Raw genomic sequence first — 72,089 nt, 5'->3', positions numbered from 1 at the left:
GAATTTTTGTGCTTACTTGAAGAACGAAGACGGAGATCGAGAGTTCGGACACGGCATCGCATCGACGGATTTGTTTCTTATCTTTTATTTTAATTCTGAATTTATGTTTGGATTTCTGAACATGTTTTGTTTTATTCAGAATTTTATTATGAACTAAATTTTTAGAGTCTAGAGGTCGGATGGAACCTGGTGTAGACACTTTCATGAATTTTTGATTTTATTGAATTGAGTTTCTTCTAAATTAATTGTTTTTTTTCTAGAATTGATTGTCTTTTCAATTATCTGATCAATAATTGATTTGTTATATTTATTTGAAATCTGGCACTCGGGAGAGGAGATTTTGAATATGACCATTAGAAAATACACTATTATTTATTTATATAGCTCGGGAGAGTGTATAATTTTAACAGAGCTTTTAAAAGAGAACATTGTTTTGTGATAGATCACTGCGATAAATTCTTAATAGGGATATTGAAATTTAATTGTAGTTGATAAAAATTATTTGTTGCTCGGGAGAGGGAAATAATAAACTTAAGTGTTCTTGACTATTAATTCTTTGAAATTCATGAAGATTAATTAATTAGGATTGATTGTTGTTAAAACCAGGTGAAATCTAAACCTCTAGACCACTTTTCTCTGATTGATATTTATCTTAAAGTTGTGTGCGTGCTTTTAAAACTCATTGATTATTTTATTTTATTCTGCGAAACTCTGAGTTATTGATTTTTTAAATAAAGTTTAGACTATTTTAATTACAAAAACTGAATATTTTCAATTTACTCCCTGTGGGATCGATATTTGATTTTATCACTATATTAAAACTTGACACTCGTACGCTTGCGAGGAATTTTCACAACAAGTTTTTGGCGCCGTTGCCGGGGAGTAAATTTTTGATTTTGTTTAGTCTTGTTACCAATTAGTCTAGATTTTAATTTAGAGTTTTTTTATTTTATTTTAATTTACTAATTGATTTCTTCTTAATTTTTAATTGCAGTCTATGCGACGATCTCAAAGTGCGAATTCTTTACTGTTTGATCCGGAGATCGAACGAACTGCACGTGCTTTAAGAAGAGCTAGAAGAGAAGAAATTGAGAGAATGGCTGAACAAGAAGCACAAAAAGCTCCCTTGATGCCAATTAGAGATCACTTCAGGCCGACGATCCATGCTCACTATTCTGGAATAGCTTGTGGAACTATCAATACAAATAATTTTGAGCTAAAGCCTGCATTGATCAACATGGTTCAACAGAACCAATTTAATGGGAGCGCCACTGCTGATCCTCACCTACACATACGGACTTTCTTGGAGATAACCGTTACGGTAAAAATTAATGGTGTGTCTGAGGATATTATTCATTTACGCTTGTTTCCTTTTTCTCTCAGGGATCAAGCAAGGAGTTGGTTGCAGTCACTGCCGTTTGGAAGCATCACTACTTGGGAGGGAATGGCAGAAAAATTTCTTACAAAATATTTTCCAACTGCCAAATTCACCCAACTGAAGATCGAGATCAATACTTTCAGGCAGATGGACACTGAACAGCTATACGAGGCGTGGGAAAGGTACAAAGAATTACTTAGACGTTGTCCTAACCACAATTTTTCAGATTGGGAACAAATCGAGTAGTTTTACAACAGATTGAATGCGCCTACAAGGATGAATGTAGATTCTGCGGCTGGAGGCACTATATTTGCTAAGGACCATGTACATGCCTACGATATGCTGGAACAGATGACGGTTAATAGTTTTCAATGGCCATCTGAGCGAATGGGAGTCAAGAAGCCAGCTGGAGTGTATGCAGTGGATCCTCTCACATCCATCACTGCTCAATTATCTGCGCTGACTACACAGGTAGCTGCATTGAATAAAGTGAGTGTTACAGAACCAACAGGTGTTCCGGGTGCAGTGGATGAATCTCACTATCATGAACAAGCCCAGTACATAAATCAAAGAGGTTATGGAGGCTATCGAGGTAACCCTGTCCCAAATACTTATCATCCTAGCTTGCGTAATCATGAAAATTTTTTGTATGCTAACAATAGAAATGTGTTGAATCCTCCGAGGTTCAATGGAAACAAGAATGAGGGTAAGCAGTCTTTGGAGGATGTTGTTAGTACCTTTGTGCAGGAATCAGGTAAGAGGATGACGAGAACTGAGTCTCGCCTTGACAGCTTGGAGATGCACATGGCCAACATGGGTGCTGTACTTCAATCCATGGAAACTAGCATAGGGCAGTTGGCGAACACAATGAGGGATAATAACAGAGGCCAGTTTCCGAGCAACACTGAGGTAAATCCCAAGGAGCAGTGCAATGCCATAGAGTTGAGGAGTGAGAAGCAAGTGGATAGAGAAGAAATTCAGCCAACTGAAGGGACTGAAAAAGCTGTAGTTGGAGAGAAGGAAATCGATGAGAAAGAGAAGTAGCTTGAACCTAACTCAAAATCGATGTACAAGCCTCCACTCCCCTACCCACAAAGGTTCAAGAAGAAGGCGTTGGATGAGCAGTTTTTCAAGTTCTTGGAGATTTTCAAGAAAATTCATGTAACGTCCCGTTATTATTTTAAATGAGTTTATTTGAGTTAATCAGAGATTTCAGAGTTCAAGAGCCGACTTGATTTTGATCAGGGTCCTTTTTGCAAAATTTGGATTTTTAGGGACTAAAACGCAAATATTGAGTTTTATATATTATCTACACTTAGAATTAAGTTGAGAAGTCTCCCCCATCTTCTCCAAGCACGCCTCCTCCATTGAAGCCGATTCATTGAGCCTCCAAGCTTTCTGAATTCAGTCCGAGCTCGATCCGCCCGTTGGAATTTATTTCTGAAGGCAGATTAGTGATCACTGCAACGAGAGCTCCATTTTATCGTAAGTATTTCTACAATCGGATTCATTCTAGTTTTTGGATGTTGTTAGAATCGCTTGAGATTCGAGTATGTTGTTCTTGGCGGAGTTCTGATCGTTTATTTTCTGTCGATTTTGAATTAGAGCGATGTTCGGATTTGTTATAATTTTTGGAAGCCACTTTCGAAAATGTGGTTTTTGAGATTTGTTGGATTTTCATTGTTATGGTAGTATTAGCATTGATACGAGTTGTTATCGTTATTGAAATGCTGTCTACGTTTCCGGTTTGTTTAGTTATAGCCGTTATGCCATCGGTTTGAGTTTTTGGAATCTCGAACCGTTTCGGGTTGTTGAACTTTGGTTGGTGAGTTTGATCGTTTTTGTTGATCATCTTTTGTCTCCGTACAGATTCGTTTGGAGTTGTGAAGCCAGTGTTAACAGCAATTGATCGTCAAGAGTTTGGACGAGTAACGGTAAAGAGATTTACCTTGAACTGTAGTTGTTGTTTAGATTGTATAGTTTTTGATACAATCTTTTGTTGTAGATTATCCAGAGTTGGAACTACTGCATTGAAAGGTAAAAGCAGTCATCGTTAGCGGGATAGCATACTCGGGACAATTGGTTCTCGAGTTTTTCTTTCAAATCACATATTGCATCAATACTTGTTTTAACATGTTGAACTCGTATTTTGTTGATTAGTTGAGTTTTGTTATGAGGCTTATGTCATGTTTTTGGTTATGTATTCATCTTGAGCCAACTTTGATTTCAGCGGGCAGAACCGCCCTTTTTGTTTAGACATTTGGGAACTATGATTGAGTGGCCTAAGTCGTAGTCGTTTTGCCTGGTGCTAGCATACTCATTATAGTTGCTAAAAGTCTAGGGGAGTGGGATACGTGGCACCACCTCGATTGGGAGATTCGATGAGTCGTTACGTGATCTCATCCTCGGGATCCCATAAGCACAGCTGCAATCCCTCGTTTATCAGTTTTGATATCCCGATTTAAAGACATGCATTTCATTACGTTGATATTGATTACGTTTTGTCTGAAAAGCATGTTTACTGATTTCATTACTTGTTATGTTGCTTTTACTGGGAGTATCTTTATCACTGGTTTATCTGGCTGTTGCTTTATTTTGTATGTGTACTTGGCAATAGGTGGGGCAGGATCAAGTCAGCGAAGACCTGCTTAGCAACAAGAGGGAGAGCTAGTAGTGGGACTCGGTCTAGGAGTCATGTCAGCATGTCTACCTAGTTTATGTTAAAACATGTTTAGATCTCGAACTTTGTTGTTATGTTGTATTTATTATGCGAGCTTTTGTTTAAAGGTTGTCATTGCATATTCTATACTTTTGAGCGGTTGAACAACCCTAGAACTTTATGTATTAATTGGAGAAAGTTTGATTGCAATGCATGGTTATGAATTGAATGTTTAGGGTTGAGTTTCAGCTAGAATTCTGCTGTTTTTCTACTCTGTTCTGTCACCGCTCGATCGGCAAGATGTTACCGATCGAGCGATGGCAATTTTTTCCTTTCTCTGTTTTTGCATTTTGTTGGATGCTCGATCGGTAAGATCTTACCGATCGAGCGGAGCTGGTTTTACCCGGACAGAATGTGAGAAATTTTTGGCTCGCTCGATCGGTAAGATCTTACCGATCGAGCGGAGCACTATTCATTTCAAAATTTTTTTATTTGCTTTTAATCTTGGATCTTGAATGCCTTATTGTTATTTAATCCCGAGATTAGTTGTTTAGAACCGAGGTCTCAAAATTCACATCAACATCCCCTTTGCTGAAGCTTTGGAGCAAATGCCGAATTATATGAAGTTCATCAAGGAGGTGATGTCCAAGAAGAGGAGGCTGCTAGAGAACGAGGTGGTGAATTTAACGGAAGAGTGTAGTGCAGTGCTACAAAAAAAGATGCCACAGAAACTTAAGGATTCAGGGAGTTTTACTATTCCTTGCACTATTGGTTCATCTTATTTTAATAATGCACTTTGCGATTTAGGAGCTAGCATTAATTTAATGCCTTTGTCTGTTTTCAGGAGCTTAGGACTTGGTGAGGTGAAGCCCACAATGATCGCTTTGCAGTTGGCTGATAGATCGATTACATATCCGCTTGGAATTATTGAAGATGTTCTGGTAAAAATAGATAAATTTATTTTTCCTGCGGATTTTGTTGTGCTAGATATGGTGGAGGATACAAATATGTCACTGATATTGGGGAGACCATTCCTGGCCACTGCGGATACCAAGATCGAAGTCAAAAACGGTGAATTATCGATGGGTGTGGAAGGCGAGAGAGTGATTTTCAACTTATTCATGAAGACATCTAATCCACCCATCGAAAACTTATGCTTAAGTGAACCGGTTGTGAAGTTGGAGAGCTGTCCAAGAGATGATTTTGAGGTTGAATCAAAGAGTAAAGAGCCAAATTTATCGACGAAGAAAACCACGAAGAACAAGAAAGCAAAATTTAAAATGTGGTTCGTGGAATTTATTTGGCGCGTGAAAGAGAAAGGGAAGATTTAACATCGGTGAAAGTCGGGCTGACGACTCTAAACCAAGCGCTTTTTGGGAGGCAACCCAAAATTTTTGTTTTATTTTTTATTTTTATTTTATTTATTTTATGCTTTTATTTTTATTTTTGTTCTTCAGTTAATTTTATGTTTTTTTTAAAAAAAATTATTATTGGGAATTTTTGGAGGCCTAATTTTATAAATGTATTGAATTTTTTTTTAGGATTTTAAAAGTCTGGGCAGAACTTTATGCGCGCTCGCTCGTCAACTCTCGCGCGTCCGCGCACACTCTACGCACTGAAGCTACATGAACTGCGCTATACCTTGCGCTATCGCGCAATCCAAGGGCGCAGACTTAAGCGCTATCGCACATCACTTCCAAGCGCCAACAAGGCTCCCCAAGTGCGCAAGACAAAGTGCAATCGCGCTTACCATCAGCGCACCATCTTGAGCCAACGACCATCATCTGCGCAGCTTCCCCTAGCGCGATAGCGCCTACTCCATGTGCTAACCATTTCCTAATATGCGCTCACCTTAGCGCAATCGCGCCTCCCCTCCCACAATCAGCGCCTCACCATTGCGCGATCGCGCCTCCCCATTGCTCATCTGCGCTTCACCATGCCAAAAGATCCTACCAGCTGCTGCACATCTTATGCAAACCATTTCCTATCTGCTACTCCTTCATGCGCTAACAAATTTCTCATCAGCGCTCACTTCAAAGCACTCGCGCAGTCATCCAGATTCTCTTCTGTACAGCTACTTTGTGCAAACGAGCAATTCCCACCTGATCATCATCATGCACCAACACGCCCCATGCGCTATGTGTTCCCAGCAGCATGCTAACAGCTTATCCAAGGGTTTTCTTTCATGAACCATCAACCTTCATGGCTACTATGCCTCGCATTTGTTCCTTTTCCCTTAACCATTACGAGTTTGCTATTGTCTTTATTGATTTGGTTTTATTTTTGTTTCTTCACCGTGTGCATGTCTCATTTTCATGTTCACTTGGATGTGCATGTTGTGCGTCTTCAATTCCCTGCGATGATCGGTTTCTGATGGTGTTCTACATGCTGGATATTAGTTTTTATGACCATTATGGTTACGCCGAGTCCTGATGCTCGATGTCAAATGTATGTGTCCCTTGTTCTTTTTCTTGTTTTTTAATCATTAGGGACAATGATTATAATATTTTTGGGGGAAGTCAATGATTTAGTTGTTTGTTTTAGTTATGAGATTGTGTTTATGTTGAGTGGATTAGTTTGAGTTGAATTATGTGTGCTTCATATATAAAATTTTTGTTTGAGTTGAGTTTAAATGAAGTCTCGAAATAATTGGATGCATGGCCAATGATGAAAAAAAATTTGTGCTATAACTGAAATCCATTATTGTTCACCTATCTGACAAATATTTTTTTGAAAAAATGGAACCAATTGAATGAACAAATTTCCTATATACTCTGTGATTAATACTTGAATCTGATTTTTGAAACATACAGACATAGAGATGATTGAGACATTGTTTGAATTTTTGGGCCTAATTTTCATTGAATTAATTTATTCTTAGTTGTATGATTTAATTGTGGATTAAGACTTGTCTAGAACTAGTTCAAACACTCTTCGAGGCAAAATAAGGGCAAAACTGTGATGATGAATGATTTAGGCAATTTTTCTGAATTCGTTTGAGCCTTTCAAGCTACCTAATTATATATTTTATCCCTAGTACCTTGTTTGAGCTTTATTGAAAATTGAATGGCATGCGTGTAAACGTGTGATTAAACCCCCATTCGTCATTATTTCAAAGTTCTACATTGACAACCTGAATAGCCTAAACACTAATTCCTACCTTTAAGGGAGTAATTTGAATGTTGAAATGTTATATGCTCCTAGTTTTATTTGTGAAAAATGGAATGATGTGGTGAATGAATTGAAAAGAAAAAGGTAGTAGAGAAAAAGAGTTGAAAAAATTTGTGGTTGAAAAAGTTGTGAAAAAATTTGTTGGTATAAAAAGAGAAAAAATGAAAAAAATTGAAAAATCAATGAAGTGAAGAAATAAGTGTGAGATTGTGAATGAAAATGAGTTGAAATTAAAATTAAGCATAAGTATCATTTACTCCTTATTTTGAATTCTTATCCTTTATTTGTAGCCATGAGCCAGACCTTACATTATAAGCTGATTAAGTCCTATTGACCGATTCTCAGTTGCCCAATATACTAGTGGAGAAGAGTTGCGAGAATTTAGTCTATGGACTGTTGATTGATGTTTTTAATGATTATGAATTTTGATCGAAACACGTACACACTATTATTCTTTGCATTTACCTGATTGTGAGTGTTTTCGATTAATATCCTTAATTTTGATCCTATGCTACCTTGAAAAGTCCTCATGATTTATGAATGTGTGAATTGAACTTGGATAAGGGTGTTTTGAAACGTGAGTTGCGGAGATTATGAGTTTGTGAGGTTATTTTGGTTATGATTACAACTTTCAAGTGTTAGTAGGTTGGATATGATTGGATTTGATTTTTTTTGAAATCATTGCTCAGGCTATTGCTCCATAATATTCCTTGACTATCATTGTTGACTAGTCTTGTTGGTTTTGTTGATATGAAGTTTTTAGAATTTATTGTTTTGAATAGTTTTGCTCGAGACTAGAAAAAGTCTAAGTTTGGGGGTATTTGATAAGTGTATTTTATACGCTTAATTAATTATGATTTTAATTGTTATTGTTGGTTTCGAGCAGATTATGTGTGAGTTTTGTTATTTTTGTGTTTGTAGGAGATTATGGAAAATTATTTGGAAAAAAGAAGAAAATGAGAATTTGTGGAAAAGAAGAATTAAAACAGGAGAAAAGAAAATAAAATAAAAAGGAAAAAAGAAAAGAAGAACAGGAGAAGAAAGAAACGGGTAAAGCAATTGGGCTTTCTTACTGGGCCTTAATGTTGTTAGCGCTTGATGAAGCGCTAAAGAAGAGGAGAGGAAGAGCTATCGCGCATCTTTCCGGAAGATTTGAAGACTGAAGGCAAAAAGTCATACGCGCCCGCCTGGATACGTGAAGCGCCCGCCCCGTCGCTGTATCTGTTGTTTTAATTATTTTGGAAAATTATTCTATTGGGCTTTTGAATGGGATTTTTCATGTGATATAAAAGGAATTCTTTTCAAAAAAAGGGAGAGAGCCGACACACACATAACACACGCATATCAGAGAAATATTTGAGAAGTGATCGTGAAGAATTTCTGTGCTTATTTGAAGAACGAAGACGGAGATCGAGAGTCCGGACACGGCATCGCATCGACGAATTTGTTTCTTATCTTTTATTTTAATTCTGAATTTATGTTTGGATTTTTAAACATGTTTTGTTTTATTCAGAATTTTATTATGAACTAAATTTTTAGAGTCTAGAGGTCGGATGGAACCCGGTGTAGACACTTTCATGAATTTTTGATTTTATTAAATTGAGTTTCTTCTAGATTAATTGTTTTTTCTAGAATTGATTGTATTTTCAATTATCTGATCAATAATTGATTTGTTATATTTATTTGAAATCTGGCACTCGGGAGAGTGTATAATTTTAACAGAGCTTTTAAAAGAGAACATTGTTTTGTGATAGATCACTGCGATAAATTCTTAATAGGGATATTGAAATTTAATTGTAGTTGATAAAAATTATTTGTTGCTCGGGAGAGGGAAATAATAAACTTAAGTGTTCTTGACTATTAATTCTTTGAAATCCATGAAGATTAATTAATTAGGATTGATTGTTGTTAAAACCAGGTGAAATCTAAACCTCTAGACCACTTTTCTCTGATTGATATTTATCTTAAAGTTGTGTGCGTGCTTTTAAAACTCATTGATTATTTTATTTTATTCTGCGAAACTCTGAGTTATTGATTTTCTAAATAAAGTTTAGACTATTTTAATTACAAGAACTGAATATTTTCAATTTACTTCCTGTGGGATCGATATCTGATTTTATCACTATATTAAAATTTGACACTCGTACGCTTGCGAGAAATTTTCACAACAATCTGATAGACTTGATGTGTGTGCTGGTGTTCTTCGGCTTCTGTATATGATCTTCAATGTAAGCGTTAACTCGTCATATGAATGCATGCATACAACTGAAAGTGTTCAGTTGTACTTGATGCACTGTAAGTGTTTGTGAGTTTGTAAGCCAGACGATTTCTTATGCTGGCTGTGGTATGTATTTATAGGTGCAAGGTAACGGTCATCTTAGATTCAAATACGTCTGTTGGATTGCAGCCGTTTTTTTTGTCTTTTATTTCACTGTAAGAAGGTACACTGTGGCTGCGTATATCAGTGTACTAGAAACCATTAGTCCAGTGGTTAATATCTTTGACTGGTTACTGGAGAGCGCTTTTCTTTATTCTGCTTCTGCTGACTATGTCAGCTACTCCTTCTACTGAGTTGCTCTGCTGATCTGTTCCAAATATTTGTTCCTGTTAGTCGATCGGCTACTGCTTCTCCAAGGTCTGCTACTGGTTTTGTCAAACACCAAAACCTAGATATTTGATATCCGAACAATATTACTCAATAATTTTACATTTTTGGCATATATATATATACATATACATATATATGTATATGTATATATGTATCCAGCCTATTAATTATAATATTCACGAATCATTTTTGGGAAATAAATTATGTTTACATAGTTTGTTAATTATAATAATCTGACATATTAATGATGAAAAACACAACGTACGGTTAATTTACACCATAATCCATTTTATTCTTCTCTCTATAATCATATTAATTACACTAGGAGATGGATGCTCTACACGTACTTAATATTAATTCATGTTATTCACAGTCAAATTATCCAGCACCAAATGTCCAATAACAATGAAATATTTTTAGCAACAGTAATAAACCATTAAATATAACAAACATAAAAGGGACCCGAACGTTACGTTTTTATCCTCACATGTGGCGTCCATAAATTTTCTGGGGCCGCGATGGAATCAAGGAGTAATATCTGAAGTTAGAGCATCAGTAAAAGGACCAAATGGCTTTGAGAGCGTAACAAATTTCTTGAACAAAAGGGGTTGATAGAGAGGGGGATTGGATTTGTTGAGCAGGATTTGAGCTGGCTGGATTATGGAATTGGGACAAGGATTAATGAAAGTGGCAATGCTTGTCCTAGCTTTGTATGGATTTGTCACCACTCTATGTTCTGCACTTCGTAGCTTCCCGTTACTGATAATCTGCAAAGATAATTATATATTGACAAAAGAGAAAAATATATATTGAAAACCTCAAATTTTCTAAATAACATATCAACTGTCTGGATATTTGATTTTTGTTACGTTATAGTACAGTACTAGCTAGTTAGAATTTTTTTTTAAATGATTGGCTATTTATTTCCCGCAAAAATAAATGAAGTTCTTTACTAGAAAAAAGAATTATTGTTTTGGATTTTTTTTTAAAAAAAATAGGATTTTGGTCAGGTAAGTTTATATTTTTTCGGTTTTAGTTTTTTAACTTTTCATATTTTGGTTTTCATATCCAGTTATTTATATACTTTTTTGGGTAATTAGTTGGTCCTTTTTTTTATTCCTGAAATCATTAATAAATCTAACAACTATTAGTTATTTGACACTGATATTCTTTTACGTGACTTATGTGGTGGAAATAAAACTCATGTTACACACATCAAAATTCAGCAAAGATAAAATAAATCAAAGCGACACCCGATATTTCAACAAGAGAAGAAATTTTAAAAATCTTTTCATTTTGTTTAATTAGATTTTAATATATGTTTTATTATCGTCACATGAGCCACGTAGATAAATATCCATACCAAATAATGAATATTTGTCCGATTTAGTAATTTCGGGAGATAAAAGAACAAAACACAAATCATAGTTAATGGATTAAAAACGTACATAACTTATAACTAAATTAATCCAAAACGCGAAAATTTACAAGACCCATTTTACGTTAAAAAAAAATTTTACTTCAGTTTTAATGAGTATTTAATGTATCAAATCTACAAAAATTCATTTTCAAAAAAAGAAAAAATCTACAATAATTCCCCAGATAAAAAGTTTTAGATTATTTTAAACATGCAGCTAGCTAGCTAGCTACCAGGTACTTGAAAAACTAAATTTAGTACCTTTAATTAATTAAGTATATATACAAAATTATGCATCTGCTTCTTTAAATATATATAAAAAAAATAAGAAAAACATACAAATATTAAAACTCATTCAATTAATCTGAATAAATCTGATTAACATATTCCTAATGAATCCTTTCTAACTACAACATGAATTACCTCAAATTTGTGTAAATTTTCTTCGGGAAAAATGGTCGAAATGATTTTTTAAGTTGAGTACTTACTTTAGATTTGATAATCTAAGTAGAAGAAATAAGGTATTGATCATGTAATTAAGCTGGTTAATTTTTCCATTTTTGGTTCAATTTTATATAAAAATTCACATGTGTCGTTTAACACGTCCACATTTTTTGATATCATGACATCAGTAATTCGAGACAATATCAGTATCTTTGAAATAGACTAAAAGCTTAAATAACCTAGATATATAGAGTTACATGAGCATGACCCAATATTAACTACTTGAAGGATTTTGGTGAAATTCGAGCTATTTTTCATTTTTTTAAAAAATATATATATATATATATATATTCGTTTTGTGACGCGTGTATTCTAATAATGGCTATTAATCGCACAAGATATATATCGAAAAGTCTCCTATAGTATATAATGTGAAGACTTAAAAATAAATAGACCTCAAAACATGGCTTAAATATTAATGTGCGGTACCTCTAATTGTGTGCCGATGTTGACCACAAATGCATGAGGCACAGTCTCAATTCCAATCCACTTCCCATCTTTCATCACTTGAAGACCCTCAACGTCTCCCTGGAACAGGATGGTTATGAGACTGTGATCGAAATGCTTCAGCAATCCTAGCGTCAAGCTCGGGTTCGGACAAGGCGGGTAATTGCTTGCTGTCAAGAACTGCACTTGGCTCATCCCTTCCAGGTACCCTTCCTCCAACCCCAACCCTTCCGATATCAGCCCCAGAATTTTCAGGCTCAATTTCTTTATCTCCGCTATGTATGCTGAGATTACATCCCTGAAGTACGTACTATCTTGTTTTAATATGTATTTATTTAACGGAATGTTTGTGGCTTTTTCTCTTATTTAATTGTGAAAACTTGTGTTAGAAGGACCATATAGCTACCGGTTAATCTATACTACAGTGAGGTAGTATTTGCAACCTCTAAAAATAAATGATTATGGAGATTTTCTTCACAAATTTGTGTGAAATTTGTGAAGAAAATCTCCATAATCACTTATTTTTAGAGGTTGCAAACTACTTGAGTACTTCCAATGAATATTTCTAAAAAAGTAGAAAGTACTTCTCCTGGTGTAGCATAGACTCATCGTACGTACCTATAGCGTGCGGGCTTCCGGGGCCAGTATTGCAGGCATTCCTCCAAAGGGTGGCATGGATGCTTGATGTTTTCCCTCCAAAGATGAGCGTCTTTTGTGGCGTAGTTGGTGCTGCAGCTACCCATGTAAACCCAACCGGTGGCGTCGGAATCCGCCGAGATCTCGTCCACGCCCATGCTGAACAACTCCTTCGTCACCTCTTCTGCTTCAAACACCGCCTCTTCCGGCACCCCGTGATTGACCACTTGGAAGAAGCCGAATTCTTGGCCGGCTCTTATGATTGCTTGAATCGTGTTTGCTCTTTTCGACGGCCGGTAGTTTCTTTCTCCGGTGTTGATATCGACCACCGGAATCGTTTTGCATAGAGGGATGGGTTCCTTTCCGGGCCTATCGTTTCTGGAAAATATATGGCTATGTGGAACCAACTGGACATTAAACCATTTTGAAGAATCATTCTTCGTGTCCATAATGATAATCTTGAGTAACAGAAATGGGGAGAGTTTCCGTATGCATGTACGTATATATTTATATATATATATATAGATGTTGAATAGATAGGGCGTGGGACTAATTAATATTTATGTATAGAGTTTCCCCTACCTAGCATTTGTAGCCCAGCGCCTATATATGATTGGCAAACTCATCCATCAAAACTTAATCAACAATTCAATTTTTATTCTTAGCTTGCAAATTATATGTTATCATTTTGTTAATTAATTTTTTTTGTGACAAGTCTTCGAAACTTTAAATTAATTATTACCATATATATTTTTAAAATCTAGATTGATACAAAAACGAATTACTGCCGATTTTCGGGAAAAGTTTGACACCGTGATATTTATATGAAGATGCAAATGGTAAGCTTGACACCGATGTTACGTTGACATTATTTTTAATTTTAGGATAAAATCTCTATCACTAAACGTTGACAATGAAGTTGGGTAGCGGAACCCATATATATAACAGGGCACGATCGTGAAAATGATGCAAAAATTTAAATTTTGTACATTTAAAATATTTAAAAAAAATTTATATTTTGAACCATATTAAATTATCGTTTTTTCTTGGTCCCAACCCCAAAATCTTAATATTTTATTTAATTATATTATATATTATATATAGAGTAATAAAATTAATATAAAGACATATTTTAATAAAAAAATATAATCTTTAATTAATTATATCACTCCTAATAATTTTTTTAAAAAAAAATTATTAATTTAATAGTAACAAAAGTCATGTTAAGATAATTATTTAAACTGTATGAGCACAGGTTTGGTGATTAATTTAAATTGTAATTATATTATCAACATATAAATTTATTGATGAAACTCCTTTTATTTTCCTAAAATAATTTATTTTTAAACCTTGCCATATCACTTTATCTATATTTTTAAATTGTATAAGCACGGATCGCGTGAGGAACATTATATTATTTAAAATAGAGCATACACCATGGACTTGGATACATTGTAACGACGGAATTGTTAGCATAATTTCAGGGGAAGTTTTGATGTCAGATTCGTGTAAAATGAATAACGGCAGAAGGGGGAAAACAAGAAAAGCTGCTGTTTGGTGATTTTGTTACCAAAAATAGAAGGTGGGTTCTGGATAACTTCGAGAAGTTCGGCTCACTTCCAAAATAAAAACAATTCAATTTCGTAAGCATGTTGGTATTACTCCCTCAATTGAATCTGGTCCATTGGATGAACATAAAGTTTCACATATTTTTTTTAAAATTTAATTTCATGAGAGTTCGTGGTCTTGAGTGCTTATAATTAATACGTGTAAAAAAAATATGTAACAGATGAGTCAATATGTTATACATATATTCAGAAGGTTCATGGTCCATTGAATATCAATATATAAAGTTTGGGACGAGAACTCATTTTAAAAACCAAATTTAACATACATTAATTCTTCCTCAACTCGACATATATTAGTTCACACGCGCATATGCACCATCAACACTGGTCATCAAGACGTACAAAGAAAATTAATTTTGAGGAAAAAATTAGTATTTTACTCTATCATCCAAAAAAGTGGATCGATTAATTCAAATAGGGAGAGATAATAGTCTAACTATTCAACAAAATGTATCAACATAAATAAAATTGACTTATCCAAATAAATAAACTTAAAAATTACCAAATTTTCAACAATAAACTTGGTCATTAAGAAAATATTTAAATTTGACTATTATAGCTATTAATCGATTTTGAGGTGAGGGAGAAATAGAGAAATTGATTTAACATGAATGCTATTTTTAATGGGATAATTAAATTTAATGGGATAAAAAAATTCAATGTGCTAATTAAATTTAATGGGATACATAAATTCAATGGGCTAAAGACAAAAAAAATAATAATAAATTTAACTAGGGCTGAAACCCAATAACAAAAAAAAAAAAACACATCAAACCCAATAAAAAATTAAAAAAAAACATTTTCTCAAAACTAAAAAAAAAATTTGACCAAGGCTGAAGCCCACCCCATCCCTTGGGGTGGCTCCGTCCCTGGCGAGAACAACGTGGCCGCTCAAAGGGATTTAAAAATAAATAAATAAATTTTAAAAACAACAAAAAATTCCTTTTCATAACATATGCTCACGGTAATTGGTGCGCATTTAAGAATATCATATGAACAATAAAATTTCTGCCAGATCAAGCTGAGATGGTTCTGATACCTCTATTAGAATTTATTATCCAAAAGCAATAAATTGTGTGTATCTTTTCAGTGAAAAATAAGAAACACGATTATTGGATCTCTGACTCGATCTACAAGCAAGTTCCACAAACAGTAATTTGTTTCTTTTGCGGTCGTCGAAATATTACTATAATATTTCCAGTATTCTAAAAAGCGCGAAAAAGCGCCGCTTAAGCGCGAAAAAGCGTGAAGCGTGAGCAAAAAGCTTCGCTTTGGACAAAAGCGTGAAAAAAACGGTCAACCCCTTAGTTGACCAAATTAAGCGCAAAAAAGCGTGAAAAGCTCGAAAAAAATGTGAAAAAATATAATTTTTTAAAAATAATATTCAATTAAAATTTTAATTTTTATTTAATATTTTTAACTTTTGAATTTTATTTTAAATGATAAATATTTAATAATATATTTTTAAAAAAAAAACATTTAAATACATCAAAATTAAATTTGTTTCGTACACTTCATTTCTTTGCGACTAAGAGATGAAATCTGGTCTAACGCAAACATTTTACTCTAGATAATTTTTTATTTTGAGACTTACGTTTTTTATAACTTGAAAATTTATGTATTTATTATTAAAATCTTTAAGTTTATATGTTATTTATTCTATAAATCAATTTAATATAAATAAAATTATAAAAAAAATAAAAATAAACGTTTTTTCACGCTTAAACTTGTTCTAAACTCGCTTAAGCTTGTAAAGCTTGAAGCTTGACCGTGACGCTTCGTCACGCTTCATGCTTTTTAGAACCTTGACTATACCATTAAAAACCAATCACTCCATATTTCTCTATTGGAATTTTACTCTGGGTAATGCTACATGTACACTGAGTGTTACACGTTGGGTTACACATTGTACTTGAAATTACATGCACGTTTATCCCTGCAAAGATAAATAATCATGTGCAAGCGAAATGGGGCCATTAACCCCTTTTTAGTTTGCTTTTTTTTTTTGGTTTTAAAATTTCAGTACTGCGGATTATGATTGACCTGGTGTACTAATATATATAATACATAGGACACACCTTACGGTCAAAACAAACAGACAAGTGGGGACGGGACGGTCGCCCAGCAGGGTATGAGATGGATATAGATCTTCTGTTGTGCTCCATCCACAGTGCTGTGGGAGTTATTTATGGACTTTTTTTTAATTATAGACATTAGGAAATTAATTATGTTAACATAAGTAATTTTAAATTCTTGTTAAATTCAAATTTTAAATAATAGTTAGATATATTCTTCTTCGAAACTTATGTAATTAAGTAACTAATGGGTAAAATTTTTAAATAATATTATATATATCAAATTCTTTTTAAATTTTTGTAATATGAAAAATAATATATAAGAAATTATATTAACTTAAATTAATGATTTTACAATTAATATGATTATATTAAATTTTTACCTGTTAAAAAAATTACTCTGTACATATCATTGTTTTTCGAATTTGATGAGTATTGTTATTTTTTTTCACCAATGATCAATAAGTTTCTTAACAATAAAGTTTATTAATATGTTAACACTTACATTTAAATTTAGTACAATTCCATCATGCAATATCATAAATTAAATTCAGTATCATATTTCCATCAAAAATAAATAATTCATGTGTCTTGAGATTTTATTTCAATTAACATTGTTAATCTGTTATTCCTCCAAAAAGAAATACAACTACTCAAGAATATGTATTGGATAAATCTTAATTAAAATTCACGACTTCAATAGAATATTTGACGATGATCAATTATATTGTGTCTACATTAAAAAAAAAATAAAAGTTTATAACATAAAAAATTCGGTGAATTTGAATTGGCTTCCGGTTGTTTGAACACATTCATGAGGTATCGGAGGTTCTGAACAAGATACAAATAGTTCATCGTGTGTTCCAATCAGTATTCTAAAAAGCGCGAAAAAGCGCCGCTTAAGCGCAAAAAAGCGTGAAGAGTGAGCAAAAAGCTTCGCTTTGGACAAAAGCGTGAAAAAAGCGGTCAACCCTTTGGTTGACCATATTAAGCGCAAAAAAGCTTGAAAAAGCTCGAAAAAAGCGTGAAAAAATATAATTTTTTAAAAATAATATTTAATTAAAATGTTAATTTTTATTTAATATTTTTAACTTTTGAATTTTATTTTAAATGATAAATATTTTATAATATATTTTTTTAAAAAAAACATTTAAATACATCAAAATTAAATTTGTTTCGTACACTTCCTTTCTTTGCGACTAAGAGATGAAATCTGTTCTAACGCAAATATTTTACTCTAGATAATTTGTTATTTTGAGACTTACGTTTTTTATAACTTGAAAATTTATGTATTTATTTTTAAAATCTTTAAGTTTATATGTTATTTATTCTATAAATCAATTTAATATAATTAAATTATAAAAAAAATAAAAAACGCTTTTTCACGCTTAAGCTTGTTCTAAACTCGCTTAAGCTTGTAAAACTTGAAACTTGACCGTGACGCTTCGTCACGCTTCACGCTTTTTAGAACCTTGAATATTTCGATCACGTGCACACCTTAAACCTTAAACCTTTCAAAATTTTGGCGATACTCCAAGATACTCCAAGAATTACCACAGAGAGAATATTTGGTTATGTGTATTATTCATGTATCTGCCAACTAGGGACTACCTATATTTATAGGACACTTAGTATGGTCTAACTTGAATTCTAGTCCACTTTAAACTTTGGATGCACTTTGATATATCAAATATTCTATATCATAATATAGTGTGAGATAATATTATTGATATATCTAATATTTTAATTTTGGTGTATGTTAAGAAATGATATTTGGACCTAACTCACCTCAAAAGCTAGCTCAAGAGAGGAGGTTTGCCCTTATCTATATAAAGGGCTTCCAGAATTATATTAAGTTATCACCAAACTAACATAACCTTTTAACTCAAGAACTCGCTGTGTACCCCAAGTTACGTAGTCACACCTAATCAAGCACCTCTTATCCCTCAATATTAGAGCATGATTGACACTCTCGAGATTATTTATATCAATGTGCTCATGACTATATCTGTACTGACCCTACCCGGATCCACTACCTAATCAGAGTTAAGAGCATAATTAAACATGCATTAAATAAATCACTACGGAAGACTTAAATAAAAACAGACCGGCAGAATACAACCGGTTAAACCAATTCGATTTATACAACCAAATCGAATAAATAACCTAAAGGCAAAACCTACAACTGATCCTGCTGTCTTCACTGGTCACTGGCTACTCCAAGCTCCTGGTGCTCAATCCTGCACCTACACCTGCCCCGTCTATGGGGTGTCCAGATACACAGAAAATACTGGACGTGAGCTCTAATCTCAATACGAAAGCACTAGGTAAAACATACAAATATGATGCATGCAAATGATAGGGTATCCATATCTGGGATAACTGTATACAACTGCTCAGTAATGGCGCCTAGGACATGAGTGGTACAACCCGGGGAGCAAACCCTGTGTACACTGCTCATTCCTATAGGACGTGGACTGTGTCCCCAGATGCTAACTACCCATGACCCGTCAGTCACTGGGCACTAGACATCACCCGTCCAGACAGGGCTGAGCGGCCCTACATGGCTCATCTCACAAGATGGACAGGCACAATATGATATGCACATGCTGCATAATAATATGACACACAAATGCAACATATAAGCATGCAAAACCCGCTGGCCATCTCAATTTGCACTTACGTACCTTACTACAGGCAGTTCCTAGCAGTCCCACTCTAGGTTCCAAGCCTATATCAGCTCTACAATGCAAATACCCATGCATCAATATTTAAGGTCTAAAAGCCTTAATTAAGCTATTGCATACTCTTAAATAATTTAAGGAGACCATAGCTATACCTACGTCCGTCGTCAGCCCGCTGATGACAATTGCCTAAAAACTTAGGCACATCTTCGTCTCGACGTCGGGATCGCTATGCCACTTCCGGATTCCCAATAGGATGCCTAGATCTCCCTAGATCTGAGTTAGAAGGCTAAGGAATCAGAGAGAAAAGTGGGAAAGGTACGAGTTGAAAATGAAATCTCGGCCCCCTATTTATAGACGGAGTTCGGAGCCTCCGAACCCGGTTTGGATCGTCCGAACACAATCGGAACCTCCGATCCCATCTTCGGAGCGTCCGATCGCCCAATATTACGTCAGCCATGACGTCACCTTGCTGACGTAAGCAATGACGTGTGCCCTGGTCCCGATCGGAACGTCCGATCTCACCGACGGAGCTTTCGATCCACTTCGGAGCCTCCGATCCTGAGTTCGGATCCTCCGATCCAGTTCGGAGTCTCCTGACTTGGTTCGGAGCTTCCGAACCCTCCGGATCCTCGGGACCTTTCCGGCTATTTTTTAGTGTCCTGAATCCATTTCTGGACTCCGTTAACCCATTTGGAATTTCCTTAATCATGTTTTACTTAATCTAAACATGATTACACGATTAATATACTCATTAATCGTCAATTCTGGATATGGGTTACTACATTCTCCCCCCCTTAAAAGATTTCATCCTCGAAATCTAGGGTAAAACCTAGAGAACGTACAAGAAACCCTTGCTCGAGTGTCTGGTCGAAATATCCTCCGACACGCTCAGACTCCCGTCGAATTCTCTGCAAGATTCATTAATGCTGAATCTCATTAACATTTCCCCAACTGAAAATTTCTGCGCTACTGGTCGACAATCAAACTTCCTTAGCGCTAGCGTATCGTAACTCTGATACATCTTTCACTCGGACCACGATCTTCCTGACCACAAAGGATACAATACCCGCTTGATCAATCTCATCGTCCCAAAGTAATTTTAGACTAACAAAGACCAAGTCATAACTTGACTGGCTTACGACAATCGTCGAATCACAAATCAAAACTAACCATCTAATGGTTCTAAAAGTTCTCGGTGCTCATCACCTCTAGTTAGGAAAACACTAATCCCCAACATTGTGCTCACACATTCTAACATGAATCTCGCTTTAAGATAATCCAGTTGACTCAAGTCTATACTTCAACGTAACAGCTCACAATGTTCCCTAGATTGGTTACCCTCCCCACTCTCCTTGAAGCATAACCGGCTTCCCAAGGAATACTGGGAACTTAAACCATCATGTCTAGTACATTCTGCTGTCCACATTTCTTAGTATAACCTCAACACTGTGCCCTGATGATAACTATCATCACTTGCAATTCATGACGCTACATCATCTCCTAGCCATTGGCCTGCAAAATCACGCATACATTGTAATAGAAGTCATCACGCCTCTGATGATCTACACCATCTCGATCATAGGTTATTCACCCATGAATCCCAATCGTTGGACATCCTCCTGATAGTCATACATACTCGCAACCACTGTACACACATCAAGACTAAAGCAAGCTTCCACCAAGATGCTCGACTGGGACTTTCCACAGTGCACAGACATATGGAAACGCTTCCTATTCCATCTCGAAACTCGACAGTCATTGCACCTGGTATAACTCAACTCAGAGTCTCTGATAATACCATCAGCTCATACCAACCTCCCAAGGTCGAATATACTGATCCTGGAACTAAATCCCAATGGATTCTCAATAGTCAAATCGCTCCCTTGCCGAATGCATCAGTATCAGCACTGAACGATCTAACTCGTCGATTCCCTAGTCAATCCTGGGAAATACTTGTGCTCGAAGTAACTTGCCACACAATGCGTCTCTGATTGTCTTTTATTGCTACAACGCAATATCTTTGACAAATAGTCTGCATAGATGTGACTAACTAACTCGAAAGAACAATTTCGATCCGTCACAATCTTGCGAAATCTTCGATTCCCACAACAATCTTGTTGGCTACTAAGTTGAAATTCTACTATCTCTGTCATTTCAGAGACATCGTTCATCACACGCTAGAAGGCTAGTGACACATCCTGCTAGATCTCGAGGATCAGATCCTAGCTAATGTCACACAAATCAGACAACTGATGTTTCCTTGCCAACGTCAATTAGCATTTCTAACTACTCGTCGGATCCAACCACAACGGTACACATAGATGCCCTTACATAACCGAAATGTCCGGTCAACAATCTTCACTATTGTTGTCCAATGGAAAACTCTCACATGAAACAACAACATGATCCTTTCCTGACCTATTGCTATCACTAAGCAATTGATTGGATCAATATCAGCTTCCTTCTTAACAAGAATGCATTATACTGGAAACTACCAACTCCGTTGCTTGTCTCCACTGTCAAGTTAGCACCTAACTTGATCATACAAGTCCACTTGCAATCTTTCGATAGATTCGTCTCTAGAAAACCTAGAGATTCTAAATCATCCAAATTGTCGAATGCTCTGAGACCGTACCAAGTACTCATCTCCTAAGCACTAAGCGACAAAATACTATCCCAAGTATTCCTTAATTGCTACATCCCGATCAACCCTGATTGGCTCAACCAATCGAATTCGTCGATCTACTTAAGCTCGCACTTATCAGATCAAACCACCACTGATCATCCAACCTACATGGCTCGGTCAATAACCATGACTCAGCTGCCACAAGGAACCATTTCCAAACGGTGTCAGATCACAGTACATAAGTAGTTTACTTGGCACAAGTCCTGCGCCTTTTCAGCATTACTAATCGCTGCTTCGCATTATGAACTTAATCATCCTAATTCTGACAGAGTTACCCAATAACCACTAGTAGTCACTAGCACAGATCCTGTGCCACCTTAGTACTACTAATCGTTGTCTTGTTCACCCAAGATAAACATAAACTAAGCCCATTCCATCCCATGGAAAATCCTACGCTCAATCTCTGAAAATATCAGGCAGTACTTAGCGCAACCACTGGACTCACTATCCATGCCTCGTTCATCCAGGATGAATATCACGATTCGTCAAGTCCAAGAAGAATAACTAAAGAATCTCCAAGATTCTTACAATCTTCGAACACTCTCCTGATTATATCCCTTGCTAAGACTGTACAACAATTTAAGATTAAGGTAGCTTACCACGATAACCCACCTGGAAAATCACCAAGGTTTCACGGTCATAGGCCACCCTTCCCTCACATCTCAAATAGTCCTGCACAATAATCAACATATGATATAATCCAATACTGATGAAGCCAATTATCAAGGAGTAGTCCTCGTATTCGAGTCTAAGTCTTGAATCAGTATCCCATCCAAGTTCTTGGATAATTCCTATCACAAGAAAATTCTAACCACAACTCTGATGACAACCCATAGCCATCGCTGGTAGAATCCATCCACCTACTAGATCCATACATCTAGCAGTAACCCAAAGGCTAAACCTATCTGTTCAGAGTATACACTTGTCAAGAAAATCCCTCCAAGACTGGTTCCCACAGCAGAACATAATCAATATCTCTGGCACACCAGACGATATCGAACCATCGATGTCAAACCTGATATCTAATCCAAGGTCATACCTCGTCGTGACTGTCACCAAATCCCTAGACTGAGTAGCCTTCCCACCGCCATCTTCTGAAGCACGAAGGCTCCCAGATAACCTCTGAAGTACAAGGACTCCAGAGTAACACTGGCATAGGGTCACGCCCCATCACGTCTAGTCCTGGTCATAGTCCACAACTCTCGGCATATACTGGACCTGGTATCCCGATGAAAACCCATCATCACAAGTCTCAACCTAACGAAGGTTAGACAGCCTACTGTTCCAAGAAACAACCTAGAACAAAGTCCCAATGTTCTAAACCGAACAATACCCTTAATACCTCTAGATGAGTCCACCCATCGCTGGCACTAACATATTCCACTAACTAACTAGGTCAATCCTAGGAAAACGCCTAGACTAACCGCAAGTCACACTGTCACAATCGGCTCACTCAAATCCCATGAGTTACCACAGTTGAACACTAATCAACTAAAACAATGCCAATCCTAGCAAAATCACTTGTAATCATTCACAAATTGTTGGATAAATAAAAAATGTATCATTGTTTCCATTTATGTACAATTTCTCAATTACAATCCCATGTAATACATACAGTATTCAAAATACAGTGAAATGTACAATCGAACTTGAAATGATACAACCAAAATGATGATTCATTACAACTGAAATACTGTTTACAACTATATCATTAAAGTATTTAAATCATCGTACTAGTCTTTATTTCTTGAGTATGAAGCTTCTAATCGACACACGCATCGATACAAGCATACTCCCGACCAAGACTCTCTACATGTCCTCCTACGAAGAACTCTAGAGAAATGGCTCGTGATAGCTAACCAGCTATGCTCTGCGTCAGTGCATGTCAGTCGACCCCTTCTGCTCACGATCTACCATCAGTGTTCTTCTTGTAACTAAATCATGCTTTTGAACATGACATTTCCCGTGTGCCTACCGAAAGCATCGATACAAGCATACCGGCAAAACCATGTTCTGCATGAGGTTAAAGACCTCACGCTCGAAACCTGTCATGCTTTAGGCACTCGAGGCATTCTCTGGTGAAGGTCTATCTGAAAATCTCTCCATCTACGACTGGAGAATCTTCAGAGTAGTGTTATCATGGTATGGACGATACAGATGCAAGCATCAAGTGCGTCCCATCCAATGCTCTGCCACTGCCTCTGGCATCCAGTACTCGATCCAAAGCTAGGTTCCACATGAGTAGAAATCTTGAAAACTCAGACACGATCCATCACTTCTGTCCGCACTTGCTGGAATCTCATAAGCCAAATCTTTAGAAATCCTGCCGATGATGATAGTCTCTGGGCAAACTAATCGCCGCATCATCACCTCTTCCAAGGTCTCATCCATCCTATAAGGATAACCCAAATTCTCAGTACTATATCCCAAGTCTCTTGCATGCATATGCTCTGATACCAATAAATGTAGTGACCCTACCCGGATCCACTACCTAATCAGAGTTAAGAGCATAATTAAACATGCATTAAATAAATCGCTGCGGAAGACTTAAATAAAAACAGACCGGCAGAATACAACCGGTTAAACCAATTTGATTTATACAACCAAATCGAATAAATAGCCTAAAGACAAAACCTACAACTGATCCTGCTGTCTTCACTGGTCCAAGCTCCTGGTGCTCAATCCTGCACCTACACCTGCCCCATCGATGGGGTGTCCAGATACACAAAAAATACTGGATGTGAGCTCTAAGTTCAATACGAAAGCACTGGGTAAAACATACAAATATGATGCATGCAAATGATAGGGTATCCATATCTGGGATAACTGTATACAACTTCTCAGTAATGGCGCCTAGGACATGAGTGGTACAACCCGGGGAGCAAACCCTATGTACACTGCTCATTCCTATAGGACGTGGACTGTGTCCCCAGATGCTAACTACCCATGACCCGCCAGTCACTGGGCACTAAACATCACCCGTCCAGACAGGGCTGAGCGGCCCTACATGGCTCATCTCACAAGATGGACAGGAACAATATGATATGCACATGCTGCATAATAATATGACACACAAATGCAACATATAAGCATGCAAAACCCGCTGGCTATCTCAGTCTGTACTTACGTACCTTACTACAGGCAGTTCCTAGCAGTCCCACTCTAGGTTCCAAGCCTATATCAGCTCTACAATGCAAATACCCATGCATCAATATTTAAGCTCTAAAAGCCTTAATTAAGCTATTGCATACTCCTAAATAATTTAAGGAGACCATAGCTATACCTGCGTCCGTCGTTAGCCCGCTGATGACAATTGCCTAAAAACTTAGGCACATCTTTGCCTCGACGTCGGGATCGCTATGCCACTTTCGGATTCCCAATAGGATGTCTAGATCTCCCTAGATCTGAGTTAGAAGGCTAAGGAATCAGAGAGAAAAGTGGGAAAGGTGCGAGTTGAAAATGAAATCTCGGCCCCCTATTTATAGATGGAGTTCGGAGCCTCCGAACCAGGTTCGGATCGTCAGAACACAATCGGAACCTCCGATCCCATCTTCGGAGCATCCGATCGCCCAATATTACGTCAGCCATGATGTCACCTTGATGACGTAAGCGATGATGTGTGCCCTGGTCCCGATCGGAACGTCCAATCTCACCGACGGAGCTTCCAATCCACTTCGGAGCCTCCGATCCAGTTCGGAGCCTCCTGACTTGGTTCGGAGCTTCCGAACCCTCCGAATCCACGGGACCTTTCCGGCTATTTTCGAGTGTCCTGAATCCATTTCTGAACTCCGTTAACCCATTTGGAATTTCCTTAATCATGTTTTACTTAATCTAAACATGATTACATGATTATTATACTCATTAATCGTCAATTTTGGATATGGGTTACTACAATATCAAATCTTGATTTTCGTCTTAGTCGGAATGTCTATGAGCCATATTATATCAGTGTGTTACCAACTAAACTTTTCCGCGTCCACATGCCAATCATCTTGGACTTGACCGCTTTCCTAGACATGTTCCGACAGGGCGAATCAACCATGACCATTAGATATATGCTAAAGTAGCATCATCAAGCTTACACCTCATGACATAATCCAGAGTCCCAAATGGCACAAAATAATGTAATGGCTCACACAATGACAAAGCAGAGAACCATTCGTCATTCACCATTTCTGTTTATCTCAGAAGATCACATGCAGTATGCAAACATGCTATGATGGAGCACCCACTCAATTATAAGCATGTCACGCATGAAACATCATAAGAATCTTAGTCCAGTTGCTACCAAGTGTGCCTGACCTGCGTGATGCGAGACCCACGTCTTCTAGCAGTTCGCGCGTTCGGCTACTAACATACTTATATAAAGCCTGGACATACTTCATAATCGATCATGATAGATCTCATCCTGGCCTCTTTTCCAGGGAGACTATGTTAATTACAACCTTACACGTTGTTCCTAATGTTGAGGGATCGTTTGCACCATCACGAGTGATGCACACTTGATCTCAAAGTCTCATCTCGCTCGATATTCCAGTGCTAGGGGATTGCTCGTGTGAGTGAGCCAATCAAAGTCTGGTGACATTCACATATTAACACAGTACTTATAATAATAGCTAGAATTTTTTTAACAAAAAAATCATTGATAATAATCAATAAAATGTTCATACAGGTCATAAAATCAAATTATACGAAGTTCCATACTACTAACGTTCTTAAGAAATAAATCTCTTGGCAAAGGCTTAGTGAAGGGATCAGCAACCATGTTGACTGTATAAATATGCTTTAGAACAATTTGCCCTTGTGCAACACTCTCCCTAATAAAGTGATATCTAGTATCAATGTGCTTCGTTCTATATACCATGATATTTGGGATCCTTTGTATATGCAAGAGTGGCAGTGTTATCGCAAATAATGATAAATGCATCGTCCACTTGTGCCGTCACTCAAGACTCTGAATAAATCTCCTCAACTAGATGGCTTCTTGAACTGCAGATGTACAAGCTATGTACTCGGCTTCCATAGTGAACAAAGCAATACAAGACTGCTTCTTGCTACACCAAGTGATAGCACCTCCTAGAAAAAATATATATATCCAAAAGTGGATTTGTGCTCATCTTTGTCCGTTACACTATCAGCATTGCTATATCCGACCAGTTTCAAACTACCTTCTTGGTAGCATAGCGCTAGGTCAGTTGTCCACTTCAGATATTTAAGTATTCTCTTCACAACCATCTAATTAATGACCGGGACCATGGTTACTTTGATATCTGCTCACCATTCCCACAACAAAGGATAAGTTTGGTCGACTACACATCATAAGCATACATCAGACTTCCTACCGCACTTGCATATGGTACTTTAGACATGTGTTCTTTTTTTACATCTCTCTTAGGGCATGATTCTTTGCTAAGATTGTGATTTTTCTCAATGGGAGTGTCAACAAGTTTAGCATTTTCATATACAGAAACATTCTATTACTCTCTTAATGTAAGTCTCTTGAGACATACTCAATGATCTCTTAGAACGATCCTGGCATATAACTACACCAAGTATGTACTCTGCTTCTCCCATGTCCTTCATCTCAAAGGTTGAGGACATCCAATATTTAGTGGCAATGATCATCTCCATGTCATTTCCAGTCAATAATATGTCGTCCACGTATAGTGAGAGTATTAGAAAACTCTTCTTAATTTTCTTGACGTACACGCAATGGTCCTCTTCAATCATCGTAAAGTCTATCGAAGTGATAGCTCAATGGAATCAAGTATACCATTGCCTAGACGATTGTTTTAGGCCATAAATAGAAAGCTTTAAGCGGTACACTTTGCGCTCATGTCCCTTATCCTGAAATCCTATGGGTTGATCCATATATATTTCCTCGTCTAGTTCTCCACTGAGAAATGCAGTCTTTACGTCCATATGAAATAATTCTAGATCTAGTTGGACTACTATGGCTAAAATGAGGCGAATCGAGGTAAATCTCACAACTGGTGAGAATGTCTATTCATAACCTATAACTTCCTGTTGGGTATATCCCTTCGCCACAAGTCGAACTTTGTATTTATCAATTGATCCATCAGCTCTACGTTTGACCTTGAGAACCCATTTGTTTCCAATGGTCTTACGTCCTGGTGGTAGATCAACTAGCTTCCAGACATGGTTCTTAGCCATTGAGCTAATTTCATATTTCATAGCAGTCATCCACTCTTTTGCATTCGGTGAAGTAACAACCTCTTTGTAATTGGCTGACTCATCATCATATACAGAAGCGCACATGAAAGATTCCCCTTCGATTTCAAAACATCGATGGGGTACTGGTTCTCATTTTCTCTTCTGAATATTTAGATTCTGAGAGTCCCCTTCAGTTGGAATGCTCCCACTGAATTTAGGGTCTCTAACGATTTCTCCATCAAATTCAGGGAGGGGTTCCTCATCCTCGCCAGAGATTGGGGCGCATCCTTGGGGTTTCAATGAATCCTTCTTTATTGAAGTTTAATGAATCCTTCTTTATTGAGATCTAATGTCTCTGCTGCAATTCTCATAGCTGACGTCCAATCATCTATAAGATCTTCTCTGTTTTTGAAGTCCAAAACATCAAGGTTTAACATAACCCCGTAAGGATGTATTGGATCTAAAACAGTTTTTCCGTAAGGAGTTTGATGGAGTGTGATTTTACTCCTTCTTGATCTGGTTCCTGCTGGATGTGAATTTTTTCCAACCTGGAACTCACTTTGTGGTTCTTTTGTTTTAACCACATATCTTGGAGGATTCCCTATGGGTTGTTCACCCTCAAGGGAATTCATTTTTAGATCTACTATTTTGATATTCGCAAAAAAATCCGCAAGATCTTGTAGATCCTCGAGATTTAATCTTTCTAAAGTAGTCATCAGATAGTGTTTTTCTCTGATACTGCTTTTATAAGATTAATCATCCTTTCATCATCAGTTAAAGATTTTTGAACCATTTTGGTTTTACCTTTCTGATGTAACAAAGGTTCAGTACCAAACGAGAGTGGTAACCTTCCTCCTGTATTTCCTTTTCTAGAACCAGAAGTGTGTTCTAGATTTATAATTTTATTTTGAAGATCCTTTAGAGTTCCAAGAATTTCTTCTTGTTTCTTAAGGATTTCTTCAATTTGCCGAGGTATTTCATACAGCTGATTGCTGTAATATTGTACCGTCTTTTGAATTTATCTAAGATCTCCAGAGAGTTTAGATGAATCTGGGGTAATCTCTAAAAATTTAGAGTTAGAGATCATCTTTCTTACTCCCTTCAGAATTAAGAGCATTAATCACAACCTGTTGTAAGTAATCTATTATGAGTAGATTAACTTGTTTATAGGATTTTATATGAATAAAATCCTCTTGATTCAAACCTTCGTTTGAAGTCATCTTTTGTAAAAAATCTTCTCCTCAACAAAGAAAAGTATGAATTAACGAATAATATAAAGTCTGAATAATTAACCTAAAACTCTGATACCAATTTTGCGGATGATTCAAGTACCATAATTGAACACAAAAATAGCATAAATGAAGTACATAAATGCATAAATTGGGTACAAGAATTAAACATTGGATTTGACCAAGTTTGGTGGTCCTAAGGAGTTTTAAGAAAGAATTTTTATTGTAGGGATTTATAAAAAAATTAGGTTTGAATTTAGGGATTTATTCACAATTCACTCTTTATTTAATTAAGGACATTTATTTGATTAAATTAAATAAATAGCACAATTAGTTAAATAAGTCAACGATATTTTATATGTCTCAGAGTACGATGTTCTCTTCATTTTTTATATATCTATTTTATATTATTAATAGGGAAATATGAATAAACGATGCATGGAATTGGAACGTGCAGCGCTGAAAAATGTGGTAATCATTAGGTCACCCACGCTGGTCCTATATGGGACATTTGGCCTGTACCAAATACGACATCGCATCATTTTGGTAATGACCATTTGCTCAAAGAATTATTATTAGCCTTAAAATTATATTACAAACAAGATCTATCACAAACTTCTTTTTGTAATTACTCTTTTTGATACATATAATTTTGGTGTTCGAATAAATTAAAAACCTTTAAAGTAGCTGAAAATTCAACTAAGTGATAATTGGTGATTGTTGAAGTGGCAGGATGATTTTTTTTTTTAATGACAATGTATCTCACCGTCGTTATCTTTTTGTGTACATTAGATAAACTCTCAGACTGATACAGTAGTTAGATAAACACACTATGCAAACATTATGTGATTAGCTCGTTCTGAAAAAGTGTTGGTAAAATGAATCAAATTTATGTCCACCTGTCGATCGTTTACTTAGGGCATCTCTAATGCAACACTCTATTTTGGAGTACTCTATTCTTCAAAATAGATTATTGAATTTTCAAAAATCTTTTTCAACTCATATTCTCTATTTTTTTTTGTAAAATTCTCTATTTTTTATTTTTAATTCCAAATTATTTAATGACGGTATATTTTCCTATGTTTTAATGTGATTGCATGTTTAATTCAAATTAAGTAATTCAAGTTTTGTTCGTGATAAAATATGTAATGTATTTTTTTTGTCACGATCTTATTAATTATTATTTTAATTTTTTGTCTTCAATATAATTTAATTACAATAAATAAATAAATAAGAATAAAACATTAAATACATTTAAAAAAACTACCAAATGAAAATTAAAATTAAATAAAAGGATTGAAATGAACAAATATATATATGATTGAACCAAAAAATACAAAAGGGTTAAACTGCAATTTTGGAGAATGACATTTTCTTAATTATGTCATTCTTCAAATTAAATTCCATCTCCAAATCTACAGTGATTCTCCAAATTTGGAGATTCACTGTAGCCATCTTTATTTTGGATCTCCAAAATAGAGATGGGTTGGAGCCTCCTTGGTTCTCCATTTTGGAGATGTTCTCTAAAATGGAGAATCATTGGAGATGCTATTTACTCTACCAATTTAAACACTTTTAAAATGTGGCACAATAGTTTATTATTTGATATCATTTTTAGAATAGGTTTACTGTGAGACGAACTCTCAGGGCGATCATATTCATATGTAAGATAATAAGTAATATTTTTTCATAAATCGGATCATGAAAGATATTTTTTTTGCAAAACTAAACTGTGAGACAATCTCACAAAAATATTTGTTGTAATTTTTAAACATAAAAACTCATATGGGACTGTCTCACGAGTATTTTTGTGAGACGAATTTTTTATTTGAGTTACTCATGAAAAAGTATTACTTGTTTAATGTAAATATGGATAAGATCATGAATAGAGATCCATGATATTGTTTCACAAAAGTACTCATCTTTAAAAGCACGGAAAAACGTTAGGTATTTATTATATATATATATATAAATATATATGGAAAATACGAAAATAAAATAATAGGGATAATTGCATATACTACTCCTGTGAAATCATGAGATTGCTAAAAACCCTTCATGACTATAAATCTCTTGTGTTTTCAAATTTTGTGCACAAATACCCTAAAATTACATACAGACAAGGGATTATGTGTTCAAATTTTGAAAACACAGGGAGGTATGTGCTCAAGATTAAAAAAACACAAAGAGCTAGAAAATCATTATTTTTTTTATAGGGGGTTTTTAGATATCTCGGTATTTCACAAAGTTAATGCATTCAATTATCCTTAAAATAATATATTGTGTTAGTTAAGAGTTTCCTCTTTGGAAATTTCATTATTCGGTTTTGTGGGTATTAGTTTGGATTGAATTCTAAAATGAAAAATGCCCCTTAATAGGTTCTCCTTTGGTATTTCAAACTCTTGTATCGGTTTTGACTTCCAAATAAAACCAAACTCATTCATCAAATTTCATCATCATTCCAACTCAGAATCCCATGGAATTAGCTGCATTCACATCTCATGAATCTCTATCTCCATGTCCACCGATGTCTGCCAACAACAGTTTCCCAGTTCTTGCCATTGCAGTATTATGCATTTCAGCCGCAGTCTTTTTGCTCCTCAGCTACTATGTTTTTGTCACAAAACGCTACTTCAGATGGCAGCAAATCGACCCGTTGAGGCATTTTTTCTTCCGCCGCCCGCCACGGCCCGATGTCGTTGAAGATTCCGTGTCATTCCGCTCGCCTCCGCCGTGGCAAAGCCGAGGGCTCGATGAGCTGCTGATTCGGGAAATTCCCACCCTCAAGTATAGAGGGAGTCAATCATCAGCAGAAATCTGCAACAGATCATTTGCGAAATGTGCGGTGTGTTTGAATGATTTCCAAGAAAATGACTTGTTGAGACTTCTTCCCAGGTGTGCTCATGCCTTCCATTTAGATTGTATTGACGTGTGGCTTCAAAAGAACTCCAACTGCCCTTTGTGCAGATCGACCATTTCAGGCAAGAACAGGCATCGGATCGAGAAAATAATCGCACCTAATTCATCGCCTCAAGATTCGGAACCAAATTACCAAGCTGACTTTTTAGTGATGAGGGGAGATGGAACAGAGTTTTTATCCAGTAGACATGATCAAGAAATAAGCAGAGGTGATTTGAACAGATTCTTGGTGCAATCTTTAAGCCATTCCTCGACAAAGTTTCAGAAATCGAAACCGGGAAAGTTGGAAAAAATCTCCAGCATGGGAGACGAAGGGATTGATGTAAGACACAAAGATGATCGGTTTTCGGTTGAGCCCATCCGAAGATCCTTTTCAATGGATTCTGCTGTGGATCGCCATGTATATATATCAGTTCAAGAGATTTTAGTGCATAATAGGAATGTTAGAGAGGGTAGAAACAGTGAAGAAAGCAGCAGCAGCAGCAGAAGCCAAAGATCCATTTTTTCTTTTGGACATGGAAGCGGCAGATCAAGAAATGCTGTACTTCCTGTTGAATTATAGTCATGAATTTCGGTTTAATTTGAATTAAATAACCGAGCCAAATGTAATCGAAGTTCGGAAGGTGTAAAAGCAAGTAGAGGAGTTGTCTTTCTTGGATGACATAAATTTTAAAGTTCATTAAAATTTGAGTTCCGATCTTTAAAGTATGACGAATTTTCTATTTCTCATCTTTTGGATGGTAAAGAAGACAGAAAATTTCACAGGGGATAATTCAATTTTTTGCTTATGCTCTTTCCAATTTTCTAAAATTTTAATCTATTTACCATCATAAAAAAGGGAAAATTATATTTTTAGTCTATGTTTGGTATTTTAACAATTTAATCTTTTATGTGATCGGTTCTAAGGATGATAACGGTGCGGATTTTGCCAAATCCGGGACCCACCCTGCTAGGAAAAAATCAGACCTCGATCTGGACCCGTCCCACCTCGTCCCTATTAAAACCCGGTTTGGACCCGCCAACCCGCTTTTCTTTACCTTTAAACTTTTTTTAATTGAATTATTATTTATTATATATACATACATGCATATATATTAAATGAAATATATATAATATACGTAAGTACATATTTAATTATGTATTATGTATAAATATAAACAATATATATTTAATATAATATATTATATACGTACATAATTAATATATATATATATATGCACAAAGCATACATAGTATATATAAATATATATATATATATTATGGGGAGTGTTATTCTCACTCCAAAAATTATTTCTTACACTTCACTTTTATTATTTGTTATCTTAACTTACGGATTTATACTTGCTTAATTATTTTTCTATTTTATTCTACATAAATAACGATTCATAGTTATACTAGAAATTGTTTGTCCTATTTCATTTCCAAGATTTCAGGGACATAATTTTTAATTCTTCCGTTTTTTCTCGCTTGTTTTGATAGCATTTACTATGAAAAAAATTCATAGCTTCCAAAATTTATAGTTTATTATTCATTATGAAGTGGATCAAATAATAAGAGTAGCGATTACAAAAAAAATCAAATAAAATTTCTTATGAATATATTGATCATTCCCTCACGAAGTATAATTTCTCTCTTTCAACTCTTTATTTTATTACTTTTTGTTTATGAACGATTTCTGCAATTGAGATTTTTACCCATGATATTGAAGGCTTTTTGGAAAAAAAAAACATGATTCAAAAAATTAAGGTGATATACTTTTTTGACCTATAAATTACTTTGTTCCATTAATTTATCATTGAATTAATTAAGAATTTTTGTGATAAAACTCGATGTATTAAAGTTCAAGAAGGCTACAGGAACTACGAAAAATTGGTTAACAACTTCTAAGACCCACAATGCAAGTAGTGGGATGGTGAAGGCACTCGGAAAATCGGATCGACTCTCGAGAAACCAAACAGAGAAAGAAGAGAAAACCAAGTCAAAACAGTTACAAGTAGTGGAATGGTGGAGTTGAGCACCCGGGGAATTTTCGGCACTCGGGAATCAACTCGAGGAACCAAGCGAATAAAGAAGAGATAATCAAGTCAAAGCAGTTAAGAGTTAGTGAGATTGTTAGTGGGATGGTTAGTGCTGCAAGAAGTGGGATAATGGAGTTGAGCAGTTGAGGAACTAACTTGGAAACCAACATTTAAAAAGGGCTTCCATGCATAAATCAAGACATCAACAATCAATCAATCCAAATCAAGTTCCAAAAGCTCTCGATTTTTACAGCAAACTTTCTGCATAATTTTTCAAGCTTTCATTTTCATGTTTTTAGAATTTCAGTATATATTTCCAGCATGTATTACCTTAGTTCCTCCACGTTTCAAGTAGTATCTTTTGCACAAATTGGGCTGGATAATTGAACTTTAAGTTTAGGAACTGGACCCCAACTTCTTATTTGTTTCGGACCTAGAAAATAATTTTATTTTCTGGTCAAACATATACATTTTTGTTTAAGATTCAATTTAAAGTGAGATTAATCGATGAGCTAGCATGAACTAAACTTAGATTATTGAAAATAAATCAAACTCGTATAATAATCTTCTAAATAGAAAGTGACATAATTTATTCTAATTTATGAGCAAAAAGAAGTAGCATTCATCTAGAGTTTTTTATTTTGTGTAAGATGTTTGATTGGAATTTGGAGAAAAAATTTCTCATTTGAATTTATTTTTAATTAAACTTAATACTTTGTTATGTAAGTGATCCTTTTATATATTACCGTACAAAATCAAAAATATAAAATAAATAAAAATTGCATTAAATATATTTCCTACGGTGAAGGTAATAAAAGAGAAAATTTGAAGTTGTATTATCGAAATCTTAGAATAGAATAGGAAATTCGCTCAAAAAAAAAAAAAAAAGAATAGGAAATCCCTTCAAAAATAAAAAGAAAAGGAAAAAGAATAGGAAAGACCATTGTTAGCATAAGTATGAAAGGACATTTTAGTCTAATAAAATATAATTTTGTTATAATGTTCACTCACCGTTCTTATCATGAGGTGACACTCAACTATTGGATGTGATATATTGTGTATCCAATAGTTGAGTGTCACTTCATGATGGTTACATTAGATGGACACAATAGGTGGACAGCATAGCAAAATTCAATAAAATATATGAGTAATTTAGTAAGGGTAAATTTGTAAGCTAAGATAAAATTAAAAAAATAATAATAAAAGTGGAGTGTGAAAAGCAAATTTTGAAGTGGGAATAATACTTTCCATATATTATATATTATAAATATATAGAAATTTTCAACTGTTCAACCAATGATGTCCAACTCGTTCCCGATCATTAAACTCTGGTATCGTGTTTTAGTTATGCGAAAAATCAAAGTGCCGAGTTTTAGTGGTCGGGGATGAGGTGGAAAAATATTTTTGGGCAGCTGAAAAATCTTCTATAAATATAATCTAATTATATAATTTATATATATATGTGGGGCGGGTCTGGGGCGGGTTCACTCAAACCCGGGGCTACCTCCGGACCCGTTGACCTGGACTCACCCTGCCCCGCAACCTGTTTGACCGGGGTGGTGGGTTTTACCCGGGATCGAGTTTAAACTCGGCTCATTGATATCCTTCGCAATCTTAATCATGTATGTTTAATTTTTTTATTTTTTTTGCAATTTTCATCCAATTTTGGTTGGAAAAACAAACGCTGTGATTCGATTATTTGACAATCCGGATTGGTTTTAATTGATTTTTGGTATTTGTGTTTTATGGTATTTAATTATTAAAAAATTTGATATTTTATATAATCGATAGGTGAAAATATAACTTGGCCCTATAAAGAAGATCCTCAAATTTTTTTGCCACACAAACAATCTAAACATAACGGACTAAAATCTTCCCGAGGCAGTCCCAATTCTTTAGCCCATCTATCTGATGTGCTTTACGGTCCAATCCAATTAATTCCATTTCGGCCCAAATTCAACAGACCTAAAGAGAATTACAGAATCACCCTTCTTCTTCGCCCCGCGGGAAGATTTGGCGCCAAGGAGAGACCCGCGCACCTACGCATATATACTGTCACTCCCTCCATCTCACCTTCACTGTGTGTCTGAAACCATGGAATCTGCTAAATCTTCGTTGCTCAATGTGTGCAAGTCGAAGAAGCCGCTCCATTCTCCGTCGGGTCCACGGAACCGGAAGATCTCCGGCTCCGACTCCAATCCACTGACTGTTAAAACTCCCGGGAAGACAGCTGATCCGCCTCGCCGTATGCGCCACCGTAGTGCGGCGATGTCGATTAAAGAAATCAGGGAGGCGGCCCTGAAGCTGCGGGAATCGGGTTCCGGCCAGAACTCGAGTCATGGCCCTGTCGTTGGATCAACAGACGAGCATTTTGGTACCTTGTCTGAATCTGCGGCCGCTGTTAAGAAGAAAAAGAAATCCGCTGATGGAGAGATTAAGCTCCCGGAAAAGTAAGTGATTTTGATTATCTGCAAATAATCTAGAATGCTGCGATTCGCTTTGTATAAGGTTGATTAAATGCTTTATAATACATGTGTTTCAGGTATGAACTATTGGATAATTTTTTCAATAGCTTGGATAGCTCGATCCGGCTTCTACAGTTGAAGAGATCTGCTACTTTGTTTACTAATGTTAGACCCCAAGTAGAAACTTTAACGGATAGGTGAGCAAGATCGGATTAAAGAGTTCTTTTTTTTTTGTCAGTTTTTTCATTTATTATCTTTTTGTGTTGGCACATTGATTTGTTTTTTTTTTTTTTTGTTATTTGTATTGATGAAATTTCAGAAGGTTTACACATAGCCATTTAGCGCAAATGAAGTTTATTATGCCGGATGTGATTGAGATTGAGAAGGCTCTTCGGCGTGATGAGCGCACCAGCTGTATTAAACCTGATCTTCGCATCACTTTGAATGTTAAAGCTATTGGGAATGGAAGTAATGCTAAATCTGATAGTCGAAATGTGCAGCAGCTGAGGAAAGTTTTCCGTGCTCGGCTTGTGGAATTCTACAAGTCTTATCCGGAGGTAAAACATTTACTTGCCAAGTAGCCTATGAATTGCATGTGATGTTAGCTCCCTTTAGACCCCATATGTGAAGTTTTTAATGTGATTTTAGATATGAAGCAAACTCATAGTTGGCACCACATGTCAATATGGTGTTGTTCATTAGTGTGATCATTGGCACTCTGCATACTTGGGTTTTCTATGTGGAGAATTGCCTGGCTCTTTTTTTATTTTTAAGAATTCGTGATACGATTTTCATGTCTCTATGATTCCTTGTATCATGTGAAAAACTGAATTCATGGTGGAAAAGTATTCCATCCTTGTGAGGTTGATGCATTATCATCTGATTTCATGTGACAAATATGTTGTGCAGGCAGGCTAGAAAATCCAATCTTTGGGTCAGGCTTGCTCAGACTTGTTTGTCTGATGACGCTAGAATAATTTGTTTGCTGGGAATTGTTTACTTCATTTGGTTGCCAGAACCTTGAAAAATAATTCTCTTAGTATAAACTTGTCGAGATAGCGATTTATACTGCTGTTGGTTGCCATTTACTGCTTCTGCTATTCACCACAAATTCGTGTGACTGATAAACTACATCTTCAGGGAGATGATGTCCCGGAGGATGAGCTGCCTGAACCATTCAATAGATGGAAGGAAGATTATTCGAGAAACTTGGTTTGCGCTTCAGTTTCATCTTCGACAAGTGAGACACCTGGAGCGGAATTGTTGTTTGGAGACCCAGCCAACGCATCGTATCGGTCTCTATCGTTTAGGAGAAGTTTCACACCTCGGGACTCAACGCATTGTGCAGAAAATCTGGAGCAGGAGAAGTCAGATATCGATGCTCATGCTTCGGTTGATTCAGAACCCAAGTTCGTTGAAAGTCTTTCAGAGAATGCAAGCAGTGCATTTTCTGTCATTTTTCCTTCCAAATTCTCATCTGATGGGGCAGCTTCAGCTCATGTAACACCATCAATCCTTCTCGACACCCCAGTAAAAAGTGTAAATTTGGCCAAGAATGAAGATGGGTCCTCTACTCTTGGTACGCCGGTAGAACTTTGCTCTACTCCAGCACAGCTGATATGTTCTACGCCCATACTTCAACCGCCTAAGAGATGTTGCAAGAGCCCGAATGATGAGTCGTCTGGATCACCAAGCAAACTAGTCAGGCGCCCACCCCCAAACAGGCCTCTGAAGTTCGACACACCTACAAAGAGTGCAAATGCTAACAATACGCTTAGCAGAAGCACATGCAGAAATTTATCAGCCAGTGACGAAATCTTTGACATTCTTCCAGAGGCTCTTTTACGATCAGTAAGCTCTTATTGCTGGGGTGACATGTCACACGGCAAAATATTTGACATACATATCAACTATTTATTTATTTTAATAAACATATCAATTAGACATAACTTTTGTCCATATCTACAGATACAAGAAAAGGAGAAGAAAGCATTAATGGAGCGTGATCCAGCAATCTCACAAGCGAAGTGGAGGCGACAAATGATCGCTGGCTTGCCCAAGCTCTTTAACATGATTTATTTCCTGTTTCAATCTATTAGACGTTCTGTCCTCACACAAGAGGAGCTCATTCAGAAGATAATAGCTGGCAATATGGATGTTGTTGACAGAAGTAAGCTCAATTTCTAATAAGAAAATTCTCAACCTTTTCATATTGCAAAAACTAGTATGAGCTGAATCTTGTAATACCATCACAGGGGAGGTAGAAGAACAACTTCGATTGCTGCAAGAACTTGCTCCTGAATGGATTCACGAAAAATTGGCATCTAGCGGAGATCTTCTTGTATGGTAAGTTTTGCATATACTCCATCACTCAGCATTATCCTTCAAACCATGAAGTTCTTTTCCAAAAGTACAAGTTCAACATTATATGACGGTTTACAATATCTTCTTTTGCAGTATTAACAAGATATCAAGTCCTGAAACAATTAGGGCTAGACTAGCAGAGGCCAAGTGAGAGAACTGGCAAGGAAACAAATCGTAGTTCTATGTAAAACTTTTTCTAGATGTTATTCTCGTCCCCACAAAGTCATTTAAATTACTTGGTGTTTGCACTACTCGTACATATTTATTTTGTTTCATCATGGGTATCCATCGGTTGTCTCACAAACCTTTGTTGAACTGTTTCAGCGTGCAAAGTTTTTGTTAGCTAATTGTAACACTTGATCACAAGCCTAAGGCGAAGTTCGATTCCGTGATTGAAGTTATTAGTTATGGTGAAATAAGATTTCCAGAATGATCCATTGTCCTAAAATACAATTTTATTTAATTTGGACTGCATAGCTTGGATATTCACATTGCTTCCAAATCCAAACTCCCATTCGAATATTCAGAAGTACACTGGTCGGCCAATAACTTGCGTGATTTTAAATAGTTAATAATAAAAACAAATACAGATGGATAACTTTTGACAAAAAAAATTACAAATAAACCTCGTAAAATACCAAGGATACTGTCAATAACAGTATCAAACTCCAACTAAGCACTTGTCTTGGTTTTATTTCTTTGTTTTTTAATCAGCATAAAGATAAATCAAATTGTTCCAATTCTTGAAGTAATCGCCTTTTCCTTGTCTTTCTTGGCAGTTATACTCACACAACACAACATAAAATTGCACCAAAAGATCCACTAAGATAGAACAAGTGAAGCATGAGGCAGAGAGAATTGTTGGAATTTAGAACTCCTCAGCACCCTTCTTTCGGCACCAACAACTGGGGTGGCGCGTCTCCTTTACTAGCAAGAGACATCCCCAAGGCATCGCTGGATCAGAGGTATTTACGCCTCAACACCATCAGAGATCGCGATCAAGTCTTCCCTTCGACCACCATTGAAGAAGCTATCTTCAGTTCTCCTCCGGCTGCCACCATTGGAGATGAAATTTTCAGCTTCTCAAAGGCTGATGAACCAACCAAGTATGAATATTCGGCTGCACCGCGTCGAAAAGGGATACTAGGAAGATTGATTTGGAGACACCGAAAACAGAGTGTATTAGTTTTGGGTTCAAACTCAAAATCAAGATCTAAATGGCTACCCAAAATGGATTCCAAGAGAAGATGGCCTAACGGCTGGTGCTGATTTCCGTTTTATCTTATCACACCTTGTCAAATTTCTTCATCTGAATTGAATTCATGCAGATTCTTCACTGGATCATTTCTAGCAACCTCTGTACCTCTATTTAGTAAATAACTGGAGTTGTATTTGGAAGACGGTATGTTTAAGTATTCTGACATATTTGAACCAATATCAAAATCGCAGTTAAACGAAAAGGCAGTGAAAAGAAAATTAGTCTATAGATAATGTAATGGGAAAACTATTGTTCCAAATATCCCATCTGTACATATTTAACTCTCTGGTAAGGCCATTAGACTGAGATCTTAGGATTGACATTTTGCTATTTAACTTGCACTTCAGTACACAACGATGATCGAACGAATCGACTACAAATTTGCATCTCCTAAAAATTTTTCCACATCAAATTAGAAAAAAATCACTTCTATAGTCACAAAGAATGCAAAAAGAAACCGAAAGCGTACAACCTTAGAAAAAATCAAAGAGTGAACTTTTCCCTAGTAAGAATGAATAGAATAACTTATAAAGATAACCAAGAACACCAGAATCCTGCCATGTTTTCGCAAAGTCTGATGTAGCAACTGTGTTTTATAACTTGAAACTGGAAAGGGCTTGGCTACCATCTCTTACATTTTTCTGATACTGAGTGGTAACAAAATCAAGATAACATACTTCTCGGTATAGTGGAGGATTTTCTTTGGATAGAAGCTCTTTTATGGGTCCATAATCCTTTAGCATTTGCTGAGAACTTGGAAAAAAGAAGCAAGCAGCGGATACACGAGTCCCGACTGATCTAGCCAATACTCTATGCTCCACGCTCTTGAATTTGTCATTGGTGATAAGCTGGATGTAACAGATATTTTTCAAAGGTGAGGTTCCTAAAACATGGATAAAGAATCTTGAATTGAAATATGACTATTACCTGCAGAAGATCTCCAATGTTGGCTATTAAAGCCCCTTCAATTGGAGGAACATCAATCCAGTTATTTTCACGATGAATTTGGAGTCCGCCAATTAAATCCTGTACTACTATGGTGAGAACGGTGGGATCCGAGTGCTTACCCGTGCCAAACGTCCTGTCGGGTTCGGGACAAGCTGGATAGTATAGGCATGTTAAATATTCACTTTTCATGCATTGTATCTGGTTCAAGAAATCTTTGCTTAGACCAAGTGCCTCTGAGAATAATTCAGACAAAAGATCTCTCAGTTTGATCATGTATTTCAGGTACTCGATGACTTCGCTCCTGCAAACCAGATTTAAGGATGATGATTCAACCAAGGTTCCGAAGATCCAATTTGATGTCGAAGAACAGGACTGTTAATTTGAAGGATTCTAGTAAATTTTTCCAAGAACACTGAATTCTATCTGCTTAACACTGTCCCGAGAATGGGTTTTCTAACTTGCTAGATTACAGAATCCATTGTCCTTGAAGGAGATAAAACATGAGAATTCTCTGTGATAAAAGCAACTCTACATCCTACAATCTAAATTCACTAATACGAATCATCAAGTACGTGTTAGAAAACATCGAAAGGATACCTGCAAACTGATGGAATAGCCTCAGGTTCCAAGATATCATCTTCACAAGTGCAAGAAAGTGCATCCCTCCACCCCGCCACATCTGATTTTCTGAAATGTCCATTTATGTCATAGAACCTAACTTTTCTCCTAGAATCTGAAGAATAAAGCTCCATCTTTGCTTCGGTCGGTTGCTCGTGGAATCTCCTCGTGCTTTCTAGTATAGCTTTCAGCACACTTAATGGGACTCCATGGTTGACCATTTGGAAAAATCCCCAAGATTCTGAAGCTTTACGAATCTCATCAACAATCATTCTCCGTCGAGCCCCCCCTTTCTCAACTCCTTCGAAATCAATCACCGGAATCTGAAGTTGAAGTTCACCACTATCATCAGTTCTACTAAGCAAACTCTCTGGTGGGCTAATGAAGAATCTTGGGATCTTTTGGATACCAGAATCTACTAGCCCTTTAACGCCGGCTTTCGTTTTCTGGAAGTCTTCCACTTCTTTCTCCCAATCATAATCACTAACATGATCAGTTCCCATATTTCTTTCTTTGCTGAGTTTCTTTTTTGTTTTCTATAGGCTCTATGTGAAGTATGAATCTGTTAGACTGAGTAGTAATGGTTGGGTAAAAGAAGCATAATCAGGGGAAAATGTAAGAGATAAGCAAACATGTGGGGAACAGAGATTATTGAACTTCGGAATAATGCAGTTCTTAATTAGTCACAACTTGCTAATTCTCTAATTTAATACTTTTGTTTCATTATAGAAATCAAGAAATGAATTCACAAGGCAATCCAGCAAACTCCATTTTAGCCAAGTAAACAGCAAATAATGTTTCTGACATTGATTATCCTTTTATTTTCCTCTTTTCAACCGCAACTGCATGCTTGCTTCAGCTCAGTCAGCCCGTTGGATGTTTATTTTTTTAGATAATTCCATATGCTACATGAATCAAATTTGACATTTTTTTAAGAGAAAATCTAAGCAAAACTCGATAAATAAAGGTTTATATTGAATAGCATAGTGAGGTGGAAACAGCTTAAAGAACCCGTCCAAAGAACACAACAAAAGCATAAGAAACAAAAAAGGTCACAATCTTAACACACAAACAAAAATCCATTTTCTTGAAAACACTTAAAAGAAATTTCACCTTGCAATCAATAAGCCAACGAACATGAATGAACCAAATGCAAAGACTTTGCCCACCACAAGAACTCTATCAAAAGCCAACAAAATCACAAAACACATCATGTGGGAAATACAGACAACAAACAGGAACAGATGATGAAAACACACAAATCTCGAAACTCCCGAAAAATCAAATAAACAAGACTTGTTTTTTAGCTAACATGTCATTATTACCTTCACTGAAGAAGGGAGTTTTCACCTCTCGGGTGGTTGCAGAGATAAAAACCAAATAGAGCCAATGGGGGCGCTGGTTCTTCTTTTATTAATGTTGGGAGAAGTGAACTATGGATGGTTGATGTGAAGTGTCAGAAGAAAATGGACAGCAAGAATCATTCTTTATCATTTTGCAATTTTGATAAAATAAAAGGAAGAATGAATGCTTAATGAGGACAAAACATGGAAGGAAGAAGTAGTTGTGGTTTGGACCATTATGAAAAGGGGAAGAAATTTATGTCAATATCTGCAATCCATCAGTCATTATAAACACATCTCATGAAGATGGATTGGTGCCCTCCTTTAATGCTATGATTTTCAAAATGGATATGTTTCAGATTACAAGTTAAGATTTTTTTAATTACAAGATTATGATATCCCAACTGTAAGATTAACATTGCTTGCTTTATTTGTCTCGGGAGACAACTTTTTTTCATAGTATAGTTAATTTTTTAAGAAAATATGTAGATATTTTGTTTTGTTTTTATATATACTGCAAATACTTGTAACAATAACATTTATTATATTCGACATACATTGAATTTAGTTTTGGAAAATTCTTTAACTTACTATACTGAATTTTTTGAAAAAAATTAGTTCCTTGAAAAAAATTAAGATAAAAAGCTATTAGAAGAAACTTGAATACCAAAATGGCAAAATCTATGATACTTTAATTTATTCATAGAAAATATCAAATCCCCAACACTATCTTCACAACTATTTAATGTTCACGTGACTCTTAATTAGAGTCGGGCTTTATATAAAAGTAGATCCTAATAGAAAATATTTATTGTGATAAGACCTATCTTTTAAGTAAAGACATAAATAATAGAAATATTATATTTTGTATATATTATTTAAGTGTTTTTTTAAGTATTTCTAAACTTGATTTACCTTCAATAATTTAAATTAATAATATTTGTGTTGACTCGATTTGATTATGTCATTATAGAATGCATAGCATTTATTTTACTAAGACAATATGAATATAAACAATATAGAAACCATGATAACTCTTAATTATTATTCATTAATTTTATACATAAAAATCCTATGGGATATTTTTTCTATAAAAAAAATAAATATACCACTTTTAATTCTGAAAATCCAATTTATAGATTTTTAAAATAAGTTTCTGAATCGAAATGGATTTATAACTTGACTTTATAAATAAGAATTAATGAAAACAATATTGTTCATATAGTTTTAAACTAATCATATCAGCCATAATTTTTTTATAAAAAAAATATTTTTTGTATAAAAAAAATGTTTGTTATATTAAAATAATAATAATAATAATAATAATAATATATTTAAAATTTTAAAACATATAACTATTGAAGTTTAATCAACCACTCCCCTATTTCCGTCTCTGAATACCGGCCATTTATTTTCGTAAAATCTCTCTAATGATATTCTATTAATCTTTTCTAAAGCATTTGAATCGACTGTTGAGTGGAAAAGTCAAAGGATGGCATTTGGCAGCTTGTGGCATAAGGAAAATGTGACCGGCCAAGTGGATGACAAATATGTGAAGGAAATTCATAATTGAATTTCTTTTCTCATTTATGCACCGAAGAATTACACTATAAATATGTGCATCCTCTTGACATTCTAAGTATCTCATCTCAAGTTCATTTCTCTGATTTTTGAGTTCTTCTCTTTTCCTAATTAATTCTATATATATTTGTGAGATAGGTTTTCTCCTGTATTAAGAGAGTGAGTATCTCTTTGGAAACACAGAAAGAGGTTGTAATTCTCCAAATATTATAGTGGAATCTTTTGGTCTTGCCCGTGGTTTTTACCCTAATATTTTTGGGGGTTTTCCACGTAAATCTTGGTGTCTATTTTAATCTTCAATTTCCATAGTTTCTATCTCGTAATGCTGCACCTGGGACCAACAAGTGGTATCAGAGCCTTGGCATAAAATTTTTTAAAATTCTGAGTATGCTCTGTGGTTGCAGCTTTGACTGATCTTCCACATCAGAAAAGATTTTTTGAAGATTTTATAAGGCAGGATTTTTGTAGTCAAGATGACGGCAAAATACGAGATAGAAAAGTTCAATGGGAGCAATTTTTTGCTGTGAAAATTGAAGGTGCAAGCAATTCTAACAAAAGAGCATTGCTTGGCAGCTATTAGAGATAGACCAGCGGACGTCACGGACGATCAAAAGTGGAATGAGATGAATCACAATGTTGTTGTCAATTTGCACTTGGCTATAGCGGATGAAGTTTTGTCAAGTATCTCTGAAATAAAAAGCGCAAAAGTTATTTGGGATACTCTGACAAAATTGTACGAGGTCAAGTCACTACACAACAAGATTTTCCTAAAGAGAAAGCTTTATACTCTTCGGATGGCGGAATCCTCATCGATGACCGACCATATCAATACACTGAATACTTTATTTTCTCGGCTCACGTCTATGGGGCATAAAATAGAGGAAAAAGAACGTGCGGAGCTTCTACTTCAAAGTCTACCAGATTCATACGATCAGCTCATCATCAATGTTACCAACAATGTTCTTTCGGATAATTTAAATTTTGACGACGTCTTAACTGCGGTTCTTGAAGAAGAGAGTCGTCGAAGGAACAAGGAAGATAGGTTGGCAACGCCGAAGCAAGCAGAGGCTTTACCGATGACGAGAGGAAGATTGACGGAGCGTGACTCCAGTGGGAGCCACAGATATGGTAGATCCAAGTCAAGAAGTAAGAAGAAGAATATTTACTGCTTTAAATGTGGCGGTAAAGGGCACTTCAAGAGAGAGTGTACGAAGAGCATCGATAAGGGATCTCAAGGAAATGTGGCCAGTACTTCAGGCGGTGGTGAAATATTATTCAGCGAAGCAGCAATGGTTGCGGAAGGCAGACACAAATTTTGTGATGCATGGATTATGGATTCAAGAGCGACGTGGCATATAACGTCAAGGAGAGAATGGTTCGATCAGTATGAACCAGTCTCAGGAGGATCTGTATTCATGGGAAATGATTATGCCTTGAAAATCGCTGGGGTCGGTATCATCAAAATCAAAATGTTTGATGGCACTATTCGCACCATACAGGAGGTACGACATGTGAAGGGCCTGACAAAAAATATTTTGTCTTTGGGGCAATTGGATGATATTGGGTGCAAAACCCGTATCGAGAAAGGGATCATGAAGATTGTGAAAGGCGCGCTTGTGGTTATGAAGGCGGAAAAAGTTGCTGCAAATCTGTATGTATTGTTGGGGGAAACACACAAAGAGGCAGAACTAGCTGTTGCATCAATTGGTTCGGGAGAAGAATCAACAGTGTTGTGGCATAGAAAGCTTGGACATATGTCAGAAAGAGGAATGAAGATTCTCTTTGAATAGAAGCTGTTGCCGGGGCTTACAAAAGTGACTCTACCCTTTTGTGAGCATTGTGTTACCAGTAAACAACACAGATTGAAGTTTGGCACATCTACTGCCAAAAGCAAAGGCATATTGGAGCTGATTCATTCTGATGTTTGGCAAGCACCGGTGGTGTCCCTAGGAGGAGCGAGATATTTTGTCTCGTTTATTGATGATTTCTCTAGGAGATGTTGGGTGTATCCAATCAAGAAAAAGTCAGATGTTTTCGAAGTCTTCAAAGTTTTCAAAGCGCGGGTTGAACTTGATTCTGATAAAAAAAATCAAGTGTTTGAGGACTGACAATGGAGGAGAATATACCAGTGATGAATTTGATGCATTCTGTCAGCATGAGGGTATCAAAAGACAGTTCACGACGGCTTACACGCCTCAACAGAATGGAGTGGCAGAGCGGATGAACAAAACTTTGTTGGACAGAACAAGGGCCATGTTGAGTACTGCGGGTCTACCAAAGTCATTTTGGGCAGAAGCAGTCAAAACCGCTTCTTATATCATCAATCGTTCTCCTTCAATGGCGATTGATTTGAAGACTCCAATGGAGGTGTGGACTGGAAAGCCAGCTGATTATTCTCGATTACATACATTTGGAAGTCCGGTGTACGTGTTGTACAATGAACAAGAAAAGATCGAAGTTGGATTCCAAATCCAGAAAGTGTATCTTCTTGGGCTATGCTGATGGAGTAAAGGGGTTTCGCTTGTGGGATCCTACTGTCCACAAGCTTATCATCAGCAGGGATGTTATCTTCGAGGAAGATAAAGTGAAGGGAGACAAAGACACACTGAATTCAGAAACTACTATCATTCAGGTGGAAAATAAGATAGACGAAGATCAAGTTTCTTGTGAAGCAGTACCAGAGCACGAAGAACAAGAACCAGTTGAGTCAGAGGTTTCCAAAGTGAGGCAGTCAACTCGAGAGAGAAGACCACCAGGATGGCTTTCAGATTATGTCACTGAAAGCAACATTGCATATTGTCTATTAACAGATGATGGTGAGCCATCGAGTTTTCATGAGGCTACTCAAAGCTCGGATGTATCCCTGTGGATGACAGCGATGCAGGAAGAATTGGAAGCATTGGACAGAAACAAAACTTGGGATCTTGTTATACTACCACGAGGGAGAAAAGCTATCGGTAACAGATGGGTCTATAAGATCAAGCGTGATGGCAATAACCAAGTGGAGCGGTATCGTGCGAGATTGGTTGTCAAAGGGTACGCTCAGAAAGAAGGAATTGACTTTAATGAGATATTTTCTCCTGTGGTTCGACTTTCAACAGTCAGGGTAGTATTGGCATTGTGTGCGGTGTTTAACCTACATCTAGAACAGTTAGATGTGAAAACGGCATTTCTTCATGGCGATCTTGAAGAAGAAATCTATATGCTCCAGCCAGAAGGTTTTGCAGAAAAGGGCAAAGAGAACTTGGTTTGCAGGTTGAACAAATCTCTGTACGGTCTCAAACAGGCGCCGAGGTGTTGGTACAAGAGATTTGATTCCTATATCATGAGCCTTGGGTACAACAGACTCAGTGCAGACCCTTGTACGTATTTCAAGAGGTCTGGTGATGATGATTATATCATTTTATTGTTGTACGTGGATGACATGTTGGTAGCAGGCCCCAACAAAGATCGGGTCCAAGAATTGAAGGCACAGTCGGCTAGGGAATTTGATATGAAGGACTTGGGACCAGCAAACAAGATTCTAGGGATGCAAGTTCACCGAGACAGAAGCAATAGGAAGATTTGGCTTTTCCAGAAAAATTATTTGAAGAAAGTCTTGCAACGCTTCAACATGCAAGATAGTAAGCCAGTTTCAACCCCTCTTCCTATTAACTTCAAGTTATCTTCTGAGATGTGTCCTAGCAGTGAAGCAGAGAAGATGGAGATGTCTCGAGTACCGTATGCATCAGCAGTGGGAAGTTTAATGTTCGCCATGATTTGTACAAGACCAGACATTGCACAAGCAGTGGGAGCAGTCAGTCGGTATATGGCGAATACTGGACAAGAGTATTGGAGCACGGTTAAGAGGATCCTTAGATACATTAAGGGTACCTCGGATGCTGCATTATGTTTTGGAGGATCAAATTTTACACTCAGGGGCTATGTGGATTCAGATTACGCAAGTGATCTAGATAAAAGAAAATCTACTACTGGTTATGTGTTTACAGTTGCAGGAGGTGCAGTCAGCTGGATTTCAAAACTGCAAACAGTTGTAGCATTATCTACAACGGAGGCAGAATATATGGCAGTTACTCAAGCTTGCAAGGAGGCAATATGGATTAAAAGGTTATTGGAGGAGCTTGGGCACAAACAAGAAAAAATTCATTTGTTTTGTGACAGTCAGAGCGCCTTGCACATTGCAAAGAATCCAGCTTTTCATTCCAGGACTAAACACATTGGAGTTCAATTTCACTTTGTTCGGGAAGTAGTAGAGGAAGGAAGTGTGGACATGCTGAAGATTCATACAAAGGATAACATAGCTGATTTTCTGACCAAGCCAGTGAGTACTGAGAAATTTGAGTGGTATAAATCCTCAAGTGGCCTAGCAGAAACATAAGCAGCGGGAATGGCAAGATTGAAAGGATGTGTGGAGATGTGTTTGATTCTCAATCAAATCTCCAAGTGGGAGAAATGTTGAGTGGAAAAGTCAAAGGATGGCATTTGGCAGCTTGTGGCATAAGGAAAAATGTGACCGGCCAAGTGGATGACAAATATGTGAAGGAAATTCATAATTGAATTTCCTTTCTCATTTATGCACCGAAGAATTGCACTATAAATATGTGCATCCTCTTGACATTCTAAGTATCCCATCTCAAGTTCATTTCTCTGATTCTTGAGTTCTTCTCTTTTCCTAATTAATTTTATATATATTTGTGAGATAGGTTTTCTCCTGTATTAAGAGAGTGAGTGTATCTTTGGAAACACAGAGAGAGGTTGTAATTCTCCAAATATTATAGTGGAATCTTTTGGTCTTGCCCGTGGTTTTTACCCTAATATTTTTGGGGGTTTTCCACGTAAATCTTGGTGTCTATTTTAGTCTTCAATTTCCATAGTTTTTATCTCGTAATGCCGCACTTGGGACCAACATCAACTTGCTAAATTAATAAATTACATAAATGAGTAAGATGATTATTTTTAGCAGAACCATATAACAAAGATAATTTAGTAAATTGTGAAGAGTCTTTATTGTTGTAATGAATTATTCGTTTTACATAAAGTACTTTCAGAGTGATTCCTAACAAGATTTGCAATGACGATAGCTTCGAGTTCTTCTATATTATCGATAATTTAACATCTCTAAATTAATAAATTTCATGACTGACAGCATTCTTAAATTAAGTTTTCATTGATATAAAATTAATATATATATACAAGAAACTCGATAGAAATAGATACATCCATACTTATAAATTGAACTTTATTTTGTTTCCCAACAAGATTTGAAACTAAATTTGCCTTTTTCTTGGTTTGTCACGTAGTGTGTGTTGGAAAAAGCTGCAGAAATATTTTTTAAAAAACTCAAACTGTTGGCTTTTGTCATTTTCTTCATTCTGTTGCTGCTCGTAGACCCCCCCTTCCAACACTCATTCAATTAAACCACTCCAAATATGTGCATGCCCTATATCTACCTCAACTAACCATGTTTTTAACTCAAAACCTTCTCCGTCTGTTTTCACGGGTCAATTTTATGAGATAATGGATGTCATATTCGAGTTGATTCATGAAAATTTTGTGTCGGGCAAACCGTGTCTTTGAATTAATTCTATAGTTATTGGATATATGCCGTTTAATAATTATATATGTACTTTTGATAAAGTTGGATATCCATTAGGAGGCGCACAATTATATTAGATATTAAGGAGAGGCATTGAATTATGGCTTACGGATGAGCGTTGTCAGCTAGACGCCCATTTCAAAGTCTAGGCCCATGATCTTAAACATGGGCCACATTATTGCGGATTATTGGCCCACATCTATAAGAAACAAGAGAATTTCGAAAAGATTTCACCTGTATATTTAAATCGTCGTGTGTATATATATATATATATATATATATATATATATATATATATATATATATATTCAATCAACTATTGGGATCTAGTTAACATACCTGTTCATGTATGTAAATCAAATATGCATTAGAAAAGTACATCTTTGATCTTGTAATTTGTAAGTTTAAATTTTTTTCTTTAGTTATCGTTCAGTTTACACCCTTAGTCCACTAGGTTGTTTCTTTCTTTTTTTATTCCCTTCCTTTTTTTTTTTTTTTTTTCAATTTCAATCTTTTTTTTATCGAAGTGATAATGTATCATCGAAGATGTCAATAATAAATATCGTCACATTAATTGTTTTCCATTGTCGCACCATTGACTTTTGGTGTCATGTAATTACAGATGATGAAAATTACTAAAATAAAAACTAATTTCAAATTAGTGGATTGATACTTGCAAATAATCCAAAAACATGACAAAAATAAAATATGCAAGTTATGGAAAATATAATTTTCCAATTTGAATTGAATTTATTTATATTTTATAAGATACATAAGGCCTAAGTGATGCAAATCGTCGAATATTTGTTAGTTCAATCATGTAACTTAAAACCCACTTTGTTTTGAAGGGTCCTTCTGGAGGATATATAGTAATTTAATGTAATAATTAATATGAGATAAGCCACAAATGCCCACATTAACTAATTAAAGATATGCAATTATTGGGTATATATAATTAGGGTTTGCAGCATCCAAGAAAAAAGTACATTTTGGGCACATTTCCCTTTCCAAAGTGCAGTTTTCTTGGCATTCATGTCTACCCTTTATAATAATAATATTATATATGCTTCGATCCTTGTGTGGAGCATATTTCCTGCTGAAATATTGTGGAGTATGCTCTGGAGATTGGGTCATGTGCTCCCTCCTTCAGGTCCCTGCCGCTCGTGCACATCCCTCGATTTACCCTCCGCATGAGCCAATGAGCCTCTTACTCATGTGGAACCGGGTCTCCTTCGGTGTCAACCCTTTTTTAAAAAAATAATATTATATATGCTCTGCCCCATTTATGATACCATTAAAATACTTATTTAATCCAAATTTAGTATGAGATTATCATAAAATATCATTAAAAGTCGTGTTTGTGTTGAATTAAAGGTTAACTGGTCAATGGCTTCTATCTGTAATCTTTATCCAAATTTAATCGTGCCAGCGCAGGGTTTGATCGCGGGCCCCATTAAATATGCGAATATAAGTGAGTTTAATATATTAGTACAATTTCTCAAAAAAAAAAAAAATACTAAATTTTTTTTTTGTTCTCTATATTTGATTAGTAATGGGGAGAATACTAAAAAGCCTTAATTTTATAGAAAAATTTAACACAAGGGGGTACATACGAAAGTTCAAATGTGAAGCATATTTTGAAGATTAAATAAAAATTTAGAGATGATAGTGATTTTCTTCGAAATCCGATAAAGAAAAATTGTTGAAAAATTTATTTTTATGAATTAACAAAATAAAACAAAGTTGATGAAGGCAATAAAATTGACTACGGACTAAACTTGAGCAAGATTTAAAGAACGAGTAATTTACATCATATATCCCTGTGAAATATTGAAAATATACACTTCTCTTTTGTGAAATTTTAATAGGCATCTTCTACCCTGACCTTTTCTAAAATTAGCACACTCGCCTCTTCAGATGAGTGATTGTTGCGCACGCGTCCCTTATGCGATTGGACAAATATTTTGATATTTTTTTTGCACCAAATACCCTTGTGAAATATTAAAAATGCATATTTGACCCCTGAGAGTATAATTTTTAAATCTATTCAACCCATAATACACAATTTTTATTAAAATTCAATTATAAAATATTTAGCAAACACTTTTCGTTTTATTTTTATTTTTATTTATTTTTATTTTTATTTAAATTTAAATTTATTATGATTAATTAATTTTTTTCTAAAAAATGTTATTACTTTATTCTGTTATCATTATTTTATTAAACTCACTTCGTGTTTTCAAATTCTCCATTAAACATGCATTCATAAACGAGATTTAAATACCTAAAATTACCAAAATATTAAACTAAAATAATAAGTCATGCATATTACTTTTCAATTTATGACTATATATTTTTACCAAAATCAAAATTTTTTAAAGTGCATTGCAGAATTTGCATTAAATAATAATACACAATATTTATTAAGATTCAATATAAAATATTTTTCAAACATTTTTAATTTTATTATTATTTTTTATTTTTATTTTAAATTTATAATACTTAATTAATTTTTTTTATAAAAAATATTATTATTTTATCTCGTTATCATTATTTTATCAAATCATTTCGTGTTTTCAACTTCTTCATTAAACATGATTCATAAATAAGGATTTAAATATCTAAAAATACCAAAATATTAAATCAAAATGATAAGTTCATGAATATTACTTTTTTTTATTTAGAATTATATAACCATGTTATTTTTTATTTTTTATTACAATTTGTGCAATGCATATTCTCGAAAAATTTAAATTTTGGTTCAATAATATATATATATATATATATATATATATATATATTCCTAAATCGAAAAGGCAATATGTTTGAACTTATCAGTTTAGTTCAATATTTTGGTGCTTGAAATTATTTAAATCTTTGTTTATGAATGCATGTTTAATGGAGAAGTTGGAAATACAAAGTGAGTTTAATAAAATAATGATAACAAGATAAAGTAATAATATTTTTTTAGAAAATAATTAATTAATGATAATACATTTAAAATAAAAATTAAAAATTAATAAAACAAAAAATGTTTGATAAATATTTATGATTGGATCTTAATAAAAATTGTGTATTATGGGTTGAATTAGATTTAAAAATTATATTCTAAAGGGGTCAAATATGTATTTTTAATATTCACAGGGGTATTTGGTGCAAAAAAATACCAAAATGTTTGCCCAGTCGCATGAGGGGCGCGTGCGCAACAATCACTCATTTGAAGGGGCGAGTGTGCTAATTTTATAAAAGGTCAGAGTTTAATATGCCTATTAAAATTTAACAAGGAAGAAGTGTGCATTTTCAATATTTCACAAAATATGCCTATAACATTTTCAATATTAAAGATGATAGTGATTTTCTTCGAAATCCGATAAAGAAAAATTGTTGAAAAATTTATTTTTATGAATTAACAAAATAAAACAAAGTTAATGAAGACAATAAAATTGACTACGGACTAAACTTTAGCAAGATTTAAAGAACTCGACGGACTTGATCAATCTCAACAAGTTGTCGAACTTAAGTAAGTTAGTTAATGAGGACCTCATCGAATCTATAAGTAAGTGCATGGGACTCAAGTTTCAATACTAAGACATGTTCTTAATTAAACCAAGAACATTATTTAGCTAAATAAGTCAGTGGGACTCAAGTTTCAATACTAAGACATGTTCTTAATTAAACCAAGAACATTATTTAGCTAAATAAGTCAGTGGGACTCAAGTTTCAATAGGGATGACAATGGGGCGGTTCGGGGACGGGGATGTCTTCCCCATCCCCATCCCCGAATTCAAATCTGATCCCTATACCCGCCCCAATCCCCATTAATTCTTATCGGGGATTCTCCATATCCATCCCCGCGGGGATCAAATTCCCATCCCCATATTCATACCCGAAAATATATATATTTATCTATATTATAAATAAATTTTATTTATTTATATATATATATGTATATATATGAATTAGTAAATTTTATTATATAGAAATATAAAAATTATTATTCAATTTTATAATAAAATACCTAAAATATTTTGGGTCAAATTTTTTATTATAAAACTAAAATTTAAAATTAATAAAAATATTTTAAATACAAAATATTTCTATAATTTAAAAATTAATATTTTAAAAAAAAATACTATATATCAAAAATTTATTAAGATTATAAATTGTTTTTAAATTTATCAAAATAAATAATATATATTTAGACTAATATAAATACTTTATATGTGTATGTAACATGAATGAGATTCAAATAATATTTTTATGTTATAAAAAACTAAGCTATCATAAAAGAATGTATTATATATAATGTATAAAAAAATATATTAATGAAATAATAATAATACTTTAATTTTAATTTTTTAATAATATTTTAGATTTAATAAAATTTTATAATTAAAATATTATTATTATTATGATTATGATTATTATTATTATTATTATTATTATTATCGGGGCGGGTTCGGGGATGGGGATAGCATCCCCATACCCGCCCCAATATATTTCGGAGATTTTTAAAAATCCCCAAACCCGAACCCATACCCGAAAATACTCCCCCAAACCCGCCCCGTTTCAGATTTCCCCGCGGATACCCGAACCCGCGGGAAAAATTGCCATCCCTAAGTTTCACTACTAAAAAAATACTAAAACAAAAATAATTGTTTAAAAATAGATGAACCAGTCGAATCGATTTACTGTTATCCACTCATAATATTTTGAAAAGAAAGCTTATTAGATTATTTGATCAATCGGAGAAAAAGCTTTAAAATGTCCATATTGTTTCCGAGATTTCCTATTTATATCCCTCAAATCTTTTTTGAGTCATTATATCTCTAATTCGTACATTTGTTTTCAAAAAAATATCTCTACCGTTAAATAATATGTTAACATCTAACGGAACACTAACGTGACTTGCACGTGAGTCGGGAGACGCTAGGATGATGCCTTAAAATATTCCCATTATTTTCGTGATTTCTCATTTATGTTTCTCAAATCTTTGTGTTGTCATTTATATCCATAATTCACACATGTTGTTTCCAAAAAAGTATCCCTACCATCAAATAATCTGTTAACATCGTACGGGACACTCACGTGACTTGCACGTGAGTTGGGAGACGCCCAACATAAATCTCAAACTCCATTCTTTCCAAGTTACAAACCCTAATCCCCAAAATCCACCTTCCCCTTTCTCCAAATTCCATCACATCGGTCGATTGGTCTCGGACATTGGGCGGCGACGGGAAGGGACGGGAAGAAAGCATAGTCGAGAGGCTCCATAGTAAGTTTTTTGATGTTTTTTTGTTTTTGTTACTCAATTTTAACGTTGACGAGACCCAATTTTTTTACAAAGACCTTCAATATATTTTGTTTTTGTTTTTATTGTATCAAAGTCCTTCAATATATTTTGAGAAGTAAGACCCGATTTTTTTCATTAGTTTTTCTGAAACATATTGTGTTGAACATTTATTGAAGCATTTATTGATTTACTAAACTGGTATTTTCTTGATTCAAATAACAGGTAGCTTAAAAAAATTATGATAGGGTAATTTGAAATACGGGTAGCTTTGTCTTAATTATTTTGTTGCCAAATAGTTTGTTTATTGTTTATTTGATACTGATTTTGTTATTTTGAATTTGTAGTTTAATTTAAAGTGAAGAAAGACTACTGTCATTGATATCTGATGGATATACGAAGTAGAAGCTTTTTGAGTTGCACCCCGGACTTGAAGATATTCATCAGCTAAATCTAGCTGACTTTTTATGAAATTCGCCAGTTCTTCAGCCTGCTTCATTTTTCACCAGAACTTGAAGATGCAGTTGAAGTTGACCCTCGAACTTTTTTGGGTAATAGGGGCAAAGAAAGCATGTTGTTTCTCCTTGTATGAATTAAAATCTCTCAATGCTTCCTCTTTACTGAGATATAATATTGATATGTGCAATACACCGCTATATTTGTTAACTTGAGTATGATTTATTCCTAACTATCATTAACACCGGGGTTCCGTCCAACAAAAATCACATACGTTTTTCCCTACATTACAATAAACAAACATTTCAAACATAAATTCTACTCATATAATATATATTGTGAAATTCGAATAGGAAACTAAAAATCAAATCAAAGTGCTCACCATTTTAGTTCTAAAATCAAGCTATGGTACCGACCTATTTAATTCGATATAAAATCAAACATTATTCGAATCAAGCATATTGCAAACAATAGCATCAGCTTATTCACATGTACACTCAAGACTTATCATTCCCATAATGTGTATTATAAAAGGTTAAAAAAAAGAAAGAAAAAAAATATGATTTGCATCTGATTGTATATATTCGATCTCCATGATATCATAATCCAAAAATCAAATAAATAATTACATGAGTTCTTCTCCTTCAGGTATCATAGTTCTCAGTGCGATAAACTTTAGTATTTCTACCCCAAAATTGGATTTATTTATGTACAATGTTACAATATCTTGATCTAGGACATATCTCAAATGTAAAAGTAATCTCAGTCGCAAAAACATATCTCAAATGCTAAACACTTTGATAAGAAAAAAACAAATCGCATAAAAATCGGGCCTCGCCAACGTTAAAATCGAGTAACAAAAACATAAAAAAACTTACAATTGAGCCTCTCGACTATGCTTTCTTCCCGTCGCCACCCAATGTCCGAGACCAATCGGCCGGTTGTGCGATGGAATTTGGAGAAATGGGAAGGTGGATATTGGGATTAGGGTTTTTAACTTGAAAAGAATGGGGTTTGAGATTTATGTTGGGCATCTCTTTTTATTAAATTGTGGATAGCCCCTGCACCATTTTATTTTGAGAGAGTTTTGAGCTTGAGAGTTCCAAAATTCAAGTGCCCGAACCTTTTAGGCTAAATCTATGAACGGTTGTTGTTGCCTTTTGTTGCAACAAGAGTCGATTATTTCACATAATTGATTGCAAAGAGGAAAACACATTCTTTGGCATCTTTATTTCACCAAATATGTACTTATCATAAATTGCATACATATTATGGTCAAATTTAATGTATAACCATGCTCCGTAAGTTGTTCAACACTTCCTAGATTTTATGTCAAATCTGAAACATAATGGACATATCTAATAACTTTTTGTCCCCTCTTTGTATTGATTTGAATGTCACATCTTCCATGTATTTCAACTTCTTGTACATTTTCAGTTATCACCTTTGAGTTGTAGGAGAGTTTATTACAATAAACATTGATATTTATATATATTTGCTCATATGATTATTGTAACCATTGTCGATATATTATATTTTTTGTTATGTTGCAAATTTTTCACAGGCAAAATATGTTTCATCCTTGTTTCGACGTAATTTACTTTCCATGTAGATTTTGTATGACAATTTTTGTAATGAATCGAGTTTCGTTTTTGCTAAAACATGAGTAAGAGGTCATTAATTAAGAAATTCAAGAACAATTATACAACAATAAGTTTGGAACCACCGCAAAGTTCGGACTGTCCAAACTCAAGGTACCATCTAGGTGACTTATGTGTCAGAAGTGCAATTCAGCACGTAGCAAGTTTGAACCTTCCGAAACAAGGTGTTAAAACATCATTGTGCTTATAAATAGGAAATCGGGATTTCTGAATTTGGAAAGAAATAGAGGTGATTCTCTCATTTCCAATGCATATTTGAGTGATTTCCAACTATATAGTCGAGGGTTATATTGTGGCAAGGCGTTTCCAGGTTGTACCAAAACTAGGCATAATTTTTAAGGCTATCGACCTCAACTAGTTGACAAAAGACACAGGTATGATTCGTGAACCATATTTATAATTGGGAATAGAGGAATTATGATAAGTTAAGTAGTGTTTGCATGTTGGTTATGGTGTGTAGGCTTGAAGCTTAGGATATCCTGAGACATGTTTTAGTAGAGGTACGCAAATACAGAATAAGGTAATCAACGAGTATACATACTTATATGTTGTATTATTACTTATGATACACATTTTTTTACTATTTATCCATATGTTACATTGTATGTGCATATATCATGTTGAACCCATATATCCTTCTAGATAGTCATTTTAGTATAGTTGTTTAGCGTGTACTACAAAGAGCCACCATGATGGCGGAGTAGATATTACGGCGAGCAGGACATTTTACATCCAACATCTTGATGCTAATGTGTTACGTCGGGGCTAATAAGAGGGCGGGTAGAGATCGCCGGTGTCAAGAGGTTGCATGGACAATGAGCGGCTCCTGACAGACTTCTAGGCGAAGGGAGACATAAATGAACCGATCTCGTACCAGAATGAGAGAGATTCCGAGACTGTGTAGGTATGAGACTGCGCGTTTGAAGAGGGCTTAAATGATATGATGGGTACTACTCAAGAAGGTGATCTTCTTTTCTGGAGCTTATCGCATAAGATCTCCAAAGTTAAGCGTGCTTGACTTAGGACAATTATAAGATGGATGACCCCTTGAGAAGTTTTTCAGGGTGTTTTCGAGTGAGGACATAAGTACGTTAGAAAGATCCGTCTTGGTACAATGAGGATATTCTTCGAATATGAGACATTATAGCTGGTATCAGAGTCGCCATCTCTTAGTCAGGGGCGGCTCTTGCCCTGGGCAGGCATGGCATGTGCCCAAGGTGGGGCCCAAATATTTAAAAAAATTATTATATATATTTTTAAATTATAATTATTATACATTATGGGCCTGTGTAATTATTTTATATTAAAATAATAATATAAATAAAAAAAGTCAAATAAAAAACTTATGGTGACGTGTGAATTCATTGTGTCAATTAAAATCTTCATAAGCGTAAAACTCACACACGCAAGTATCATAGAAGATGACACTACACTTCTTCAAAACTCACGTGAGAAAATCGAAGGTATACATACAAATTCACACTCACACAATATATTTTGTTAAATAATTTGATTTGATGTTAGATTTTAATATTTGATATTAATTTTATGTAGGGTTTGAAAACTCGAAGATTATAGGGGTTACAAATTCGAGGATTATAGGTATGACTTTCAAAATTTTATTTGAAAATTGGGGATTTTGCTGAATTTGAATAGCTAAATTAACTGGTTATAAATTAAATTAGTATCTGAATTGTGAGTTTTGATAGTTCATTGTGATTTTTTTGATAGTTCATATTTATGAAATACGAAAGATAATTTCATATAGATCAATTATGTTGTTGAATTTTTATTTAATGTAGCAGAACTTGAAGAAATATGTTGGCTAGAAAATACCCCTCTACATGTGCTAAAAGGAAAAAAAGAAACGAAAAAGAAGATTACTCAATCAATGAAGGTTATATGGATAAGTTTGTTTTGAAAGAAACAAATATAGTGCAAGAAATTTTGATTGACAATTTCAATGATCAGAATGCACAAGAAAATCATTCTGAAGAATAAATAGAAGATGGTTATGTTGCAAACACTATGGATATTGATGAAGACAAAAGAAATAATCAGGAACATGAAAAAATAGATCATTCTCTGAATATATTTGATCCAAGAGTTTGGGATAGTCTTGATACAAAAATGAGGGATTTACTCGTTGAAAAAAGCCCAATTAGAGAGGTTAATTTTGAGTACCCTCATGATGAACTTGATAGACATTTTTTTTCAGAGCATTATAACAGAGTGCTTCCAAAGAAAACAAGTCATGAAAGAAAGTGGCTAATTTATTCAAAGGAGTTAGATAAAGTATTTTGTTTCTGTTGTAAACTTTTCAAAACACTACAATCACGAATTCAATTAGCAGAAGAGGGATCTAGAGATTGGAAACATCTAAGAGAGAATCTTAGAGAACACGGAGAAAGTCGTGAACATATTGCTAATTTGATATCTATGGTGGAGTTACAAGTGAGATTGAGGAAAAATAAAAACAATTGACAAAGAATTGCAAGAACAAATTAAAAATGAGACACCGTTGGAGAGGGGTTTTGACCAGAATTATAGCAGTTGTAAAATGTTTGGCTAAAAATATTATGTCCTTCCGTGAAAAGAATGAAAATTTGGAGGATGATTCAATTTGGGCTTGATTGAGATGATTGGCGAGTTTGATCCTATAATGCAAGAACATTTTTGGCTCATTAAAGGAAAAGAAATTCATCATCATTAACTCAGTCATAAAATTCAAAATGAGTTGATAACAAATATGTCATTAAAGGTCAAAAATGTTGTCATTGAAAAGATTAAGAAAGAAAAGTATTATTCAGTGATACCTGATTGTACTCCTAATGCAAGTCACAAGGAACAAATGACTTTAATATTACGGTGTGTTGATGTCTCGTGTATTCCAGTAAAAATTGAGGAGTACTTTATATAATTTCTGAATATTGAAAATACGAGTGGATTGAGCCTTTTCAATGAATTGTGTGCTGCATTGGACTCTCTTGGACATGATATTGATAATATTAGAGGACAAGGTTATTATAATGACTCCAACATAAAAAGAAGACATCAGGGTGTTCAAAAAATATTGCTTGATATAAATCCGAGAGCCTTTATATTCCATGTGATAGTCATTGTCTTAATTTGGTGATTTGTGATATGGCAAACTCTTCTGTTAAAGCAAAATCTTTTTTTGGAACATGTCAAAGCATGTATACAGTGTTATCCAATTCTACAAAACGTTGGAGTATTCTACTTGATTGTTGGATAATTTGACGCTTAAGTCATTGTGCACCATGAGGTAGGAAAGTCATATCGAAAGCGTGAAGGTCATTAAGTCACAATTTGGGCAAATCAGAGAAGCTTTACTTAAGGTAACATATTTAACTGTTGATGCAAGATTGTCGAGAGATTCCAGATTGTTAGCAACACATAAACTTAGTAGATTTTGAATTTTTTTATGCTTGGTAATTTGGTATGATATTCTCTACAACATAAACTCGGTTAGTAAATCCTTACAATCTGAAACGATGCATATTGATGTTGCAATGAAACCGTTGAAAGGGCTTTTTTTTTTTTTTTGTTGAAAATTACATGGAAGAAGGATTTGCATCTGCCATAAATTCTTCTAAAGAAATTGCTTCCAATATAAGAGTTGATCTTGTATTTCCTGAGCAACGACAAACTTCTAGAAAGAGACAATTTGATGAGATTGTTAATACTGAAAGAGAACCACAAACAGCTAAAGAACGCTTTAGGACTGATTATTTTCTTGTTGTGGTAGATATTGCTCTTTCGGAGTTGAGGAGTAGGTTTGAGCAATTGAATTCTTTCGAAGCTATGTTTGGATTCTTGATGGATAGAGGACAGTTAATGGTATTGGATGAAGACTATTTGAGAAAATATTGTGTGAATCTTGAATATGCTTTGAAAAAAAATGATGTGTATGATATTGATGCTAATGACCTGCTTTAGAATTACAAATATTGCAAGGTTTGCTACCTATGGAAGCATATGACACAAATAAATCTTGGACAACCATTAAAATTTTAGAGTTTGCATTGAAAATGGAAGTTTTTCCTTTGGTCGTGGTTGCATATAAAATTTTATTGACTATTCTTGTGACTGTAGCATCAGCTGAGAGGAGTTTTTCCAAGTTGAAATTATAGAAATCTTATTTAAGAACCACAATGAGTCAGAAGAGACTGAATGGTTTAGCGACTCTCTGCATCGAAAAAAATATATAGGAGGATATATATTACGACGACATAATTGATGATTGTGCTTCAAAAAACGCAAGAAGAGTGCGTTTTAAATAATATTGATTGTTGAATAAATTATTTTGATGAATTATGTAAAACGTTCTTTCTGATGTGTAGTACCTTGATTTATGTATTTTGTTTTATTTTAATCATATTATTCAATTTTTTCATATATATTCGACTTTTCAAGTTAATGCGAAATGAGCCATATTTTAAACTTCGCCCAGGGCACCCCTGCTCTTAGTACAGTATGGTTTGAGGACGAACCACGTGGAAGTTGGTGTCATGTGAGGCCCAAGGCTGATAAGAGGGCGGAGAGTGATCGTCGGTACCAAGAGGTTGCATGGACAATGAGCGAATTCTGGCAGGCTTTTAGGCGAAAGAAACATGAATGAACCGATCTCGTACCGAAATCAGAGAGATTCTGAGACTGTGTAGGTATGAAACTGCACAGTAGAGGAGAGCTTGAAAGATTTGATAGGTACTACTCATATCAAGAAGGGACACGTTATTTTTGGAAGTTTATCTCAAAAAAACTCTAAAGTTAAGTGTGCTTGAATTGGGGAAATTATAGGATCGATGGCCCCTTGGGGAGTTTCTCAAGGTACGTATGAATAAGGACATAAGCAGGCTGAAAAAACACGTCTTGGTACAGTGAGGATATTCGTCGAATCTAGGGAGTTACAAAATGTGTGAGCTACCTAGAGGATGGAACCGATATGGTACAACTCAGTCATGGCATCGAGTCCGAGCATGATCTTATTTATTGAACCAGTTACCAAGTACATATAATTTTCATGCACGTGTAGGTCTGTATAGTAATAGTTTTGTACTGTGTAATTTATCGCTCATGCATGTCTTTACTTTTATCTTGGGCATTCCATTTGACAGGGCTATTGTAAGGCTCGGAATTATTAAGTTATTAATTACGAAATTTGAGATTTAAATTCTATAATTTATGGATTTGAGAATTTATGGAAATTATAGATTTAATTTTCGAGCCGAAAATATTTAATTTGAGAATTTACGGATTTTGAGATTTAAATTCCGAAAATTCTTAAATTCAAAGATTAAATATTTGATTTGAATATTTATGGGATTCAAGATGTAAATATTGAAGTTTCAAGGGCTAAAGTGCAAAGTATCTTTTTAATTCTAATCCGAGTATATTTAATTTGGGAATGTTTAGAGTTTCGATTTAAATTATAATATTCTTAAATTATTTGGGATTGAAATTGAATTAAAAAGAGGGCTGAGGACTGAATTGTAATTTAAGAAGTTTCAGGGACTTAATTGCAATTTATGCAATACATATCCGATTTTAAATTAGAAATGTCAGCATGCAAGCGTGTAACTATTATATGCATTCAGAAAAATTGAAAAACAGAGGAAGCCGAGACCTTTGTTTTATTTGATTTCCTTGATTTTCAAATCATCGTAACTTTTGATCCGCTCGTCCGATTTTGATTCCCAAAATTGTTCTGAAATCCTTGCGACAAGAACTTCGATTTGATGTAAGTATTGATTTATTTCGGCATGTTTTGACGATTGACATCTGGTGGAGATCAAAATTTGATTGTATATTTGTGTTCTTGAACGTTTATACTTCGTATATTCAAAATTGAATCGACGAACGACCATCGTTTGTGTTTGTTATGATTTACAGCATGTGTTTGATTTTTATAGAGTATGATTACGCTGGTTTAGATGGTTTATGACTGAGATGAATTGAGTAGAATTTGCTTATGAAGTTAGAATGGTTTCGATATGACGTCGGTTACCGATTTTCAATCGCTATGCCGTCGATTCATATTTTGAGACCGTTTTGATAGCCTATGACTGAGCTGAGATCTTCTTTGAGATGTTATTGATGTTGTAGCAATTTTATTCTTCAATTCAGATTAGTTTTGAAGGCTAACGAATCAAGAACTTTGAATTCGAACCAAAAAAGAAGAAGTTGAGGTTTGAAGTGAATTTGTTTGAAGATGAATGATGATTTTGAATCGATTAGGAAATGATAAGATTGAATGAAGTTTGATATGAATTTTTTGATGTTATGTTTCAGATTTGAAGTGTTCAAAACAGAGAAAATACGAAGGTATAAGACGACATCGCGAGTCAGAGATTTGAAACTCGAGAATGAAGCTTCTTGAGTTGTCATGCCAAAATCACATACTTTTTTATCTTTTCGATTTGATTTTGATGTTGTCGATCCATCTCAGGTAGTGGATCTTTGAGTTTGAGTCGATATGATTACGATATGATATTATATTGAATTTATTCTATGTCAATATCTGAGGCGATCTTATTTTCTAGTCTGAGACGACTACGATAGATGGATATCCATGTCAAGATCGGTTACGAATCTTGATGGCAACGAAGATATATGAATCAATTCTTGATAGATATATGTGTTATTTACTCTATTGTTAAGTCTATTATGAATAGAGTTGATATGATTTATTTAACGCTTTATATATGACGATTATACTGGGAATGATTTCTCACCGGAGTTTATCCGGTTGTTGCTTTTTTTTGTATGTGTGCATGGCAACAGATGGGGCAGGAGCTAATCAAAGACTACATTGATAGCTCGGAAGAGAGATGTAGCATGTGTGGACTCGTGTTTAAGTTGAAGAATGGTAGATAAATAGCATCAAACTTAGCAAGAAACTTGAGATTTGAAGTTTGTTTATGATATGTTGAATAACTTGTAGTTTTGTACTTTTTGAGCTATTAATTTGATGTAAGAAATGAATGAATTGATGCTCGAGCCTTGTTACATGTATAACTGCATGTTTGAGATTTTATAAACCATGATTTGAGTTGGTTTTTGAGGATTGAGATTGAGTTTCTAAAGTTTGACGGCAAAAATGATTCTGCAGGATTCTGAAGTAGAAGAGCCCGCTCGATCGGGTGAACTCCACCGATCAAGAGAGGCCTTTAAGTTTTGGAAACAGAGAATCGAGATTTTGGGCTCGCTCGATCGGGTGAGTTCATCCGATCGAGCGAGGCCAAAATTGATGCAGACCCAAGAAATTTATTTTCAAGCTCGCTCGATCGGGTGAGTTTGTTCGATCGAACGAGGTGCTGATTTAAAAAAAATTTAGCTCTTGATTTTAATATTCCTTTATTGTTTGATTAATTGTTCATTAATCATTAATTGCCCTAAGATGATATTAGCAACCCGAGGTCCCCACAGCATATGTAGTTACCCGACCCGGATCACCTACTAATCAGAGACTTTAAGCATACAATTAAACTTAAACAGAAAACCATAATCAGAGTTACTGTGAAAACTTAAATGAATACTAATTCGGTAGAATAAAATCGATAAATAACTAAAAACCCAAGGAAAATAATATACAACACAATCTAATGAATAAAGAATACCGAAACAACTTAAATTAGAATCCACCGGTGAACCTGCTAACAAGTCCTGGTCACCTGACCAACCACTGATCTCGTACCTGTTCCACCTGCAAACTTGTCCCATCGAATGGGGTGTCTGAGAAAAAAGTCGGGATGTAAGAGCTAACGTCCAGTACTTAAATATGCGTATACAGGTCTATATGATACATGCAACATGCAACATAAAACATGAACCATGAACCATGAATGAACTGGTACAATGGGATCAAGATCTGGAATAACATGATCAGAATGTAGGTGTCTCCAGTATGCGTACGCTACTCCAAAGATCCAATGGGTGCCACACATACTGAAGCCGGTCTTGGACTATCACTGTCCTGGGTAAACCGCACACGTTTCTCCGTCGGTCTAGTGGTTGTCACATGATTCCCGATCGTACAAGAAAACACTAGGGCTGAGCGACCCTTGAACAACTTGTTGTCTCGAAAGAATAACATGTTCAACATGGTATGCCAAAGACGTATACAAATCATGAACAATATAATCATGCATCACATGCCAGATAATAATGCAACACATAATAATGCACACTCAGTTGACTATCTCAATCTGTACTTACGTACCTCAACACAATGATCTAACTGAACAACTATCTATTGTCCAAGACTACATGTCAAGATAATACCATATCACTATAACTTATCTAAAAGTCTTAAATAGACTAATAGATACTCCCAAAATCTACTAAAATTCTAGACTTATACATGCGTCTGTCGTCAGCCTGCTGATGTCGAAGACCCTGACCCAAGAACATCTCTGCTACAAGTCCCATGGCACCTCACTAGTGCCCGACCCTCAAGAATATGGCTCAAAATACTCAAATATAGACTAATGGTTCGAAAATCCTTCAAATTTGTACTTAAAAATGATGTTTGGAACTTTGGATGCCTATTTATAGGCCAGGGATTGGAAGGTTCAATCTAGGTTTGGTAGAAACGATCTGGGCATGTTTTCCATGTTTTTTCGCAGATTGACAAGTTTCTGGATAGGTGAGTTTGGAAGGTCCAAACTGCACCACTCTTTCCAAGCGTAAAACTCATTTTGACACCTCAAGGGGTTGTTTAGTTCGGAAGGTCTGAGTTCAGACCTTCCGAAATGCCACTTGTCGAATCCACTATGACACCTATTTCATGTTGATTTCGGAAGGTCCGAATCATTTCTACTCCTTACGAAATGGTTCGGGCCTTCGGGACCCTTTTCACTATTTTCGGATGTTTCGGAGCTAATTTTCCACTTATTTTTCCCAAATAATTAGTCTTTAATCATGTTTTGCTACCTTTAAAATTAGTTTTATTTTTTGAACATGTAAATTGAAACTTGGGTAACTACAACAGGCCTAAAGTTGGACGAGACAGGTGGTTTGAGACAAAGTTAGCATCAGAGCGGTGTTGGTTTGAGAAAGTTTCAGTTAATTTTTAGTGTTTTAAAAATACCGATCTTCGATATGGTCGTATAATCTAAATTGGGTTTTTTTTCTTGTTTACCAATTGTATTTTTCTGGAGTTTCATTTGGATTTGTTATTTAGCATTTTTCGCATTATCTATGATTAAGTTTTAACTGTTTAAGATAATTACATGCTAATAGTGTTTAGTAGTAGATCCGAGTAAAACCACTACAATTTTTCTGCAAAATATTCAAATCTCTTGCACTTGTAACACTGAGGTTGCCCTTGGTACCAAATGCTTTCTGTTTGTGGAATGGTTTCTCAAATACACTTTTTTGATTTGTTGTTTTTCTAGCTATTAGAATGAAAATCACCTCGTCTTCTTCCATGAAAATTTTTGTCTCTTCCTCCTTCGTTCCTTCCACCTCTATCAATTGTATCATGTGCATCACATTTCTTTTCATCAACAGAAGGATGGATTTGAAGCTTAGATTGAAATGCGCTTTCAATTGACTTTATTCATTAACGGAAGGATGAATTTGAATCTTAGATTGAAATGCACTTTCATCTGACTTTTTAAGTTCCGTAGAAAATTTTGTTCAAAAGATTTCAGTGATCCAATCAACTCTTGAACACTTAAGGTGGATAGATCTCTAGTCAATTCGATGATCGTGAATATAAGATCAAGCTTTTGAGACAAACTAATGAGACCATTATGGACAATCCTTTGATCATCAATAGAATCTCCATAATTTTTCATGCGATCAATCCACTCCATAAATCTGCAAAAATAATCGTTTAAGTTGTTCTTCATGTGATCAATCAACTCCATAAATTTGGATATTGAAAGGAATTTTATTCCTTGAAATTTTCGATCCTTACAAAATGAAATATTATGTGATTTTATTTTCTAGATAAGTTAAAATATTTGGTAAATATATTATGAAATAATTTGAAATAATGTGAATTATATTTACCATGCTTAATTGTATCTTGATAAGGTAAATCATTGTTAAATTATATGTATATCAAGATATGATTTGATTTGATAGAGTTTTATTCCTACTTAAACTTGTTTCCTTATTCTTGCAGGACTTTATCTAAGGAAACCTTCTAAACTTGGATTACAATCTATAAAAGAAGGATTCAACGCACAAGAAATACACGCTTCAGACGTATAATTCTCAGAAAATTAACTAAATAAATTCTGTTGAAGAATTGAATATTTCTGAAGCAAGGTTTTGCAACCTTCGTTGTTGCATGTCCCCGTATTGCTGTTAGTGTTGAAGACATCAAAGACAACATTGTGAGAACTGTGTTGTTTGAAGATTTGTTGTGTTATTCTAATTTAGGCTACGAGAGTTGCATCTGAATTGTTTTTACTCTGATTTATTTTGGATGAAAATTTGATTTCTCAACCTGTTGAGAAATTTAGGATTTATTGATTTTTCGTAAAGTCACTAGTATTGGTTTGTAAGACCGATCTTATTTTTTCTAGTGATATTTAGCCCTAAGGCACCCGCATGAGTTTTTATACTCGTGCAAAATTAATTACTTGTGTTTTATTTACGCTTTAATTTCCGCTGCACCGTGTTGTCATTGGTGTTACAACACCAAGTACAACACTGCCTGTTTTCACATAACAAACCACGTACACTGTTTATTTCACGTGGCATCAGAGCCACCACTTGACTTTACTAAGTGAGTTCCTGGTTTTTGTTACGGCTTGTTATGGATACTCCGTAATCAAATGTTGCAATCCGTCCACCAATTTTGGATGAGACAAATTACAGCCCGTGGAAACTGAAGATGAGTATATACATACAATCGATTGATTCCAGGGATTGGCAACGTGTTCTTGATTGTTGGTCACCGCCAATGAGAGATGATGATATTCCTGGACCTAAACCAAGAGCACAATGGACAACTGATGAAATCTCTTCGTCTATTTATAATGCAAAAGCCATTAATGCTATTTTTACTTCTATGGATATGAATATGTTTAATCTTATTGTTACTTGTACTTATGCAAGGGATTCTTGGGAGAAACTTTAAACTCACTGTGAAGGTTCGGCAAGTGTTAAGAAGACAAGGATGCGTCTCCTAACTTTAAAATTTGAGAAATTGAGAATGGAGGAAAGTGAGACCATCATGGAATACAATACTAGATTGAAGAGCCTTGCTAATGAAGCATCTGTTCTCGGTGATCCTATCTCCAATGAACGACTAGTGAGCAAAGTACTTCGTTTTGTCCCAAAAATGTTTCACACTAAAGTTTGTGCTATAGATGAATCCAAGGATACATCTATAATGGGTTTGGATGAATTAATCAGCTCTCTTCGCACGTATGAGATGGAGATGGAAGTATAAGATGATCACAAAGGTAAGTCTATTGCTTTTCAAGTGTCTGATGATACTTACAATGATTTTTCTGAAGTGAAGCAGGAAGTGAGCAAATATGATCTGGAAGGTGATTCGATTGCCTTGATCACAAAGAAATTCAATGATTATCTTAAGGTGATGAAAGAAAAAAAGAAAATTGAGAAAGGTGCACAAACTTCAAAGCTTCCCAGTTTACCCACTTCTGAAAAACCTCAGAAACCAACAACTACTCGAGGACCTCGGCCAAAGTATGAAAGTAAGAATCAATCCTCAAGTAAGAATTTTGATAATGTTCAATGCAGGGAATGCCGTGAATATGGACACTATGCGTATGAGTGTGCCAATCATCATAGAAAAGATATGAATGTTTCCCTGAGTGATGAGGATTCTGAGGAAGAACAGGAAAATAATGAACATGTAGATATAATTTCTTTTACTGCTTTGCTGGAAAGTAAGAAAAATTTTCAAGCGAATCCATATGGTGTTGGTTCCAGTGTTGCAACACCAGGCGCAACAAAGTTCAAAATTTTGTATGTCTTGTAGCTTCTAATGCTGATGATTCCAGTATTCATGAAGAACATATAGCCGATATGTCAACTCTGGAAGGTGTCCAAAAACTTTATGAGGAGTTGTATTCTGACTGGATTAAAAGAAATAAGTTAAATACAACTCTCTCTAAAGAGAATGCCGAATTGAAAGCTGATGTGGCTAGGCTGAAAGTTCTCATGAGCAAGAAAGACATAAATTGGGATTGGTGAATAGAGAACTTGAAAAGGCAAACATAACTCTTGCCAGATATAATTCAAGTTCAACCAAACTTGACTTTGTCCTGTCTATGGGAAAGGATGATAAGTTTGGACTTGGGTTTAAAGACAGTGTGTTTGAAATTGATGAATATTCTAAATCACCAGTGTTTGTGAAGAAAGGTAGCAGTAACACTTCTAACCAACCTTATGTGGCTTCCCAAGGTAAGAAACCTATATAGGAGAAGAATGTTCCTGTCCCAAAGCCAAAACAATGGAAGCGTCATTTTGTGTGTCATTACTGTCTCAAACCTGGTCACATCAGGCCGTTTTGTCGTAAGCTCAAAAATGACTATCTTTTGTGGGAATCCAAGCAGGTGTTGCCTCCCGTGTTGCACAACACCAAGCACAACACTGGCAAAAAAGGACCTACTGTGAAGAAAATTTGGGTACAAAAGTCTGATGTTAAGGTTTTTGTTATTTATACTTCCTTGAAAGCTAACACTGCAGGAAATTGGTACTTTGATAGTGGAAGCTCTTGGCATATGACAGGTTTGAAAGATCACCTCACGGATTACGTTGAACTAAATGGTGGCAGAGTGACCTATGGAGGTGGTGCAAAAGGAAGAATTGTTGGCAAAGGAACACTCAATGTGGATGGATTTCCAAAGCTTCATAATGTGTTACACGTTGAAGGACTTAATACGAATTTAATCTCTATAAGTCAATTGTGTGATGATGATTTGCATGTGAAGTTTTATAAGAATACTTGAGAAGTTTTTGATAATGCTAATCGATGTGTTATGACAGGTACAAGATCAACTGATAACTGCTACCAACTTGGTGAGGAATTGGCTTGTAGACACTCAAAGGTTGATGATTTTAGTCTATGGCACCAAAAGCTTGGACATGTAAATTTCAAGACTTTAAAGAATTTGAGTAAGTTTAAAGCTGTCAGAGGACTGCCAAATTTAAAGTCCGATGTTCCATACATTTGTGGTGCATGCCAAAAAGGTAAGCAAAACCCATGTGTCACACCCCGTGTTACAACACTGTGGAACAACACGGTGTCTTGAACTTTTACATATGGACTTGATGGGTCCTATGGAAGTTAAAAGTTATGGAGGTGAGAAGTTTTCTTTAGTATGATTTTTCTCGTTTTACATGGGTGAGAATTCTTAGAGAAAAATCAGAAACTTTTGATGTGTTTAAGAAATTGTTCAACAAAATTACTAACTTGCATGCCTTGACAGTTGCAAGGATAAGAACTGATCATGGAAAGGAATTTGAGAACTTATCTTTTTCTCTGTTATGTGACAAGAAGGGCATATCACAAGATTTTTCGGCTCCTAAAACTCCTCAACAGAATGGTATAGCCGAAAGGAAGAATAGGACGTTGCAGGAGATGGCTAGGGTGATGATGAGTTCAAAAAATATCTCCAAAAAATTTTGGGCAGAAGCATTAAACACAACTTGTCATATTTTTAACCGTGTTTATTTGAGAAATGGTTATTCAATGACATCCTATGAGATTCTTATGGGAAAGAGGTCAAATCTCAAATACTTTCATATTTTTGGTTGTGTGTGTTATGTTTTGAATGATAGAAATCACCTAAAAAAATTTGATTCCAAAAGTGATAAATGTTTGTTTCTTGGTTATTATACAAATATTCGTGCATATAGGATGTATAACCTAAGAACCAGAACAATTATGGAATCTATTAATGTTATTTTTATGATGCTCCAGATCTCAAAGGAAAAACTATTGAAGATGATATTGAGGACTTGCTGGAAATTTCTCTCGATGAACACAGTGTTGTCCCTGATGTTACAACACCAAGCACAACACTGGTTCTACCAGAAACTGTCCATGAAGAAAATTCTTAAAATAATGAGGAAATTGTGGTAACCACTGAAAAGAACATTCCAAGCAAGATACAGAAAAATCATCCTTCATCACAGATCATAGGAGACGTTCATGGAACTAGGCAAACTCGAGCTAAGGACAAGGTGGACTACCGCAAGATGGTTGGGTTAGTATGCATGAGTTTCGTGTACTCTCAGGTAATGCATTCTTGTTTTGT

At 35.1% G+C, this 72,089-nt stretch overlaps 4 protein-coding genes across 6 annotated transcripts; 2 read left to right on the top strand and 2 right to left on the bottom strand.

The window, feature by feature from the left end:
• Positions 1 to 10,160: 10,160 nt before the first annotated feature.
• LOC140882376 (hyoscyamine 6-dioxygenase-like) lies at positions 10,161 to 13,469 on the bottom strand. Its single transcript, XM_073288349.1, has 3 exons — positions 12,803 to 13,469; positions 12,167 to 12,482; positions 10,161 to 10,583 (listed from the first exon to the last, which is right to left on the bottom strand). The coding sequence occupies exons 1-3, from the start codon at positions 13,267 to 13,269 to the stop codon at positions 10,341 to 10,343; spliced, it is 1,026 nt and encodes a 341-aa protein (XP_073144450.1). The 5' UTR covers positions 13,270 to 13,469; the 3' UTR covers positions 10,161 to 10,340.
• Positions 13,470 to 31,790: 18,321 nt separating this feature from the next.
• On the top strand, positions 31,791 to 32,780 carry LOC140878630 (RING-H2 finger protein ATL16-like). Its single transcript, XM_073282246.1, has one exon. The coding sequence runs from the start codon at positions 31,827 to 31,829 to the stop codon at positions 32,778 to 32,780; it is 954 nt and encodes a 317-aa protein (XP_073138347.1). The 5' UTR covers positions 31,791 to 31,826.
• A 3,514-nt stretch (positions 32,781 to 36,294) lies between these two features.
• Positions 36,295 to 39,408, top strand: LOC140882374 (CDT1-like protein a, chloroplastic). Its single transcript, XM_073288344.1, has 7 exons — positions 36,295 to 36,686; positions 36,779 to 36,898; positions 37,021 to 37,258; positions 37,842 to 38,552; positions 38,670 to 38,871; positions 38,957 to 39,047; positions 39,159 to 39,408. The coding sequence occupies exons 1-7, from the start codon at positions 36,331 to 36,333 to the stop codon at positions 39,214 to 39,216; spliced, it is 1,776 nt and encodes a 591-aa protein (XP_073144445.1). The 5' UTR covers positions 36,295 to 36,330; the 3' UTR covers positions 39,217 to 39,408.
• Positions 39,409 to 40,530: 1,122 nt separating this feature from the next.
• Positions 40,531 to 43,450, bottom strand: LOC140882375 (deacetoxyvindoline 4-hydroxylase-like). Of its 3 annotated transcripts, none has more exons than XM_073288346.1 (5): positions 43,215 to 43,450; positions 43,003 to 43,068; positions 41,869 to 42,451; positions 41,251 to 41,572; positions 40,531 to 41,171 (listed from the first exon to the last, which is right to left on the bottom strand). In XM_073288346.1, exons 3-5 carry the CDS (start codon positions 42,390 to 42,392, stop codon positions 40,917 to 40,919), a joined length of 1,101 nt encoding a protein of 366 aa, XP_073144447.1. In that variant the 5' UTR covers positions 42,393 to 42,451; positions 43,003 to 43,068; positions 43,215 to 43,450; the 3' UTR covers positions 40,531 to 40,916. The 3 variants fall into 3 exon arrangements, with proteins under 3 accessions (XP_073144447.1, XP_073144446.1, XP_073144448.1); XM_073288345.1 differs by having other exon boundaries at positions 41,869 to 42,434; XM_073288347.1 differs by lacking the exon at positions 43,003 to 43,068 and having other exon boundaries at positions 41,869 to 42,434.
• Between the last annotated feature and the right edge of the window lie 28,639 nt (positions 43,451 to 72,089).

This window comes from Henckelia pumila, chromosome 2 (genome assembly GCF_033568475.1).
Source record: "Henckelia pumila isolate YLH828 chromosome 2, ASM3356847v2, whole genome shotgun sequence".
Lineage (NCBI taxonomy): Eukaryota > Viridiplantae > Streptophyta > Magnoliopsida > Lamiales > Gesneriaceae > Henckelia > Henckelia pumila.
Note: the sequence above shows the minus strand (reverse complement) of the source record. Positions and strands in the feature narration are given on the sequence as shown.

Excerpts from the sequence above, each read along its gene's own strand:
- LOC140882375 (XM_073288346.1), bottom strand. The coding sequence starts at position 42,392 with ATGGGAACTGATCATGTTAGTGATTATGATTGGGAGAAAGAAGTGGAA. Across the intron at positions 41,573-41,868 it reads GCTATTCCATCAGTTTGCAG|GAGCGAAGTCATCGAGTACC; the intron begins GTATCCTTTCGA and ends TCTGGTTTGCAG. Across the intron at positions 41,172-41,250 it reads ACATTGGAGATCTTCTGCAG|CTTATCACCAATGACAAATT; the intron begins GTAATAGTCATA and ends TGTTACATCCAG.
- LOC140882376 (XM_073288349.1), bottom strand. The coding sequence starts at position 13,269 with ATGGACACGAAGAATGATTCTTCAAAATGGTTTAATGTCCAGTTGGTT. Across the intron at positions 12,483-12,802 it reads CGGAAGCCCGCACGCTATAG|GGATGTAATCTCAGCATACA; the intron begins GTACGTACGATG and ends TACGTACTTCAG. Across the intron at positions 10,584-12,166 it reads ACATCGGCACACAATTAGAG|ATTATCAGTAACGGGAAGCT; the intron begins GTACCGCACATT and ends TTATCTTTGCAG.
- LOC140882374 (XM_073288344.1), top strand. The coding sequence starts at position 36,331 with ATGGAATCTGCTAAATCTTCGTTGCTCAATGTGTGCAAGTCGAAGAAG. Across the intron at positions 37,259-37,841 it reads TCTACAAGTCTTATCCGGAG|GGAGATGATGTCCCGGAGGA; the intron begins GTAAAACATTTA and ends CTACATCTTCAG. Across the intron at positions 38,872-38,956 it reads TATGGATGTTGTTGACAGAA|GGGAGGTAGAAGAACAACTT; the intron begins GTAAGCTCAATT and ends ATACCATCACAG.
- LOC140878630 (XM_073282246.1), top strand. The coding sequence starts at position 31,827 with ATGTCTGCCAACAACAGTTTCCCAGTTCTTGCCATTGCAGTATTATGC.